General features: G+C 37.3%; 2 protein-coding genes and 1 pseudogene across 2 annotated transcripts in view; 2 read left to right on the forward strand and 1 right to left on the reverse strand.

Moving 5' to 3' along the window:
* LOC102183572 lies at positions 15,462-15,931 on the forward strand (annotated as a pseudogene).
* METAP2 (methionyl aminopeptidase 2) lies at positions 25,977-55,245 on the forward strand. The gene is made up of 11 exons (XM_005679837.3): positions 25,977-26,235; positions 28,067-28,171; positions 36,803-36,868; positions 40,318-40,420; positions 46,881-47,042; positions 47,763-47,944; positions 48,689-48,783; positions 49,033-49,129; positions 53,187-53,290; positions 53,790-53,905; positions 54,573-55,245. Exons 1-11 carry the CDS (start codon positions 26,085-26,087, stop codon positions 54,823-54,825), a joined length of 1,434 nt encoding a protein of 477 aa, XP_005679894.1. The 5' UTR covers positions 25,977-26,084; the 3' UTR covers positions 54,826-55,245.
* USP44 (ubiquitin specific peptidase 44) overlaps positions 58,123-72,089 on the reverse strand; it is a 24,420-nt gene continuing 10,453 nt past the window's right edge. Inside the window, exons 2-6 of the mRNA XM_018049087.1 lie at positions 68,330-69,818; positions 65,541-65,736; positions 62,685-62,793; positions 59,543-59,748; positions 58,123-58,735 (exon numbers count right to left, since the gene is read on the reverse strand). Coding sequence (XP_017904576.1) covers positions 58,536-58,735; positions 59,543-59,748; positions 62,685-62,793; positions 65,541-65,736; positions 68,330-69,748 — 2,130 coding nt within the window. The 5' untranslated portion in view covers positions 69,749-69,818 and the 3' untranslated portion in view covers positions 58,123-58,535. The remainder of the gene's footprint in view (positions 58,736-59,542; positions 59,749-62,684; positions 62,794-65,540; positions 65,737-68,329; positions 69,819-72,089) is intronic.

Below are 72,089 nucleotides of genomic sequence, written 5' to 3' on the forward strand. Positions count from 1 at the left end.
GTGTAGAAAGATCTCAAATGTATTTTATATACATATATATATAAAACATATCTGGCATTAAAAGGACTAAGCAAATGCCGACCCAAAAGCAAACATTGTGAGATTATAGAAGTCAATTTTTATTTTCTCTTTTTATACTTTTCTACATGAACATTTATTATGTTTATACACAGAAGATAAAAACCAATATTTTTGCAATATGTGTTTATTCAATTGTTTAATTATAAGATGTCTTCCCAGGTGGCTCAGAGGTTAAAGCATCTGCCTCCAATGCAGGAGACCTGGGTTCGATCCCTGGGTCAGGAAGATCCCCTGGAAAGGAAATGGTAACCCACTCCAGTATTCTTGCCTGGAGATTCCCATGGATGGAGAAACCTGGTAGGCTACAGTCCATGGGGTCAAAAAGAGTCAGACACGACTGAGTGACTTCACTCACTTACTCACTTACTTAATTATAAGATAAGACACAGATCACTTCTTCTAGAAACCCTTCCCTGAATTTCTTAGCCTACATTTTCTGTGTTCCTGTAGCCCACTCTACACACTCCTATTAGATGTTACTATCATGGAACAACAGAGTGGTTCCCAATAGGAAAAGGAGTACGTCAAGGCTGTATATTGTCACCCTGCTTATTTAACTTATATTCAGAGTACAGCATGAGAAACGCTGGACTGGAAGAAGCACAAGCTGGAATCAAGATTGCCAGGAGAAATATCAATAACCTCAGATATGCAGATGACACCACCCTTATGGCAGAAAGTGAGGAGGAACTAAAAAGCTTCTTGATGAAAGTGACAAAGGAGAGTGAAAAAACTGGCTTAAAGCTCAACATTCAGAAAACGAAGATCATGGCATCTGGTCCCATCACTTCATGGGAAATAGATGGGGAAACAGTGGAAACAGTGGCTGACTTTATTTTTTGGGGCTCCAAAATCACTGCAGATGGTGATTGCAGCCATGAAATTAAAAGACGCTTATTCCTTGGAAGAAAAGTTATGACCAACCTAGATAGCATATTCAAAAGCAGAGACATTACTTTGCCAACTAAGGTTCATCTAGTCAAGGCTATGGTTTTTCCAGTAGTCATGTATGGATGTGAGAGTTGGACTGTGAAGAAGGCTGAGTGCCGAAGAATTGATGCTTTTGAACTGTGGTGTTGGAAAAGACTCTTGAGAGTCCCCTGGACTGCAAGGAGATCCAAGCAGTCCATTCTGAAGGAGATCAGCCCTGGGATTTCTTTGGAAGGAATGATGCTAAAGCTGAAACTCCAGTACTTTGGCCACCTCATGTGAAGAGTTGACTCATTGGAAAATACTCTGATGCTGGGAGGGATTGGGGGTAGAAGGAGAAGGGGACAACAGAGGATGAGATGGCCGGATGGCATCACTGACTCAATGGACGTGAGTCTGAGTGAACTTCAGGAGTTGGTGATGGACAGGGAGGCCTGGCGTGCTGCAATTCATGGGGTCGCAAAGAATCGGACACGACTGAGCGACTGAACTGAACTAATAGTAACGCTAAAATTCTAAAGCGGACAACAAAAACAGACTCACAGAAGACTAGGTGTTTCAGATATTGGAATTTTATAAGCCACAGTTTATAAAACAACTAGGCATACAATGTTTAAAACTTTCAAGTGGTCTTCCCCTTTTGGTAATAGCATCGGGGTAATCCAAAGTACCCCACCCTGACTTTGGAAGACAACTAGAGAAGCTGAACAGAATATTAAAAAAATTTCTCATTAAAGGCAACAGAGAACTAACAAGATAGTGAAGGGCTACTCTTAATACCCTAGAGAGATGGAAATCCAAAGAGGAATTTGAGAGGCTTAGAGACTGATCAGGGCTTTTTATAGTTTTGTGGAGGCTAAGGGTTTTGGAGTCCAGGCTTTCCAATGGGAGGCTGCATCCTAGGAGTAAGAGTTGTCCCAAAAGTAGACCTAGACCAGCACATTCAAAGACAGCTTCAAATCACTGCATTCTCTGAAACTGAATTAAGGTGACCCCTGGCTGTTTCCTCAAGCCTCTGACACAAACAAATGTTAAATTGCCTTCAGAACAAGATAACTTCATCTTGGCCCTCAAATTATTTTTACAATTTTTTTTTTTTAAAGAGAGCTGAGGTATTTATTTATTTATTAAAAAACCTTTTTATTTTGTAATGGGGTATAACCAATTTACTATGTTGTGATAGTTTCAGGTGAACAGAAAGAGACTCAGTCATACACATATATTTATCTATTCTTTCCCAAATTCCCTTCTCATCCAGGTTGCCACATAACATTGAGCAAAGTTCCATGTGCTATACTGTAGGTCCTCATTGGTTTCCATTTCAAATATAGTAGTGTGATATTTTGGTGACTCTTGCAATATTTAAAACTTTTTCATTATTATTATGTTTGTTATAGTGATCTATGATCTTTAATGTTACTTTTGCAAAAAGATTAAAACTTGCTGAAGGCTCAGATGATGGTTAACATTTTTCAGCAATAAAGTATTTTTTAATTAAAGTGTGATGTGAACATTGGTTTTTAGACATGATGCCACTGTACACTTAAATAGACTACAATTTAGTTTGATACAACTTTTATATGTACAGAGAAACCAAAAAAATTGTGTGACTCATTTTATTGTGATATTTGCTTTATTACTGTGGTTTGGAACCATGTAGTTTGGAATACCTGATGGAGTTTCACTTGAACACTGTCTTTATAAAATGGTCCGTAGTGCAAAGGAGCCAGTTGCATTTTCCTTCTTAATCGTGGTTCCATTAGCATAGTTTGAAAAAAATGACATAGGTTTTCTAGCTAAGTGTTTAACATGAGATAAAAGGGAACACTGTTTTAAGATCAAAGGTATTTGAGGTGGAAAAGAATTCTAAATGTGGGGAATTCCCTGGTGGTCCAGCGGTTAGGTCTTGGCACATTCACTGTGGGAGCCTGGTTTAATCCCTGATTGGGGAACTAAGATCCCTCAAGCTGCATGGTATGGCCAAAAAAACAAACAATAAAAGAATTCTAAACGTGGATCTTAAATTTTTATCTCTGAGCACTGGTTATATTATTACATTGATATTTAAAAGCTGGAAAGCCCATTTTTGAAAACAGTAAATATATTTTCATAGTAATGATTCATTAAATTTCTATATTTTTAGAGCTTAAAAATCACTCTCATAAATATTATCTTAGCAATTTCTAATACTCACCCTATGAGTCAGCTAGTGTGTTATCTCTATTTTATGTTATTTTCTTTGTAAACCCTATATATAATGCATTAGTGGTAAATTTATCTATCGCTCAAATAAAATCATAGAGATTGGATAAAGACAAATGTCATATGATACTAGTTATATGTGGAATCTAAAAAATGATACAAACTAACTTATTTACAAAACAGAAATAGACTCACAGACTTAGAAAGCAAATTTATGGTTACCAAAGGGGAAGTGGGGTAGGAATAAACTAGGAGTTTGGGATTAAAATATATACACTACTATATATAAAATAAACAACAAAGACTCTACTATATAGCACAGGGAACTATATTCAATATCTTGTAACACTTTGTAATGGGAAAAAAATCTGACAAAGGAAATACATATAACTGAATCACTTTGCTGTTTACCCTGAAACACTGTAAATCAAGTATACTTCAATTTAAAATAAATAAATAAAATGATAGAGACTGTACTTATTACAGTAATTATAGTAACAACTATCATTTATTAATTCCCTGGTGGTCCAGTAGCTAAGACTGTGCTCCCAATGCAGGGGGCCCAGGTTAATAATTTTATCACATGTAAAATGATGCCAATAATTATAGCTCCTTCATAGGGTTGTTAAGAAATTTAATGTACATTTGAAAAAAATAATCTTTATATGTTTGGTTTCCTTTTCAGACAACAGCTCAAATAATGGACTGTTGAGTTCAAAACCAGGTTAAACAATCCTTTGTTTTTCCTTTGATGTGGACTTCTTCAAAGTCTCCACTGAATTCACCACAATATCACCTCTGCTCCACGCCCTGGCCCCTAGGCCGTGAGGCACGTGGGATCCCAGCTCCCTGACCAGGGATTTTTTTTTTTCCTGACCAGGGATTGAACCCACACCCTCTGCACTGGAAGGCAAAGTCTCAACCACTGGACCACCAGGGAGGCCCCCGGATTTAATAATCTTGACAAGAGATAATCAACAATAAAGGGGTTGGGACCTGGCCCAATCTTAAAGTAGCCCCACTTCTCCAGGTACAGCATATGTGAAGAAACCATTCAGCAAAATTCAACAGGCGCAGTTCTAGGTGCTGAAAAGACATGGTGAAGAGGACTGACCTCTGCCCTAATGGACCTTACATTCTAGTTGGAGAAGGAGAAGAAGAAAAGAATGAAGGAGGAAGAGAGGAAAGAGAAAGGAAATTATAGGTAGTGGTAACTAATGATAAAATTAAAACAGAGCAGTATAAAAGAGTGACGATGGGGTATGTGTGTTTGGCTCCTTTGAATTGGGAGGTCAGGGATATCTTTTCAAAGGAGGTGACATTCAGGTTGAGATTCAGACGATGATGAGGAAGAGTCAACCATAAAATTATATGGAAGAAAAACATCTGAAGCAGAGTGCATAGCAAATGTAGAGAACTTAAAGTAAGGGTGGCTTGATTGTTAAATGAATTCATAGCACACAACAGCTGGGGCATAGTAGGTGTCATGGAGTGGTCAGAGGACAAGTGAGAAAGGAAATCACAGAAAGGCCTGCAGTTCATGATAAGGAGTGTGGATTTCATTCTTGGTGCCATGGCTGCAGTAGGAAAGCCAATGGAAGAAAGAGGGTGTTACCAATCAGAGTTGACAGAAACAAAACTTAAGCCATGCCCTGAGGAAGACATCAAATGAGAAAGCTGGGCAGCCAATAAACCTCTGAAGCTTTATATAATAGACCTACTAAATGCTCACATGACAATCTGATTTCATCCACTGAGTGCCAATTATAAGACCAATTGCAGATGCAAACTGACCAAGTTATGCTGAATTCTTTTAGGCAGAAAGAGTTGAAAATGAAGAGACAATGGACTTCTGAAAAGAGCAGCAACTTGCTGGGATCTTGAGAGAAGTTATAGCAGCCTCAAAAAACCCCAGAGCAGATTAATATTTACTGGGGCTTTTCAACCCTGGCATTATTGACATCTTTGACCAGATGTTTCTCTGTTGTTGGCTGTTTTGCACATTGTAGGATATTTAGCAGCATCTAGTGGCACCCCACTCCAGTACTCTTGCCTGGAAAATCCCATGGACGGAGGAGCCTGGTAGGCTGCAGTCCATGGGGTCGCTAAGAGTTGGATACAACTGAGCGACTTCACTTTCACTTTTCACTTTCATGCATTGGAGAAGGAAATGGCAACCCACTCCAGTGTTCTTGCCTGGAGAATCTCAGGGACGGGTGAGCCTGGTGGGCTTCCGTCTATGGGGTCACACAGAGTCAGACACGACTGAAGTGACTTAGCAGCAGCAGCAGCAGCAGCTACACACCAGATTGACAATAGTGCCACAACTGCCTAGTTGTTAACAATCAAATATGTCTTTGAAAAGTGAAAGTGAAGGGAAAGTGAAAGTTACTCAGTCGTGTCCAACTCTTTGCAACCCCATGGACTATACAGTCCATGGAATTCTCCAGGCCAGAATACTGGAGTGGGTAGCCTTTCCCTTCTGCAGGGGATCTTCCCAAGCCAGGGATTGAACCCAGGTCTCCCACATTACAGGCAGATTCTTTACCAGCTGAGCCACAAGAGAGGCTCTTAGACATTGCCAAACATCCCTGGTTTGGAATGGGCTGGGGGAGCTCTGCCTGCTTAAGAACTCATAGGTTGGCAACTTCTAAGCTTTGTGATGTATGTTCTAAGACAGGTTGAGGTATTTTAATTTCCACTTCACAAATTAAGAAATTATCATAATTAGAGGGTAAAAAGTGTTGTGGAATGACTAGTTCCATTATTTCATTCATCTTTGTAGGCTTGACACAATTTCATGGTTGTTAATCACAAATCTCTTATTAAGTACATTCTGTATGTCAAGCATTATCTTTGGGACTGGGGATAGAGAAGTGATAGAGAAGTGATTAAGTAAGTAAACTATTTTAACCTCTATAGACTTAACACTTTCATGAGGAGAGAGAGGGCAAACAAATAAATAGAAATATCATTTATAAAGTTAGAAAGTATTAAGAGTAGCAGAAATGTTAGGAAGGGGACTAAAGAATACCAAAATGTGCATAGGGTGGAAATTTGAAATAAGGCAAATAAGAAAAGCCTTACCACAAAGGTGATACTTAAATAAAGACTTAAAGGGAATAGAGTATACAATGCAGAAAGCTGAGAAGCAAACATCTAGAACAAATTGCCTAAGGCAAAAGTGGAGCTGGGTTTGTTGTGAAATAGCACGGAAATCCGGATGACTGGTTGATTTGACCACTTTTGCTTAAATCAACCAAGAATTTGGCCAAAATAAAGTTCTCCATTGACTTCATAATCAGCTTCGAAATGGCAATTCCTTGATGTGGTTTCTTGGGGGATGAGGAATAGGGGAGGACTGGTCCTGACCACCTTATAACCTTTTGAGAACGGAAAGTGACCCTATCAAATAGAGAATAAATTCCATATCTTTTACTTATAGTTAGCTCCTTCAGTGCATTCCAAAAGGGGGAAGTGGTCTTCACATTTTCTCTTTTCCCATATTTTCCTTTTTGGTTTTATCTAAAAGAAAAGAAAATTTTCTGATTAAAAAAGACAAAAAAATATCAGTCAAAAGTAAGTTACTTTTTAAAAAAGTAAACTATTATAATTTGCCAAAACTGAGCTATATTATTACCTGATCAAAAAAATAGATGGGTCCAGTGTCCAAAAATTTAATTTCAGTAAGGTCTTCCATTCTACCAGGAGACCTAAGAGGGAAAAGGGGAATTCTGAAGTTAGGTTATCATGTCTGTAGGTAATATTTCAAAGCACTTGATGGTTTTAAAGTTTAAACATTTTATTTTCAATGAAGTGTAAAAATTAAGGGGGGCACAACCCTCCCTTTACCTCTACATTCATTTCATAGGCTATTGACTTGACATTGATGTAATCAGGATTTCATGCTCATGTCAATACTGAGTTTCTCAACCTTGATACTACTGACATTTTAGGCCAGATAATTCTTTGCTGTAAAGTGTTGCCTTGTGCTTTGCAGAATGTTTAGCAGCATCTCTGGCCTCTACCTACCAGACACCAGTAGCATAACTTCTTACTCGGACAACAAAAAAGTGTCTCCTGACACTGCCAAATGTCTCCTGGGAATTAAAATTGCCTCTTATTGGGAATGACTATGCTAGTGTAATGGCCAGGAGACAAAAATTTTGATAGGGAATGATCTGGTGCTTACGAAGATGAGTGACACTACTGATGGCAGGGTCATCAGAACAGTGCAACTCAAAATGTGGTCCCTGCACCCCTATGTGCACCCTATCTTTGACAAAGGAGGCAAGTATATACAATGGAGAAAAGATAGCCTGTTCGCTAAGTGGTGCTGGGAAAACTGGACAGCTATGTATAAAAGAATGACAGAACACTTCCTAAAACCATACAAAAAAATAAGCTCAAAATGGATTAAGGACTTAAATATAAGGCCAGAAACTATAAAGCTCTTAGAGGAAAACATAGGCAGTACAATCTTTGACAAATTGCAGTAAGATTCTCTCTGACCCACCTTCCAGCTTGACGGAAATAAAAACAAAAATAAGCAAATGGGACCTAATAAAACTTAAAAGCTTTTGCACAGCAAAGTAAACTATACAAGATGAAAAGACAACCCTCAGAATGGGAGAAAATAACTGCAAATGAAGCAACTGACAAAGGGTTAATCTCCAAAATATATAAGCAACTCATACAGCTCAATATCAGAAAAGCAAAAAACCCAATCAAAAAATGGGCAGAAGACCTAAAAGACATTTCTCCAAAGAAGATGTACAGATGACCAATAGACATATGAAAAGATGCTCAGCATTGCTCATTATTAGAGAAATGCAAATCAAAACTACAATGAGGTATCACCTCACACCAGTGAGAATGGCCATCATCAAAAAATCTACAAATAATAAATGCTGGAGAGGATATGGAGAAAAGGGAACCCTCCTGTACTGTTAGTGGGAATGTAAACTGATATAGCCATTACGGAAAACAGTATGAGATTCCTTACAAATCTAGGATGAATCTACCATATGACCCAGCAGTCCCATTACTGGGCATAAACCTTGAGAAAAACCACAATTTGAAAAGACACATGTACCCTAATGTTCACTGCAGCAATATTTACAACATCCAGGACATGGAAGCAACCTAGCTGTCCATCAACAGATGAATGGACAAAGAAGTTGTGGTACATATATACAAAGGAATATACAGTCATAAAAGGGATGAATTTGAGTCAGTTGTGATGTGGATGAACCTAGAGCCTCTTATATAGCATGAAGTAGGTCAGAAAGAGAAAAACAAGCATCCCATGTTAATGCATATATACGGACACTACAAAAATGGTCCTGATGAATCTAGCAGAGAACGGACATGTGGACACAGCAGGGGACAAATTGAGATAGCAGCACTGACCTATATACACTATTACATGGGAAGTTGCTAAATAACACAGAGAGTCCAGCCTGGCACTCTGTGATGACGTAGAGGGGTGGGTTGGGAAAGGGGAGGCAGGCTCAGGAGGGAAGGGATATATAATTATACAGATATATGTATAATTATGACTGATTCATATTCTCGTAAAGCAGAAACCAACACAAAATTGAAACTCAATTTTCCACCAAATAAAAAATAAATAAAATTTTAAAAAAATGTGGTCCCTGGGCCAGCAACGTCAGCATCACCTGGGACCTTGTTAAATTGCCCTCATGGGTTTGCAATGAAGAAGATGAGTACACGATGGAAGACTGGGCAGCAGCAACAGCATCAAAGAACTGGGACATGCAGTAGACTGAGGATTAGCTATTATTATTCATAAGAAATTTTTCCAAGGCTCAGGCTTGACTCTTTCCAAGGCTGAGAATCTGTTTAAAACAAGGCTTGAAGTACACTAAAAGCTCCTGTTTAATTAAACATCTCTAGCTCATTGTCTTGCCACTATGACTAAACTTTCCATTTCGAATAAATTGTATCTCCAAAATCCCTGGTTAAAGTGTAAATACAGATATTTATGCTCTGATATATACATTTGTGAAAAACATCATGTTCTGTAAAATTATGCACTAAAAATAATTTGGTTTATGAGAAAAATAAGATTAGGATGCACCAGTTAAAATGTATGCCACTTTGGAACCAGAGCACAAAAGAAAAACAGTAATTGGCACCACACAAAGAGCTTAAATAGTCCAAGCAGGCAGCCGAGGCCAGAAGATGCCTCAGGGGATATTTAAAATAAACAGAGTAGAAATGCAAATTTATGAGTACTGAAATAATGTGGATGAAGTAGACCTTGCCAATGGGATTGACTTTAAGTTGGGTACAGAAAGAAATTAAACCTGCCAGAATCTAAAAGCCCTAACTCTGGGGGTGTGCCCTTTTGGAAAATGATTCCTGAGTACTAGTACTCATTTTTAGCTTTTTTTATTTTTAAGGAGTTGAAAGAGCTCTTGCCTATGCAGCAGCTGAACCGAAGACTTTTCCCTGTCCAGTTGTTACTTCTGTGACCCCCACTTTACTAGAAAAATCAGGTATGGAAAATTAAGAATGACAATTTCTACTTACACTGAAATCATTCACATATTTAACAATAATTAGCTAATTTGCATTATAGAAACAGAAATTGTGGTAAAGAGACAAAATGTTTCTTTGGGAAGAGAGAAGAAATAGCTTAAGCTAAAAATAAATATAGAGTGTTTCATATTATGTCATTATCAGCTTGAAACAGAGAGCAGGCCTTGAAGAAATCAAGGAGGTAAGTATAGCAAAAAGAAGGCAGTAAAAGGATGATTCTGAGAACATCAAACATTAAAGAACTTCAAACAATTCTAGCATAGACACACAGCAAAAGGAAAGTTGGAGCTATCAAAAACTCAAGCACTAAGAATATCCTACATTCATCAAAAAAATAGAAAAAGAAAACCTTCCCTACTCAATCTACAAAGCAAACATTACCCTGATACAAAAACCAGGCATCACCAAAATAAAGCCACAGTTCAAAATGGTTGCACTATGGTTACATTTGGGGCTTTCTGCAACTATAAAGTGGTGGTTATGGAAACCATGGTCCTCAGTATCAATATTTAAAATGCAGCCATCACCTATTCCACATGTCTTCTCTTTAAGGATTTTTTCTTAATTTTTCTTAATCAATCTTGCTGTTATTGCTGTTTCTTAGAAAAATTAGAAAAAACAAAACTACAAACATTGAACATAGCATTTTAGAAATTAAGATATTTAAAACCTTCAATCTATAGGAAAGGGAAAATCACAATAGGAAAGGCAAATATATAGTAAGGATTTAAGGCCACTTAAATAAAACAGTATGTGGATTAAAAACAATTAAACTATAAAACAATTATAACTACAATTAACAGTAAAAGGATAAACAGGAAGATGTAAAACAAGTCATCAAAATTGAAAAATGTGGGGAAGGGGAGTATAAAAATGTAGAATGTTCACATTTTAGCATGTGTGTGAACTTGTATATCTATTAGTTTAAAGCAAATTGTATAGTTATGGGTCAACATACTTGAACTACATATGAAGCACATGTCAAAAACATAACAATAGATTCAAAAAAAATAAAAAGAAAGGAACTCAAGCATACTACAAAAGAAAATCATCAAACTATAAAAGGAGAAACAAAAAGTAGAAATAAACAAAAAAAGAACTACAGAAACAACTGGAAAGTAAGGATTAACATGGCAATAAGTACATATCTATCAATAATTACTTTAAGTGTCAATGGACTAAATGCTTCAATCAAAAGACACAGAGTGGCAGACTAGATTAAAAAACAAACAAACAAACATGATCTGTACTGTGCTGTCTATAAAAGACTCACTTCAGGGTGAAAGACGCACACAGACTGAAGGTAAGAGGAATGGAAAAAGATATTTCATGTAAATGGAGACAACAAGAAGGCAGAGGTAGTAACACTCATATCATAAAAAATAAAAGGCCACAAAGAGAGACAAAGACGGGCTTTACACAATGATAAAGGGATCAACACAAGAAGAGGATATACTTGTTAACATATACGTACCCAATATAGGAGCACCTAAATATAGAAAGCGAATACTAAAAGACGTAAAGGGAGAAATCAACAATAATACAATAACAGTAGGAGACTTTAACACTTCACTGTAATCAATGCACAGTTCATTCAGACAGAAGATCGAAAAGGCAACAGAGGTCCTAAATGACACAACTGAGATACAATACACCTTTTGGATTTAATTGATATCTATAGGACACTATATCCAAAAAAAATCCAGAATATACATTCTTTTCCAGAATGCACAGGGCATTCTCTACGATAGACCACACATTAAGTTACAAAACAAGCCTCAACAAATTCAAGAGGATTGAAGTTACTTCAAGGATCTTTTCTGACCACAGTGGTATAGAACTAGAAATTACCACAGAAAGAAAAATTGGAAAATAACAAACAGATGGAGACTAAACAACATGCTACTGAAAAACCAATGGGTCAACAATGAAATCAAAGAAGAAATTAGAAAATGCCTTGAGGAAAACAAAAATGAAAACACAACCTTACAAAATCTATAGTAAAAGTAGTCCTAAGAGGGAAGTTCATAACAATACAGGCCTTCCTCAGGGAAAAAAAAAAAGAAAAGCAAGAAGAAAAATCTCAAATAAATGACCTAACTTAGAAAAAAGAACTAGCAAAAGAACAAACAAAACCCAAAGTCAGTAGAAAGAATGAAACAATAAAAATCAAAAATCAAATAAATAAATAAGAATTTTTAAAAATAGACAAAAAAATCAATAAAACTAACAGTTGAATTTTTGATAAGATAAATCAACAAACCTCTAGCCTGGCTCACTAAGAAAAGAGAGAGAACACAAATAAACAAAATAAAAAATGAAAGAGGAGAAATAACTGATACTACAGAAATACAAAAAAAATCATAAGAGAATATATGACCAATGATATGACAACTGAGAATGGACAAATTCTAAAACATTCAGCATACCAAAATTGAGTTAAGATGAAACATAATTTGGACAGGTCACTGTAAGTGACATACATAGAATCTGTAATTTAAAAACTCCCTGCAACCAAAAGTCCAGGACAGGATTGCTTCACTGGAAAGTTCTACAAAACTTCAAAGAAGAATTTACACCTATCCTTCTCAAACTATTTCAAAAATTCAAGAGGAAGGAAAACTCTCAAACTCATTCTGTGAGGCTACATCACCTTAATACCCAAACTAAAAAAACAAACAAACAAAACACACAAAAAAGGAAAACTATAGGTCAATATCTTTCATGAATATAGATGCAAAAACCCTCAACAAAATATTAGCAATCCAAATCCAATAATGCTTTAAAAGGATCATAAACTATGATCAAGTTGGACTCATTCCACAGTCACAAGAACGGTTTGACATACGCAAATCAATCAATGTGATACATCACATTAACAAAAGGAAAGACGAAAACCACATGGTCATCTCAAAAGATGTGGAGAAAAACATTTGACAAAATTCAACATTCATTTATGATTAAAAGCTCTCACCAACATGAGTATAGAGAACTTAATATAATCAACAGTGAACAGCCGACTCATTGGAAAAGACCGTGATGCTGGGAAAGATTGAGGGAAGAAGAGGGCATCAGAGGATGAGATAGCTGGATGTCATCACCAATGCAATGGACATGAACTTGGGCAAACTCTGGGAGATACTGAGGGACAGGGAGGCCTATTGTGCTACAGTACATGGGGTCTCAAACAGTCGGACATGACTGGGTGACTGAACAACTTAGGCCATTTACAACAAACCCACAGCCAATATAATACTCAATAGTGAAAAGCTGAAAGCCTTCCTACTAAATTCAGGAACAGAAGATGTCCACCCTACCTCTTCTATACAGCTTAGTGCTGGAAGTCTTAGCCACAACAATCAGACAAGAAAAGAAATAAAGGTATACAAATGGGAAGGGAAGAGGTAAAACTGTCACTGTTTGCAGATGACACGATACTCTGTATAGAGAATCCTAAAGTTTCACCAAAAACTGTTAAGAACAAATAAATGAAGTCAGCAAGAAGAGAGGATACAGGATTAATGTACAGAAATATGTAGCATTTCTTTACATTAATGATGAAACATCATAAAGAGAAAAAAAAATCCTGCTTAAAATCATGTCAAAAAAATACAATACCTAGGAATAAACTTAACCAAGGGGGTGAAAGACCTCTGCACTGAAAACTGTAAAGCGCTAATAAAGGAAACTAAAAATTATTCAAAAAAATGGGAAGCTATCCCATGCTCTTGGATTAGAAGAATTAATATTGTTAAAATGGCTATACTATTCAAAGCAATCTATAGATTTAATGCAATCTCTACCAGAACACCCATGAAATCTTTCACAGAACTAAATAATCCTAAAATTTATATGAAACCACAAAAGACCCAGAATTGCCAAAGCAATGATTCACAATAGCCATAGAGTAGAAACAATCCAAACATTTTTCAACTGATGAATGGAAAATGTTGTGTAATTAGATAGTGGTGGTAGTTGTACACTTACACTAACGACCATAGAACTGCACACTAAATGGTGAATGTCGTGGCATGTAAATTATTGAGATTTTTAAAAAGGGATACCCAAGAGCTTCAGCCAGTTCTTACTTTAACTCATTCCAACCTAGACATGTCAACTTCCAGAGATCAGGTCCTTGAAAATATGTGAATGCCTTAAAAAGTACCTACTTTCAGTCTCACCAGCTGCTGCCAGTTTTCAGACCCAAAGAATACTAGAGAGCTGTTGATTCTAACCCCAAAATAACTTAATACCAGTGTTCCATTCGGAACTTTAAGACCTGTTGATTCCGTTCAAGTCTTTCATCTCAGTAATCCTCAGTTACCAGAAATATAAGCTTGGAATATCTAGATCTAGAATGCCTAACTGAGTGTTAACTCCTTTACATTCTGAATTTGTACTCATTACAATGACTTTATAAGTACCAGGAATCTGTTTTAACAATATAGAGTTGTAACATCTTACATGTTTGGAGGAAGAGTGACTAGCATAGGGTTTTTCAAGTCAGAGGCTGAATAATACAGTCAAGGGCCAGCATCTTTCCATTCTTCTCCAGATTTCATCCTCAGGGATCATTTTCTCAGACTTGAGAACATCTAAAAGAAGAAAGACTATGTTTTCTTTTCATTTTTTTAAAGATTTAAGGAACCTTTTCCAGAAGTTCTCAGTGGCTTTTCTTCATGTCTCATTGATCAAAATTGCAACACATTTCTGTGCTTTAAGAATTCATAGGAAGAGGGACTGGAATTGTTGTGTTTTAGCTCAGCTCAATCAAGATGCATCTTTGAACTCAGGACAGACTCACCCAATTAGAACATGATTAGGCAGAAAAGAGTAAATACCTGGACCTAAACAGGCCTATGTTAGCAAGAGAAAAACTAAAAATGAATTCAGGATAGGTATCCAAAAGTGCCTATTATGGGGATACAATGTCTATGGTCCACTTATCATGCATTCTCATTAAAGTAAAACTTTCCAGTTTGACAAAGCCCTGCCCATTGACACAAAAGTCACAGTCAGTTTTTATACTGCCGCATATAAAATTATGACTTGGCCAGCGATGCTCATCAGACATTTAGGGAAAATCTGAAACATGGAAATGAAAGATCATGATAAAGATTTCTAGTTTCAATCATGATATAATAACTGATATTGAATATAAGACCTTCCACAGTATAAATAACTGTTTTTAGACACTGGTCAATAGGAAACATAGAATTCTGATCCCTAATAAAAGGGAAACAAATGAACAAGCTTCCTGATCACCACAGCTTTCTGTGTGTACGCACTTTTCAGACTATAGCACAGGGAAAGGCCAAACAAAGGATGGTGGTGTCACTGAGCTGAGGTGACACAGAACAGATACCATGGAGAAGAAAGCTGCACAAAGAATTGTGCACAGGAAAGGACTCCAGGAGACTAGGCGAAGAACAGCTGTTAGAGAACTTACAGGGAACCATGATCTGAACAATGACCAGAGATTTCACAGGGATGGGAGATGTTAGTGCTTCAAGCAACCACAGCGTAGAGATCTCATACACCGTCCCAATAATTTAGCAGACACCCTAGAAAGGCTGAGTCTTAGTAGTAGGGAAAGTCTAGCACTACAGCAGCATTATTCAAGAGAAATACAGGATATCACAGACATAAAATTTCTACCTTTTTTTCAAGTAACCAGGAACATGGTGGACTTTTAGACAAAGTGTGCCTACCAAAAGCAACCTACCAACTTTCAAAATAAGAAAAGGGTCCTGCTTGGAGAAAGCGGCAAGGAGAAGCTCCCATGATATTACCAGAATGTTGGTTTGGGCTCTGAGATACTGAAGGAGGCCATCGAAGGCACCTACATTGATAAGAAACGCCCTTTCACTGGTAATGTCTCCATCCACGGGCAGATCCTGTCTGGGATGGAGATACAGGGGACCATTGTCATCTGGAGACTACCTTCACTGCATCCAAAAGTACAGCTGCTTCCAGAAATGCCACTAGAACATGTCTCTGTACCTTTCCCTCTGCTTCAGGGACATCTGGATTGGGGACATTGTCACAGTGGGCAAGTGTGGGTCCCTTGCACTTGCAAGGGACGGTGAGCTTCAATGTGCTCAAGGTCACCAAGGCTGCTGGCACCAAGAAACAGTTCCAGAAGTTCTGAGACTGGATCCCTACTCACTGCTCCAAGCAAAATTAAGTTATTTTCCCAGATAGGTAGATAAATAAATAAAATTTCCTAGTAACCTCTTGAAAAAAGTAAAAATGAACAGATAAAATTATTAATAAAATATTTTACTTAACCCAGCATATCCCAAATATTGTCATTTTAACACATACCCAACATAGAATATGAGATATCTTATGTTTTTGTCATACTAGACATTGAAATTCAGTGTTCATGTTTCATTTACAGCACACTTCCGTATGGACTAGTCACATTTCAAGGGCTTAACAGCTAAACATGGCTAGTGAATTTAATATAGGACAGTGGTGCCTTAGAGTAAAGGTTACTCTAGTTCTGTATAAAAAAGAGCTTAAAAACAAACCTTGAAAGTACCACACTGAAATGCAAGTAAATTGACTACCTGAACAACTATTAAAAAGTTAATTAAAGAATACCCTAATAAGAAAGACAACAAAAATTGCCCAAAGAAGAGTCTATGGCATCCAGCAAAAGAAAAAAATTACTAGGCATGAGGAGAACTGGAAAATGTTACTCTTGACCAGCAGAAAAAACTTATGAACTCAGAAATGAGAGAGATGATGGAAATAGGGGATACAATTTTTAAAGCAGCTATTATTAATATGTTACTTAAAGGAAAATATAAATATAATAGAATAAACAGAAAATCTTAATAGAGAAATGGAAACTATAAAAGGAACCAAATGGAAATTCTAGGACTGAAAAATACAGTGTCTTAAATCAATTAAGCAGATGGGCTTGGCAAGAATTAGATACTATAGAATAAAAGTGAACTTAAAGGCAAAGCAACAGAAGCCATCCAAACTGAAGCAAAAGAGAAAAAAGCAAAAACAAAAAATAAACCCAGGGGCTTCCCTGGTGACTCAGTGATAAAGAGTCAGCCTGCCAATGCAGGAGACGCGCGTTGGATCCCTGGTCTGGGAGGACCCACATGCCTAGCAGCAACTAGGCCTGAGCACCACGAGTGCTGGACCTGTGCTCCACAGCCTGTGAATTGAAACTACTGAGCCCACTGGCCACACCTGCATAGTAGTCCCTGCTCACAGCAAATAGAGAAAAGCCCATGCAGCAACAAAGACTGAGCACCGACAAAAATAAATAAACAAAATTCGTTTAAAAATATGTCGTCTATGCTAAATTATGTGTGTGTGTGTGTGTGTGTGTGTGTGTCAAATCTGTGGGTCCTCTATAAGTCTTCAAGTATAAAAAAGGTCCTGTGACCAAAAGTTTGAGAACCTCTGTCCAATCCTTTTCCATATTAAAATCTTACCCACAGAATAATCCTAGTTCAACTCTACCTACCTCTGCCTTCAACACTAAAATAACCTTCATTCTTTAATAAGGAGTGGATAGAGAGAGCCGTGTAGGAAACTGTCATTTGTCCTCCAGTATTTCATGGGGCTCTTATCTTTCTTTTGTGAACCCTGGATACTGACTCCCATGTAGCCCTGGTCAATGAACACTTGAAACTTCCATGTGGGCAATAATGCTCCTGATGTCTTGCCTATGGGAACATTGCTTAGAGCCATATACATCTTTCCCAAAGTTCAGCCTAAATACTTGGATGCTACATAGACATTATGGGTTATGTAAAGTTCTATCATTAAGAATCTAACTATTCTCCAGGTATAAAAAGAGATAATAATATATTGTAATATAAAAGGTAACAAGATGTTGTTGGACAGAGCTAAAATAGGTAAAAGGTTACAGAAGAGAATGTGGCAAGAGTCACATTTAATTTCAAGAAAGGCACTCTTTAAGAGAACAAGAGGAGAGCGTTGCAAGATCGCTGATGAACTAGGTTTAAGATAAAAAGATCCTTTGCTCCATCAGCTAGTGTCTAGGATAATGCATCAGAATTTCTTGTGAGAATTATTTTTTTGATATGCTTTAATTACACTGATCTCATTAAAATCACCAATGGCTAAAATCAATGGTCTAATTTAAGACTTTGTATTCCTTGATCTTTATTCAGCAGTTTCATATACCTGACCAAACTTTTGTAAAACTTTCTTCTCTTCTTATTTCCATGTGATTATTTCTAACGCATTTTCTCCTTGTTCTATCTTTCTTTTGTAGTTTCCTTTACAGAATTTCCGACCTTGTTTCTTATAACACCCTTGTTTGTTATAAACAAAACCACCAAATATTAGTGTCCCTCTGGGTTGTGTTTTTTTTTTTAAATACTTTTCTCTCAACTACTTCATTCTTAGCCTCTACCACACCCAAGCCTAATAACTCTCATGTCTCCATCTCCAGATCCATATTTCTAACTTACTACTAGATATCTCTGCCTGGATGCCATGTAGGCATCTCAAACTTAAAATGCTCAAAGCTTATCTTCCCCTGCACCTCCTCCAAGACCTCTTCCTCCTCCTTTATTTGCTATCTCAGGGAGTGGTAGTACTATCAACCCAGAAACCCAAGCCAGAAAACTGGCTTGGAGTGTCATCTCCAACTCCTCCCTCTTCACAGATACTGGACCATTGCATGTGTGCATCCTAAGTCGCTTCAGTCGTGTCCGACTCTTTGCAACCCTATGGACCGTAGCCAGCCAGGCTCCTCTGTCCATGGGATTCTCCAGACAAGAATACTAAAGTGGGTTGCCATGCCCTCCTCCAGGGGAATCTTCCAGACCCGAGGATTGAATCCATGTCTCCCTGTGGCTCCTGTATTGCACTGAGATTCTTTACCACTGAGCCACCAGGGAATCATAATGGACCATTAAGTTCTCTTAATTTTAAATTAGAAGTGTTTCTGCAATACAATCTCTTCTCTCTAGTCCCCCAAAAGCCATCACATAAGTTCTCATCAATATTGTTATCAACAATAACATCTTAGCAAGTCTCCCCAACCAGCAGGCTCTGCCATTTCCAATACTTTCTTTAGAATATAAGCCATCAGACTTAGAGATATCACTACTGATAAAAGTTTAAAAATGGTTTTAAGAACTGACATAGTCCAGGCCCCCTTAAAAATTTTTTTTTTGTCTGGGCACAAGAAATCACTCTCCACTCTATTAGCTCATAATAATAATTTTAGAAGACTGTCAAACTTCAAAAACTAGAAAATACCATACTCTCAGTAAACAGTTCTTTAAATGTATTTGAATTTTTAAATAAAATGAAGGGACTTACTTGAAGGGAACCACTGCTCTAGAATCTAAACTGCCATCAGAGTGATCTTTTACAAATGACCATGTTTTCCTAGGTTGACGACATCTGTAAGTATTACATAAACATATACATTTATCCACATCATCTATATGAATATCATTTTACTGGCTTTTAATGGCTATACAGTTTTAAAAAAAATATTTATTTGGGGAATGTATTGGGTCTTAGTTGTGGAGAAGGCAATGACAGCCTACTCCAGTATTCTTGCCTAGAGAATCCCGGGCACAGAGGAGTCTGCTGGGCTGTTGTCCATAGGGTCACACAGGGTTGGACACGACTGAAGCGACTTAGCATGCATGCATGCACAGGTCTTAGCTGTGCTACACTGGACTTGTGGCGGGCACGTGGACTTCTTTCTAGTTGTGGCACGGGCTTAATTGCCCTGCCAAATGTGGGATCTTATTTCCCTGACCAGGGACTGAACCCGAGTCCCCTGCATTGCAAGGAAGATTCTTAACCACCGGACCACCAGGCAGGTCCCAGCTACATAGTATTGTTCATTGTGTTTGCATGCTATGGACATGCCTGTGGTAGTTTATTTTAGGCATAAAAAAATATCAATTTTAAATAGTCCCTGTCACATATCACCTTGAGGCCTTACAATAAAAGTGATACTCTTTAGGGTAGGGTAGAAAGCCATTTATAATATGGTCTCAATTTACCTACTCCTCAGCAAGAAGTTCCCCTACACATGCCACTGTCAACTGAAAAATAATGCACAACCTAAAAGCACAGAGTTATATTTTATTCAGCAGATATATTTAGGACTTCAAGCTTGGCAGACAGCCTCTCATATAAACACTGAGAAAACTGTTCCAAAGAGTAAGAGAGGGAAGCCAGGACATAGAGGGGTTTCTGCAGCACCACCACATAGTCAGAATAAAAGGCTACTATTAATACAAGAAAACTAGATATCCCAAGTTAAGGAATTGAGCACCTTTCTATGTATTAGATGATGTACAGTCTGGGATCACTGAAATCATTCCTTTGATATACACCTCAGCTTCCCTGGTGGCTCAGAGGGTAAAGCGTCTGCCTGCAATGCAGGAAACCCGGGTTCGATTCCTGGGTCGGGAAGATCTCCTGGAGAAGGAAATAGCAACCCACTCCAGTATTCTTGCCTGGAAGATCCCATGGATGGAGAAGCCTGGTACGCTATAGTCTATGGGTCGCAGAGTCGGACACAACTGAGTGACTTCACTTCACTTCACTTCACTTCAGCTATCTGGGCTCAGTATCTTGTGTTTCCTCATCAGGAGTGTCCTTAGGCTGCACTGTTAGGGGTGACTGCAGTCTGTTGGCTTCTAGATGGCAGGAAGTCCTCAGAGCTCACCATCAGGGGTGGCTACAATCACTGATAACTTTGACATCCTTTGTTTACTGCCTGTTTATGGCAGGAAATATTTTATTTCTCACCACATTCTTTCATGCCTTTATGCCAGTGGCTCTCAGTCAGGAGCAATTCCCTACCACCCATCCTCCTTCTTCAATATGGTCTGAATTATATTCCCTCCAATTCACATGTTGAAGCCCCACTCTCAAATGTGATTGAATTTATATCTGTATATATACCATATTATCCATATATTTAAAAATTTATAAAGCACTTTTCATGAAGATATGAAAAAAAATCCTCAGTATTTCCCTTAATATCAAGCAAACAAACTTTACCATTTTTTCTTAATATATTTCTTATTAACCCATTGCCAAAGGTCACCTAATATGTGTGTGCCTGGAAATATTTAGGCCATCATGAATTCCATACAAATAGAAGAGTTTCAAGACCATGGCTTATTAATAGCAACCTTGACTAATACATATCACTGTTGTGTCAGACATTTTTATCATAAGTGCTTTCTATTTTGAGATTTAATTTCCATATCCTATGATGTGGCACTATTACTGCCCTCATTTTACAAAAAAGGAAACTGAAATTTGGAGAGATCAAGTTATTTGTCTTAAGCCATATCATTAACAATGACTTCACAGAAAAGAAGGTGGGGGCTAATTATGCTGTCCATTTTGGAATAACATTTTCTCACAAAAAATACATTTTCTGGACAAAATAATAAATATTATATTTCAATAAATTGATTTTACAGTAGGAAAAGTATCTCAGTAAGGGAAAAAATCTTGTTTTTGCTTGCTTATCTAGTTAACTATCTGAGACAGAATGACTTCAAATAATGCTAAAAAAACTATTCTAGTCTGTGCTGGTCTTGAGATCTACAGGAGTTTTGGTTTCTTCTCTTTTTTAAAGAAATTTTTTTTGATATGTACTATTTTTAAAGTCTTTACTAAATTTGTTACAATATCACTTCTGTTTTATGTGTTGGTTTCTTGACTGCAAGGCTGTGGGACCTTAGCTTGCAGACCATGTATTAAACCCACATCCCCTACACTGGAAGGTGAAGTCAACCACTGGACTGCCAGGGAAGACCTACAAATGCTCTTAAGTTCTTTTTCATTTTTTAAGTTTTTGAAAGTGAAAGTTGCTCAGTTCTGTCTGATTCTTTGCGACCCCATGGGCAATACGGTCCATGGAATTCTCTAGGCCAGAATACTGGAGTGGATAGCCTTTCCCTTCTCCAGGGGAGTCTTCCCAACCCAGGGATCGAACCCAGGTCTCCCACATTGCAGGCAGATTCTTTACCAGCTGAGCCACAAGGGAAGCCCAAGAATACAGGAGTGGGTAGCCTATCCCTTCTCCAGGGCAGCTTCCCGACCCAGGAATTTAACTGGGGTCTCCTGCATTGCAGGCGGATATTTTATCAACTGAGCTATCAGGAAATTGGAGGATAACTGCTTACAATGTTGTGTTGGTTTGTGTTATACATCATGAATCAGTTATATATATATATATATATATATATATATATATATCTCCCCTCCCTTTTGAGCCTTCCTACCCAATCCCCCCAATCCTATCCTTCTAGGTCATCACAGAGCAGCAGGCTTGGCTCCCTGTGTTCAATCCCCTATAATCTTACTTAGGTTTTCCATATTTCTCATTCCTTTACCCCATTCAATTTCCTCTTGTAGAAAAAAACAAATGAAGAAAAATGGTGAAAATAAGGCATGCCACAGGTGGAAGACCTGGGTTTGATCCCTGGATCAGGAAGATACCCTGAAGAAGGAAATGGTAACCCACTCCAGCACTCTTGCCTGACAGTATGGTAGTGAATATTTGCTCGATGCTAATTTTCCATGAAGTAATTTTACTATTACCTTAGAAGCTTTGTTTTCATGTCTCTTTTCAGAAAAGAAAAGGCGAAAAGTAGAGTAAATTCCTCTGCAGCAAAAAAACAGTATTTCATCAGTGTATTTTAACATCTTTTTTTTTCACTGAAAAGATTTTATTTTGACATTGATAACCCTGTAGATCAACTTATACCTTAAGAAACCTTTTGTCAGAATTTACCTACTGACCCTATAGGTTCTGTCCCCCAGGATCCTGAGTCTCCTGCACTAGGACTGAGGTAGTAGCCATGGCCCAAGTGTTCCCTGAACTTGTGGAACTGGGAAGAGTCACAACAAAGCTAGAAGGCATTTTTGATATAGCATATCTTACTCATAAGTATGTTAAAAAGCTTCTGGCAGTAGCTTTGCACCTCAACAAGGGTGAGCTTTGATTTCTCCAAAGGTTGACAGTCACATCTTTGCCTCCCAACTGCATATCTTTTAGATCCTTTTAAAATTCCTCACATTTATGACAGACTAACTTGGAATAGAAAATAATAAATGATGTAAGCAAAGTATTAGTATTCTTTTATCCTTATTTATATGTCTGACTCTACACATGGACATCACCAGATGGTCAATACCAAAATCAGATTGATTATATTCTTTGCAGTCAAAGATGGAGAAGCTCTATACAGTCAGCAAAAACAAGGCTGGGAGCTGACTATGGCTCAGATCATGAATGCCTTATTACCAAATTCAGACTTAAATTGAAGAAAGCAGGGAAAAACAATAGACCATTCAGGTATGACCTAAGTCAAACCCCTTACGATTATATGGTGGAAGTGACAAATAGATTCAAGGAATTAGATCTGATAGAGTGCCTGAAGAACTATGGACAGATGTTCGTGACATTATACAGGAGACAGGGATCAAGACCATCCCCAAGAAAAAGAAATGCAAAAAAGCAAAATGGCTGTCTGAGGAGAACTTACAAATAGCTGTGAAAAGAAGAGAAGTGAAAAGCAAAGGAGAAAAGGAAAGATATACCCATGTCAATGCAGAGTTCCAAAGAATAGCAAGGAGAGATATAAGAAAGCCTTCCTCACTGATCAGTGCCAAGAAATAAAGGAAAACAACAGAATGCGAAAGACTAGAGATCTTTTCAAGAAAATTAGAGATATCAAGGGAACATTTTATGCAAAGATGGGCTCAATAAAGGACAGAAATGGTATGGACATAACAGAAGCAGAAGATATTAAGAAGAGGTGACAAAACACAGAACTGTACAAAACAGATCTTCACGACCCAGACAATCACGATAGTATGATCACTCACCTAGAGCCAGACATCCTGAAATGCGAAATCAAGTGGGCTTTAGGAAGCATCACTACTAACAAAGCTAGTGGAGGTGATGGAATTCCAGTTGAGCTATTTCAAATCCTGAAAGATGATGTTGTGAAAGTGCTGCACACAATGTGCCAGAAAATTTGGAAAACTCAGCAGTGGCCACAGGACTGGAAAAGGTGAGTTTTCATTCCAATCTCAAAGAAAGGCAATGCCAAAAAAAGCTCAAACTACCACACAACTGCACTCATCTCACATACTAGTAAAGTAATGCTCAAAATTCTCCAAGCCAGACTTCAACAGTACATGAACCGTGAACTTCCAGATATTCAAGTTTGTTTTAGAAAAGGCAGAGGAACCAGGGATCAAATTGGCAACATTCGCTGGATTATTGAAAAAACAAGAGGGTTCCAGAAAAACATTTATTTCTGCTTTATTGACTATGCCAAAACCTTTGACTGTGTGGATCACAACAAACTGTGGAAAATTCTGAAAGAGATGGGAATACCAGAACACCTGACCTGCCTCTTGAGAAATCTATATGCAGGTCAGGAAGCAACAGTTAGACTTGGACATGGAACAATAGACTGGTTCCAGATAAAGAAAGGAGTATGTCAAGGCTGTGTATTGTCACCATGCTTATTTAACTTCTATGCAGAGTACATCACAAGAAACCCTGGGCTGGATGAAGCACATGCTGGAATCGAGACTGGTGGGAGAAATATCAATAACCTCAGATATGCAGATGACACCACACTTACGGTAGAAAATGAAGATGAACCAAAGAGCCCCTTGATGAAAGTGAAAAAGGAGAGTGAAAAAGTGGGCTTAAAGCTCACCATTAAGAAAACTAAGATCATGGTATCTGGTCCCATCATTTCATGGCAAATAGATGGGTAAACAGTGAGACTTTATTTTGAGGGGCTCCAAAATCATTGCAGATGGTGACTATTGACATGAAATTAAAAGACACTTGCTCCTTGGAAGAAGTTATGACCAATCTAGACAGCATACTAGAAAGCAGAGACATTACTTTGCCAACAAAGGATGTCTAGTAAAGGCTATGGTTTTTCCTGTGGTCATGTATGGATGTGAGCGTTGGATTATAAAGAAAGCTGAGCGCCAAAGAATTGATGCTTTTGAACTGTGGTGTTGGAGAAGACTCTTGAGAGTCCCCTGGACTGCAAGGAGATCCAACCAGTCCATTCTGAAGATCAGCCCTGGGATTTCTTTGGAAGGAATGACGCTAAAGCTGAAACTCCAGTACTTTGGCCACCTCATGCGAAGAGTTGACTCACTGGAAAAGACTCTGATGCTGGGAGTAATTGGGGGTAGGAGGAGAAGGGGACGACAGAGGATGAGATGGCTGGATGGCATCACTCACTCGATGGACGTGAGTCTGAGTGAACTCCGGGAGTTGGTGATGGACAGGGAGGCCTGGCGTGCTGCGACTCATGGGGTCGCAAAGAGTCGGACACGACTGAGTGACTGAACTGAACTGAAGGTTACCAGTGGCTACCACGGCTACTATATACAACTGACATTTTTCACGCTCTTTCTTCTTAGCAGCACTCAACGCAGTTGGTCACTCCCTCCTTGAGACGCTATCTTCCTTTAGCTTCTCTATGAATAAACGTCTTCTTATCTTTGACTTCCCTGGTGGCTCAGAGGGTAAAGCGTCTTGCTTACAATGTGGGACACCTGGGTCCCATCCCTGGGTCGGGAAGATTCTCTGGAGAAGGAAATGACAACCTACTCCAGTACTCTTGCCTGGAAAATCCCATGGCCGAAGGAGCCGGGTAGGCTACAGTCTATGGGGTCGCAAAGAGTTGGACACGACTGAGCGCCTTAACTTTCTAACTTTCTTTATCTCTGACTGCTTCAGTCAGGCCCTTTTTGTAGGTACATCTTCTTAACAGCTTGAACAGCCTCGCCGTGAGCTGTAATAGTAATAAAAACTCAATCCTTTCGAGTTATAAAAAAGAGGTGTATACAAGGTAAGGCATTTTTTTCGACCTTCTCGCTTCTGGTGCGCAGTATAAAACCACAAATCTAAAAGTTTTCTGTTTCAGTCGAGGGGCCTCTCTCCGGCGGGGGGGAACACCTGTCCACAAGTCAGGCGCCGGCTTTCAACCTGACCCTAAGCAGACAAGTTTGCCCGAAGCGAGGGAAGAGGGAAAAGTCTGGTTTCGCCAGGTGTTTCACGTTCTCCTCGGCCGCGCTCCCGCAGGCTTGCCGTAAGCCCGGCCCCTCCCCGCGCGCCGCCCTTACAGTCGAGTCCTCCGTAGTCCCAACATTCCCCGCGCCTCTACCATCGAGAGCAACTTCCGGCGTCGCTGGTGTAGGTGGGTGAAGAAGGAGCGGGCCCTAGCTCTTCTGTTTCAGTGCCTCGCGCTCTCTTGGGCAACATGGCGGGTGTGGAGGAGTCACCGTCTTGCGGGAGCCACCTGAATGGCGACCTGGATCCAGACGACAGGGAGGAGGGAGCTGCCTCTACGGCTGAGGAGGCGGCCAAGAAAAAAAGACGGAAGAAGAAGAAGAGTAAAGGGGCTGCCACAGGTAAGGGGAGTTTTATGTTTTCCTAGTCCCTGCCGGGATGGCCGAACCGCTGGACTCGGGCTCGGCGTTGGTGACAGGGCCCGGGGACTGAGCACCCTGGACTGATTCCCCGGACTGAACGTGTGTCCCGGGAGAGCTACAGATTCCGAGTCCCGGGAAGAGGTGACTTCTTCCAGGCGTCTTTTGGGTGTGGGATGGCGGAGAAGAGGGTGCCTCGGTTTCTGTGCGGTTGCTGGGGCAGAGCCTCTAAATTGCCGGAACTTCGCTCCCACGCAGACGATGCGAAGGACTTGAAGCTGCGCACGGGGCCCAGCCCTTCTACCTTGCGGGTTGGCCTCCTCCTTGAAAATCTGGTTCTGACCGCACTGCCGCCTCTGTGCTGGAGAGACGTGGGACATCTTTTCGTCGAGAGTGGGGGTGAAGTGGGCAAGTCTTAGTGCTTGGACTGCACCAGCTCCTATCATCCTAGTTTACCGAGGGATTTTTTTGTGGCGCGCTGCACTTTGGGGTTGAGTGTGTGTGTGAATTTGGGGTGTGTGTGTGAGAGAATGCCCACGCGCTCTTGTCACTGTTTGCGTGGGTAGGTGTATGGGTGTGTGTGATTTTGTGGCGCGCTGCACTTTTGGGGTGTGTGTGTCTGAGAATGTGCTCTTGTCAGAGTAGTAAGAGCGGGATGTGTGGCTGCGGTGCGAATCCTCACCGCCTAGCTTTGGGGTTTTTAGGCCTGAATTATGATGCCACTTGTAGGCAGTCTGGGTAGAATATTCTTGAGTCCGAATGAAGCTACTCTAAATCCACTGGTAAGGCAAAGAAAACAGCTGAAAGTTTACAGTTAGATTATAAGTTAGAAACTTAAATATTTGAATATGAGAAGTCATTGTTTTTGATGCATCGAGGCCTTCGTTTTAGGAAAAATTATTTGTACTGTTAAAATCATTTGCAGAAAGAATGAGAGAAAAATGGAGAGGCCAGAAGTGATGAGGTGGAGTTGAGAGAGGTTGAAGAGGGTTAACCTGTATCTTTCTGAAATTTTGATTAATTGGGAGTTGAAGAGGGAGAGTTGTAGGTGCTGGGACACTTTCAAAGCAAAATTTAATTTCAGGACATGGTCTGGTGGCTGTTCTGGCATTCAGATGAAATCCAAACTCTTCAGTTTGTCTTTTAAGGTGTTTAGCAGACCGACCCTAATATTTTTTTAACAGTTGTGTATCTCAGTATGAATTCTCTACGGTAGCTAGCATGTCACCTCGTTATGTACTACCTGGTAATACTACCTCTTTTTACCTATTACTCCTATAGCTAGATTGTAATCCCTTCTAGAGCAGGGCCTGGTCTTGTGTTTAGCTGTTGGGGAATTTTGTTTTTTAGTAATGGAATAACTTTTCCTATATATTTTGATTTTACCCTGCTCAGCTTGACAGGTTCTTTTTATCTGAACCCCTGAAGCTTCCAGGATTTCCCACAGACATCTTCTTACTAAGGCCTTAAGCTTTTATTGCCCATCTTAAATTCCTGTTTGGTTCATAAAGTATTTGCTGTAGATTAATTGTTAAATACTTTAGAAAGTTAAGCTACTTAAGGGTAGGGACCAACTCACCATTTAGCTCCTAGCAGAGAATGCCTAAATGAGTATCTTGTTAAATGGGCTGTACTACTTAGATATGTAAGACTTTTATGTTATTAAATAAATTCTATTCTCATTACAATGTTTCTGTTTTCATTTCCTGAACCTTGTCAAGAAGAGTTATGCGTTTTTTAAAATCCTTAGAACATATTCTAGTGGGAAGATACCTTTGACAGATTTGATTTAGTTGTTATATTTGATCAACAGGGCAACAGGAACCTGATAAAGAAGCAGGAGCCTCAGTTGATGAGGTGGCAAGACAATTGGAAAGACAAGCATTGGAAGAGAAAGAAAGAGATGATGACGATGAAGGTAAATGGTTAATTTTAATTTTATGGTTAGGAGGGCAAGAAAATATGACATTCTTCGACCAAAGCTGCTTATTTGTTGATATAATCCGATATTCTTGGATTATAGTGGATATTTTACTTAATTGATATTAAGTAAATATTGGATATTTTATTAATTGATGTTAAAGCCTCAATGTCACAGGTAAAAACAAAAAGGTATTTATTAGCAGCTCTTTGAAAAGTTGGATATGTTGAATGCTTAAGTAACACAGATCTCAGCTTTTTAAAACATACTTGGTAGAAAGCCGAGTAGTAGATGAGTATTAATAAGATAAAATTGAATGAATGTTGATCTTGAACTTTTATTGAACGACTAATATGTACTAGGCACTATCTTAGGTTACTTCCGTCCATTTTTATTTTACCCTCACAAAAACCTAGCAAACAGGAAATGATAGTTATGTGATTTGCCCAGTCTGACACAGCTAGTATGTATAAATAAAGTCAGTTTCAAATCTAGCACCTGTGCATGTTAAGTCACTTCAATCATGTCTGACTCTTTGTGACCATATGGACCGTAATTTGCCAGTCTCCTCTGTCCATAGGATTCTCCAGGCAAGAATACTGGAGTGAGTTGCCATGCCCTCCTCCAGGGGATCTTCCTGATTCCAAGTCTGTTCCTTGTACTCTATCAAAGGTACTTTTATTTATTTTCAAAGGAGCACATTGGAGTGCTTCTAAAACCTATTATGAATCCACTGGCCCCAAATCCTTGTATTTTGGAGCTTTTGCCAAAGGTTTCTATAAAGACAACATTTCTTGGAATTGTAGGAATTGATGCTATCAGTAAGACAGTGGAGGGAGTGATTAGTTGGGAGAACTATTATTCTATAGCCTCTTTAGGCAGAAGAGGAGATAGGGCTTCCTGTTCTTAATTATATCCTGCTGTGAGCTATTGTTCCTCAAGAACTGCCAGCTAGAGCTTATGCCTTCCAATCTTTAGCAACAAATACCTGCTGTACTCTTTTTCATGTTAGGATAATGCAAAGCACTTATGCTTCCTTTAGGAAGATAAGTTCTGTAAGCCTTCAAGGAGATTATGGTCAAATTTAGTTAAAAAAAAAAAAAAAAGACCAAGAATTGATACCGAACATGGACACTGGGTTGTAGCAAAGGAAAATACAGTGCTTAATTGAAAGATGCCAAGCAGGGAGAATGGGCATCTCATGCTCAAAAGCCCTGAAGGCTTTTTGTTGTTCAGTCATTCAGTCATGTCTGACTACTTGTGACCACATGGCTTGCGGCACTCCAGGCTTCCCTTTCCTTCACTGTGTCCTGCCATTTGCTCAAACTCATGTTCATTGAGTCAGTGATGCCATCCAACCATCTCATCCTCTGTCGCCCCCTTCCCCTCCTGCCTCAGTCTTTCCTAGCATCAGTCTTTTCCAATGAGTCCGCTCTTCCCATCAGGTGGCCAAAGTATTGATGCTTCAGTGTCAGCATCAGTCCTTCCAGTGTAATAATCAGGAATGATTTCCTTTAGGATTGATTGGTTTGGTTTCCTTTCTGTTCATGGGACCCTCAAGAGTCTTCTCCAGAACCACAATTCATAAGCATCAATTCTTTGGCATACAGCCTTCTTTATGGCTGTGCATGACTACTGGAAAAACCATAACTTAGACTGTACGGACCTTTGTCATCAAAATGGTGTTTTTGCTTTTCTAAAGAGCAAGCATCTTTTAATTTCATGGCTGCAGTCACCATCTGCAGTGATTTTGGAGCCCAAGTAAATAAAGTCTGTCACTGTTGCCATTTTTTTCCCCATCTATTTGCCATGAAGTGATGGGACTGGATGCCATGATGTTGGTTTTTTGAATGCTAAGTTTTAAGCCAGCTTTTTCACTCTCTCCTTTCACCTTCATCAAGAAGCTTTTTAGTTCCTCTTCATTTTCTGCCATTAGGGTGGTGTCATCTGTGTAGCTGAGGTTATTGATATTTCTCCCGGCAGTCTTGATTCCAGTCTGTGCTTCCTCCAGCCTGGCATTTCACATGATGTACTCTGCATATAAGTTAAATAAGCAGGGTGACAGTATACAGCCTTGACATTCTCCTTTCCCAATTTGAAACCAGTTTGTTGTTCTATGCCCAGTTCTAACTGTTGCTTCTTGACCTGCATACAGGTTTCTCAGGCAGGTAAGGTGGTCAGGTATTCCCATCGCTTAAAGAATTTTCCACAGTTTGTTGTGATCTATACAGTCAAAGGCTTTAGTGTAGTCAGTGAAGCAGAAGTGTTTTTCTGGAATTCCCTTGCTTTTTCTATGATCCAGCGGATGTTGGCAATTTGATCTCTGGTTCCTCTGCATTTTCTAATCCAGTTTGTACATCTAGAAGTTCTCGGTTCACATACTCCTGAAGCCTAGCTTGAAGGATTTTGAATATTACTTCACTAGCATGTGAAATGAGTGTAATTGTATTGTAGTTTGAACATTTTTTGGCATTGCCCTTCTTTGGGATTGAAATGAAAACTCCTTTTCCAGTCCTGTGGCCACTGCTGGGTTTTCCAAATTTGCTCACATATTGAATGCAGCACTTTCACAGCATCATTTAGGATTTGAAATAGCTCGGCTGGAATTCCATCACCTCCACTAGCTTTGTTTATAGTGATGCTTCCTAACGCCCACTTGACTTTACATTCCAGGATGTATGGCTCTAGGTGAGTGGTGACACCATGGTGGTTATCTGGGTCATTAAGATCTTTTTTGTACAGTTCTTCTGTGTATTCTTGCCACCTCTTCTTAATATCGTCTGCTTCTGTTAGGTCAATACCATTTCTGTCCTTTATTGTGTCTGTCTCTGCATGAAATGTTCCTTTGGTATCTAATTTTCCTGAAGAGATCGCTAGTCTTTCCCATTCTATTGTTTTCCTTTTCATTGTTCTCTTAAGAAGGTTTTCTTTTTTCCTTGCTATTCTTTGGAACTTCTAAAACAAGGCTTTTAGGGAAGGATTTTAAAAGGCAGCATTAGGGGTGAGGGTTGCCATGTGTATGATCAGCTTGTGGACATCTTCTGATCAGTTGGTTGTGCACTATCAGGGTGACTGTTTGGGAGTCTCAGTTATCGGTTTTCTGGCTTCAGCTTATCTGGAGTCAGCCTGTAGTCTGGTGGTCAGCATACAGCTAACTTATCTGCAAACCGGCTCTAGAATGTGGCTTAGTATTGTCTATAGCTCTTGAGGAGAAACTACAGGTCCTTTACTCTGTATGGCTAAACTATTATGATTTTGTGTTGTTGGACTGTTTTCCTTTGTTTCTGGGTTTTTTCTCATGTCTCTAATTAAATTTGTTCTTTGGAACTCAGGGAAAACCCAAGAGTTTAAAGCTCTTTTACCACCAAGAGGCAGGATCTGTCCCACGGGGTCCTGCTTGGTTTCAGACTCAGTGAAAAGGAAAATAGTTAGATTATTGTTATCTTTAAGCAGACCTCTTGTCCATTCTGCCTTGGTTTATACTTCAGATTATGAGCATATTTTGAACTCTTAACAAGAACAGTAATTATAAATTCCAGGTTGCTGTTGACTCACTATGTGTAGAGTATCAGCTGATTTGAAGATAATGCCTTGTTTCATTGCACCTCTGCAGAGTTATGTGCATCTCTAGACATTGAAGAAGGAAACTTTGCTTTTCAGAATGGAAATCTTCAGTGTATTGAAGATTTTAGGAATATTAGTCGTTTTCTCCAGTTTGGTTCACCGTATTCCTAATTCATTTTGATAATGAGGATCAGCCAATACTGTTTAATTGTTGTGAGAAGTCTTTGAGTGGATGGAAAGCTAGTAGTTCAGTATCTGTTCTTAAGGAAAATTGATCATTGTGGAGGACAACATAGAGGTGGTAAGGTATACTGGTACCTGCCGTGAAAGTTACTGAAATTTGGAGGTGGAATTGTGAGCTGAATGCTGAAGGAAAGCTCATTTGAAGGAATGGAACTTAAATAAAAGCCAAGCAAATGGGACCATTTTGGGGCAGGACAATGCTGAGAAAGTATTCAAAGCGTAGTAAACAGTGCGTACTGGCCTCGTATGAGGTGATTCATTGAGGGAGTCTTTGAGCAGTTCCTTTTTCCCATTTTTCATTTGTTCATTCTTTTTTCCTCTCAGTTTATAACTGGCATATAGTTCTGTGTATGATTAAGGTATACAGCACAATGATTTGACTTACGTACATCATAAAATGATTACCACGTAAGCTTAGTGAATATCCGTCATCTCATATAGATACAAAATAAAGGAAAAAAAATTTTTCTTGTGAGAACTCTTAAGATATACTATTTTAAGAATTTTCATATATAACATAAAGCAATATTAATTACGTTAATCATGTACCTTACATCTCTCGAAGACAGAGATTCGCTCAGTTGTGTCTGACTCTTTGCAACCCCACAGACTGTAGGCTGCCAGGCTCTCCATGGAATTCTCCAGGCAGGAATACTGGAGTTGGTTGCCATTCCCTTCTCCAGGGATCAAACCTGGGTCTCCCGCATTGCAGGCAAGTTCTTTACCATCTGAGCCACCAGGGAAGCCCTCGTAGTAATTTATCTTCTGACTGGAAGTTGTACCTTTTGACCACCTTCATCTGCCCACCCCGTCTCTGGTAACCTCAAATCTGATCTCTCTCTCTATGAGTTTGAGCATTCTTAAAAGAAAAATGTTATGAAAAGATAATATAGACTTCATGTACATGCAGGGTTGTTAGAAATGAGGAAATAGAGGCATGGAGATCATTTTGGAGGCCAGTTGACAATAGCCTCAAGCATGTGGTAATGAGAATGGAAAGGAAGGGTCCAATGGAACAGCAATCCTGGAAGCAAAATTCAAAGGATTTAGAGGCTTTCAGTCTGGATAGAGGGCTTTCCATGGGGTCATGAAAGAGTCAACACAACTTAATGACTAAACAGCAACAAAATCTGGAGAGGAGAGAGGAGAAACTAGCAGACTCTAGGGGTCTAGGTTTCGAATTTGGGTGACAGGATGTTGGTACCATTGATTGAAATGGTGAGGTAAAGAGGGAAAGTTGGTTAAGAGATTAGAAGGGGGTGCTGCAGGCCAGAAGGTTATGCTGAGTTTAATTTTAGATTTGTTTATTTGTAAATGGGGGTATTGATGTGGAAAGTTAATCCTGTGGGTGTTTGGTGATGTGCTGACCCTGGTGGCTCAGGCCATAAAGAATCTGCCTGCAATGCAGGAGACTAGGGTTTGATCCCTGGGTCAGGAAGATCCACTCCAGTATTCTTGCCTGGGAAACTCCATGGAGAGAGGAGCCTGGTAGCCTACAGTCTGTCGGGTCTCAAAGAGTCTGACACAACTGAGCACCATACCCAATGTATAGGCATATCCAGTTAACATTTTCATCCCCACCAAAAATGTTCCCTTTGCCCTTTTGTACTCAGTTCTCTTGCTCCATTTGCTGACTCCTGGTAACTTTTGATATATTTTCTGTTGGTAACTTTTGATATATTTTCTGTTCCTATAGTTTTTTCTACAATACTGTATGAATGGAATTTTTGTAGTATGTAGCTATTTTGGTGTTTGGCTTGTTTCACTTAGCATAATATTTTTGAGAGTTGTCCAGTTGCCTATGTATCAGTAATTCATCATTTTTTTATTGCTCAGGAATATTCCAAATTTGTTTGTCCATTTACTAGTTAATGACTATTTGGATTGTTTCCAGATTTTATCTCTTATGGATAAAGTTACTGTGATCATTTACATATGTGTAGGCTTATGTTTTCATTTCTTCTGAGTAAATACCTAAGAGTACAGTTGCTGGTAATGTGGTAAGTGTATGTTTAACCTCCTAAGAAACTTATCAAGCTGTTTTGCATTCCTGTCAGGAGTGTTTGAAAGTTCCGGTCCCTTTGTATCCTCATAAGCACTGGTACTGTTTATTTTAATTTTAGCTCAGTAGGTGTATAGTGGCATGTCATCTTTTCATATTTTTATTTGTCTTTCATTTATCTTTGAAGTGTATGTTCAATACCATTTGTCTGTTTTTCATTTGGGTTATTTGTTGTCTTACTGAGGTGTAAGTAGTTCTTTATCCAAGTTCTTCATCAGTTACATATTTTACAGCTCTTTTCCCCCATGCTTGTATTGTTTGTAGCCGAAAAGATTTTAATTTTGATGAAGTCCAGCTTATTAACTTTTTTCCTTTCTGGGTCATATTTTTTGTGTCCTGTCCAAAAGTTAAATAATTGATGTCTTTAGAGTCATGAAGATTTTTCTCTTGTATTCTTCTCAGTAAGTTCTGTATGTGTCATAAATGTTAAAAGGAAGAACTGCTTTATATATATAATAAATGTTTTATATGCTTTGGTCTATGTCCATTTAGAATTAATTTTTATATATAGTGCAAGGTAAGGATTGAGTTTTTTTTTTTAGCATACAGATGTCCAGTTGTCATATCAAGTGTTAATTGATTTGGGCATAGTGCTAATGCAGAAAAGAATGGTCTCTGTCTACTTAGAGTATCCTGAGATGCTCTGAAAGACAGACATGTAAAAATATAAATTGTAGCATGATATGATAGGTGAAAGTATGAGCATATGGTATTAAAATTTAGATCCTGGCTGTACCATCATTTTAGCACAAGTGGCCATTTTTCTGTGCTGAATAGCAACCTTGGACGTTGATAAAATAATTAACCTTAGGATGATCAAGTATCTGAGGAGCGTCATCTTACCCATTTTAAAGATGAAGACACCATGGTGGTGGAGGCTGATTAACTTGCCCAAGGTCACAGCACTGGCAGGATTCTGAATGTGTCTGAAACTGGTCGTGCATCCTGGAGCATTTGTTTCAGGCTCAGCCTAAGGTGAACTGCAGTGTGCTACGGCGAGTACTTGCCCAGAACAGAGACTGTCTTGTTTACTGTTCTGTTCCTGTTGCCTGTCGCTGAAGAACTCAGCAAACATTTACTGGATGAATGAAGAAGGCTGCTGTTAAAGCTGTAAAGCACGATATGCGAATTAGATTATATGATCCATGAGGATGTTGAAAGTTGTGTTTTCCAAAATTTTTAGTGTTGTTTTTGTTAAAGCTTTGACTTGAGAAACCACGAATGAGTAAATCAGTAGTATTTGTTTTCTCTGCTGTGTTTCTGTTGCTACTGTAAGATTGAATATAAGAAACGTAATTTTGTTGGTCAAAAATTGTCAAATAATTGTAGTTTCCTATCACTCAGCCCATTAAAGCCTTAGATTATTTTACCTCCCTCTTTGCTAAGCTGCTGTTTCCTATATCTCAATTGGGTGAAAATAAATATAAACAGGATAAACTAAAAGAACACTCGTTTATTGAATAGATTGAATATTTATCACGCGCTTGACACTGTGCTTAATGGTGTCTAATCTGTAAGGAGCTCACAGACAAGTAGAGGTCAGTATAAATCAGTGATTGAGTGATAATTAGAATATATAGTGAGTGTGGTGAGATTTCTTTTATGGCTTGTATCAGTCCAGCAGTAAAAAGGGAGTACTTCGAACAGAAAATGTAAGCACTCATTTGACATTTTTTGATGAAGGTGGATTTTACTGAAATTATTAATGCTAAAGAACCATGAGTTGCTACCACTAGGTGAAACATTTAAAAAAAATACTATATGCTAGTCATACTATTAAACTATCAACTTCTAATTATCAGGAACAGTGTCCGATTCATCCCTTTTTCATAGTTATGTTATTTGTGAATAGAATAGCATACTTCAGAAATAATTGTTAAAATGTATTGAGCAGCATTTTTAGAAATTCAGACACTTAGGTCTATTTTTCATACCTTTATTTAAAATAGTTTAACCCCCTATTTAATCTTGGTCATAATTATTATTTTTTTTTTTCTAAGTTTATGGGCATTGGGTTGCATAGAAAGTTGTCATAAAAACTGACAAGCAGATTGTGGCTGTTTTGGATAGTCTTTTGCCAACTGTTTTTGGAAATAGTTCTCAGTTTTGGTCATCAGGTTCTTTTGAGAATCTGAGAACCTAGGAAAAGTAAGATTTTTTTTTTAATACAATTTGACGCATAAAGAGAACTCTTTCTTTGATAACAACTAGGTGGGAAAAGGTATTTTAAAATATGAGACCCCAGTTACCTCTCGCTGGATTGGGAATCAAGTGATATTCTTGGTCCAGTTCTACTATTTACTTATTAGGATTATCTTGGGCATGTCCCTTAAACATTTCTTGTTCAAGATTGTTTTGAGAATCACATGAGGTCATGAAATACAAGTGTTTAACTGCAAAGCATATATCAACTGTAACTAGTATCCTTTAAGATGAAGTTATATAGTCATTATTATACTGGTATTTAAGTAACACTAGTTATTTTTCTTAGCTTTACAAAAAATGTTATTTAATACATTGTTTTTTCTGAAAATGTCTTATTTAGCAATCCTTATATTTATAATAAATCAAAGTAAAGTTTATTAGTGCCTTTGATTGCACAAGTCAAATTCTGATACTTGAAGCTAAACAACATACAAAATTCTAGAGTATTGGGTCAACTTTGTCGTATGCTATTTAAGATGCACTCTATGTACTTGTGTGCTTGTTTTGTCCCTCTGCTTATGAGGTTTAAATGAATTTGACATGTCTTCTCTTAGATGGAGATGGTGATGGAGATGGAGCAACTGGAAAGAAGAAGAAAAAGAAGAAGAAGAAGAGAGGACGTTAGTGTCTTTAGTTGATCCTACTTGCCAAATTACAAGTGGTTATTAATCAGCAGGCTTGAAGAGTAGGTTTGAAGTTGCCTAAGATCCTGGTATATGTTAGGGAAATAAATGATGGCATAATAGAGTTAGAATTTAGTGAAACTTACTAGTATTATTTTCTTCAGTTATTATTTAGTCAAAGGATAATAATAAGTTTGTTGCATTTTACTGTAAGTTAGTGATGAATTCTTAAAGAACTTTATAATTTAAAATTTGAATAATTCAGATAATTTTGTCAGTGATGACTTAAATAATGCCAGCATGTGGTAATAGAATAAACAGTTTGCAGTTCTACCAGTTTTGATATTAAAGAGATTCTTGACATAGTTAATGAGGAATCCCATTATTTAAAATTTGTGAATATGGTGAATTTTTATTAGTAATATTTGTATTGTGCTATTTCACATTCACTTAAAATATGATCCTACTTGTATTTTGTTTCTGTAAATAATACAGCCAAACATCTTAAGGGACCTGAAACTCTTAGGGAGAATAAGGGGTGACTGTGGTATTGGGGAACAAACATTGGGTTGGGAATCAGAATGAGTTCTAATCTTGGATGCCCTTTGGCATCAGGGACCATTGATTGTCTGGCTAAATCTTTAGGATAAAATTTTATGAATGAGAATATTGAGGGTTTGACTTTCATTTTTATCTCTGTGTTGAAAATACTCAAATTATTTTTTTTGAAAAGCTGTTAGCTCTGCTAGATATTTCCCTGATAAATCTCAGGTGTAGATGGCATTGCTTTCTTTCTAGTCAGGCATCTATTCTGGTTAGATCCTTCTACTCAGGACATCATTTCTGCCTCTAGCATAATCTGTATTTAATGAGCATAGGTTATTTGCTTTCTAGGAATCTCTAGGAATTATAATGTCATATTCCTTCCATTCAAAAATTGTTCATAGAGTGCTTTTAAGACATAATATTACCTGAAAATGGCTTGAGAAAGATCTGTTTCTCCAGATACTCTAAAATTGCTTCCTAATGAAGATAGATAAGCAGGAAGGAGTGTTAAGAGGCTGCTTTGTATTTGCCTTTGGTAGACTCTTCCACTGAGGGCATTTTAGTGTGATACCATCCGCGTTTATTGTACCTCCTCTAAGGAGGTTGTTGAACTTGCTGTTCATTATATTTCTTTATGAACACTCTTGAAAGACCTCTTTTTGTCTGATCTTAGCATCAAGAATAATTGTGCTTTTCGTGAGTAGTTAATGTGTTTTGTTGCAGAAATATGAAGTATGCAAATAATCTAAACCCCCCCAACCCCTTTTTGTTTTTTATTGACTGCTAGAGGATTTAGAGCCAAATCTAGTTTTGTATTGGCCTTATTTTAGGTTCTTTCTGTGTTTTGATTTTTTTGCTTTCTAATTTGCTTTGAATGTGTCTTATTTGTGTCATAAATCACTTCTGAAATAATCCAAATAATGTAATCAGGAGCAGTTTACATTTTCCTCATCTATAAAGTGAGAGAATCGTAAGTGATAGTTAATAATTAAGTGCAATACAGATACTTAAAATTGTCATAGTTTTAGATAATAACTTGGACATAGTAGATTATAATTATCAAAGGTTATCCAAGATTTCATCTAGTTCTTCGTTTTGTAGATGAGGAAACTGAGGCTTAGCACATTTAGCCGTTTGTCCAAGTCACAGCTAATAAGTGGTAAAGGCTAGGCTTCAACTTATTTTGATTACAAATTATTTGAGTTTTCTCTGATGATCTTTCTGAGTCCTTTATCTTGTCTTAGTAATTTGTGGACAATATAAAAGGCATCTTTATTAGATTTATAGATGAAATAAATTTCAGGATTATGAGATAATCCTTTGACAAAAAAACAAGATCTCAAAAGAAAACTGAATTAACAATCTGAAATTTAAATAGACATATAAAATTAGTATAAGGTGATAGGTAGGATCCTAAGGATTTTGGATGCTTGTACAATGTGAAGGAAAATGCTAGGAATCCAGAACTTTAAGTAGCAGCAGGATTTTTAGAATCAACAGGGTAGTCTTATACTGATTATACCTTATTTGAACTATTAGTAGAAGTCAAATCTAGTACCAAATTAAACACTTAGAAGGCTGGTGAGTATGAGTGAAAGTGTTAAGAACCATATCCCTTAAAGTGGCTTCTCGTCACAGAGAGGAAGGAAGCAGTAGAAAAGAAGAGTAAAATTTTTTTAACTGCAAAGACTAAAGTAGAGCTAACAGATGAAAGTAATGGGGATATTACTTTATAGCAGCTATAGTTCTCCCAGAATGAATGGATTTTAGCTGGGGAGATAATGACTGCCTTCATTGTCAGGCATGTAGTGCCATCTGTCAGGGATGTTAGAGGATTCCTGGACTTGAATGTGAAGCTAAGTAGGTGACATCTAAGGTCATTTTTATTTCAAAATTCTAAATGTTCCCTCTCAGGAGGAACCTAAAATGGTGTTTCCCAAGTTTACTTGCCCATAGAACAATTCTAAACATTACACAAAAAGAGGAAAATAGTGTTCGTGCAGTACTGAGTATTCCATTAAAAGAAGGAACCAAAAAGTGGTTTGTAGTTAAATGATTTGGCTCAGTTGTCATAAAATATGTGTTAAAATTTCAGATAAAAAACCTGTAACATAAGACAGGTTATAATCAAAAGATAACCACACACTTCAACTTGGTAGTTGGTAAATGCTGCAGGTATACATTGAAAGCAATGTATTGTATAAATTATGTAACTTTCTGACATTCCTTGGATACAGCATTGTTCTTTATAGAGTAAGAAGTATATAACTAGGTCTTATGCAGACTTTTAGAAGACACATCTCTAAACATTTTTAAAAAGCATTTTGGAACAGTGGTGTCTTAGAATATAGTTTGGGAAATAATGTGTCCTTAAAAAATATGCCAAGTACTGAAACTTTCCAAGTATTTGGAAATTTGTATGTGGTTCCTAAAGTCTTTTAGCACTGAGAATGTATATTTAACTTTTATACATAATATACCCTTTTAGTAATTTTTTTACCTGTTTTATTAATACATAATGGCTTTTTATTTTATTGCTGTAGGATTTCTTTCTTATTTTCTTGTCGCTGCTTTGATTTTTATTTGTGAAAGCTGCTTCTATATGCTATTCCATTTCCAGTATAGTAAGTGAAGACAAAAACATTAGAAGTGTTCTTTGTGCCAAAGCATATACTATTTAAATACATAATGGAATTATGAGGAGTTGAATATTTTTATTCCCAAATAAGAGAAGGTGGCCACTGTGGTGAAATATCTTCTGTTTTTGACTGTAAAAGTGATAACAAGGAGGTTCCTTAGTCAGGACATGTAATAACAATTAGGAACTGAGAAAAACTGTAATGATAACTGCTAATTTTGTGTTTAACTACAGAAGTTAATGCTTTATTTGTATCTCACAGCAAAAGTTCAAACAGACCCTCCCTCAGTTCCAATATGTGACCTGTATCCTAATGGTGTATTTCCCAAAGGACAAGAATGCGAATACCCACCCACACAAGATGGGTAAGGATCACAAAATAACTTCCAGTTTGACGTTCCAAAATTGTAGCTTAGCAATAAAGTGGATTTGATTTTTCTTGAAACTTTGCTCTACTACCTAAATAAAAAAACATGAATTTGTTTCAGAGAAAATACAGTAGAAGCCCTCTTATCCAAAGTGATTGGGACCAGTAGTTGGTTAATCGTTACTGATAAGAGTTAACTTAAAACAGGCATTTGTTTTTCATCATTGTTGATCCTTAAGTGTAGATTGCATTGGACTCCACTTTTTTTTCCTGTGAGCTATATCCATAATGCACTGAGTCCGTTTCATTTTGAGTTTCAGTGAACAGCAAGAACTAAGTAATCTGAGGGCTGATGGCTGTATCTTTACATCTTTTTTCTGAAATCATTTCCATTTGACAGAAGTGTTTTTTGAAAACTTCTCGAGTAGTCAATTTAGTTTTCATAGAAACGATTGTTTTTAGTAATGTATAATTAAATTACATCATTGCAGTAGCAAGTACAGATGATTTATACTGGTTTGGGCACAGATCACTTGATTTTTGGAAGTGTTCTGAAAGAGTATGTTTTTTTCTGGTTAGCAGACTAGTTAAGAGTCTGGATGCTGGGACCAAACTATCTACATTTGAATCCCAGTTCTAACATTTACTAGCTTTGTGACTTGGGCAAGTAATTTATCATGTTTGTGCTTTCATATCCTAATCCATAACATGGGCACTTCATAGCATTGTTGAGAGGAATAATATTTAGTATATAGTAGAGTGATAGACACATAGTAAGCATTAAGTAAGTGTTAGCTACTGTTAGAACAGGATCCCAATCACTAATATTCAGAATACAGTGGGCATTCGCCCATATAATTTACAGGGATAATCATGAGCATTGGTTGCAATAGTTGCAATAATCCAGTGGTTGCAATAGTTGGTTAAGAAAGCTTCTACTGTCCCATTGTTTCCTTGACCTATATAAAGACATCATTGTTTTTCTTTAAACTTAGAAAGGAACATGATGTTATGTTTTATTGCATGGGCATTTTTTCTTTGAATTTGAATACATCAGTCACTATCCCTATCTTAAGCATTTTAGAATGTCATAAACATGGAGTTTTGTATTAATTACCTAAATTTTCATGGTACATACAATATGATCACACTTATTTTTTAATGTGATCTTATTTATTTATTTATTTATTTTGCTTGCTTGTTTCCTCTTTCTTCCAGACCCATGTAACCACCTAGCAGGTAGCCTTCCATATTTTCCTACGTTCATGTATGTGTACATCTGTCTCTACTTGTGTAAGGAGAGTGTTTTGGTCATTGTTTGGTGTACAAAAGTAGGATTGTAGGTACACTTTTTTCTCCTTGCTTTTCTCATCAGGGCTGCATCTTGGAAGTCCCTCCAGGTCAATCAAAATATTGATCGATTATTAAGCTCTGTTATTCTTTTGAATGGCTGCATAATATTCTGTGATGTGATCATACAGTGCTTTATTCCACCATTTTAATTGATGAGCATTCACTTTGCCTCCAGTTTTTTTTTTTTTTGCCATTATAAACCATTTGCAATAAGGCGTGTACATATATTTATGCATATATATGTATATATACATATATGTGTTTGGATAGACACGTATATCTCCATATATGCCAGCAGTTTTATTATGTGATAGTTCTTCAGGAGTGGAATTGCCAAATTAATATATTAATATTTTATGATTCCCACATTGCTAGTGATTTTGAGCCTCTTTTGATTATTGGTTTTATTCTTTTGCTCTTACGGAAATTTAAAGATTTTAAATAACAGTATATATTCATATTTTGTACTTTTGTGTTCTTAGAAGTCTCTTATTTTCTTAAAACTATTTTTTTTGTTTTATTACATCTTGAATTGGTCTGGAATTTTTGGTCTAAGGTCGGGAGTGCTAATTTTATTTTGTTTTAAATGGGTAGTCAGTTGTGTTACAGTTGTTTGTTTAGTAGTTTTGTTCTATTTAATTGAATGACCACTTTTGCCATATACTACTCTCATGCAATGGAACTCTCTTCTCTTGCATAATGGAACCAATTTCTGTATTGTTTATTCTGTTCACTCATCTCTTTGTCTATTTCTGTACTATTTATTTTGATAATCTGATGAGTCAATGTGCTTCTCTGCCATACAGCCCAACCAAACATAATTCTTACAGTTTTTTTAGGTACTTTTGGTCATATTTTTAGTTTTAACACACATATGCACAGAAAAATGCCCTTCTTACTGGAATCCCATCATAATTATGTATTTGTTTCAGAAAAGTGACAGTTGTATCATAGTATCCAATGTCATTATATGTTTTCCAACCCATTCTGATTTTTTTAACATACATCCTCTTTTTTTTGGTTATATTTGTTTGTAAACATTTTATTCTATTACTGATGTGAACGAGATATTTTTATTTCCATTTCTGTTTTCTAATTGCTGAAGGGCCAGAAAGCCATTGATTTCCTATACTTGTTAATACACTGTTAATAGGAAACTGGAAGTAATGTTTAATACAAGGAGAAAACTGAAATTTTGTGTATCTTAGAAACTACCCTTTCCTTTTTGGTGTCATTTTCTGATGCAGATTAAACATTGTGTAAGTAAAGTAGCTTCTGCTTTTGAAACAATAAAGGAAGATATTACATATTATAATATCTCTTGGAGAAATAATGCGTGTACTGGTTTTCTGAAGTATTTGAGAGGTGTTCATTTTTGGGTGGGCTACCAGAGAAGTAGATGTTGTGTCCTTTCCATGGCTGCCACATATGCAGGCTCCTGATGTCAGTTTCTTTCACTTAGGTAAGATGATATTCAGATTCTTTTGGTATATCATTATTATTTTCCCTCTTGTAATTGGTAATTTTGGGGAAGTTACTTTGAGAATGTAAACATCTCATTCCTTAGGAACATCTTCCTTACATGTAGAAATTAATGATTTTGGGAATCAGTTTTTACTAGGATGGTTGTTGCTCTTAAATTTTTTTTAACATTTTATGTGTATTTTCTGTTATTAAAATTTTTTGAAACCAATTTTTAATGGCTATAATGCTGTTCTGTTCTGTATCTAGCCTAATTTTATTATTTCCCTATTTTCAAATATTAATACTATTTTCAGTTTTTTACCACTAGAAAAATTTCTGTGATGAACATCTTGGTATGTTAATTGAATCTGATTTTTCTCATTTCGGATCACTAGAAATGGAACAAAGAATTATTTGAAATTCTTGATTTATATTTCTAAATTGAGTAGGCAGTTTTTTGGGACATTTGTTAATTTTCCAAGCAGTACATATTCATTGTCATACAATTAGGAAATATAGATAAGCAAAAGAGAAAATAAAAATTTCCATAAATTTGCCTGTGAATTAAAATCAGTTTACTGTCTACTATGAGTTTTACCTTATTTGATCACTTGGTTAATGTGGTTATAGCCAGCTGTTTCTTATTTAAAATTCTTTTTGCAGTTTCCAAGTAATCTATAGGGTACTGTTAGAATATTCTTTTTTTTTTTTAAGTCTTAATTATTTTAATATCTGTTGATGATCCTTGCTTTGTCAGTTATTTTATGAGGACTTCAGAATGCTGAATATCTAATTCTGACATTTTTTCTACAGTTGTTTTTTTTTAATTTATTTAAATTGGAGGTTAATTACTTTACAATACACTTATTTGTTAACATTATTCTAGAAGAAGAATTTTCCTTTACCAGCTATAGTTGGGAACCAACTGTACTGTCTTCTCATAGACAGTGTAAACACACTTTTTTTTTTCCTGCCAAGCTGTATGGCTTGTGGAATCTTAGTTCCCTGCCCAGGGAATGAACCCGGGCCCTTGGCAGTGGAGAGTGGAGAATTCTAAAGGCTGGACTACCAGGGAATTCCCTCTTTTTCTCTTTAAATACCACTTTTCACAGGAAGGAGTTGATGTCAGCATGCGTGCTTAATTTTTTCTGGGCTAATGACATGTGTTTTTTTAAGATACACATTTTTAAATGGTTTTGGTAAATGTGGCATGTAGTACCTTAAAATGCAAATAGTGGCTCAGATGGTTAAGAATCTGTCTGCAATGCGGGAGACCTGAGTTCAGTCCCTGGGTCAGGAAGATCCCTGGAGAAGGGAATGGCAACCCAATCCAGTATTCTTGCCTGGAGGATCCCATGGATAGAGGAGCCTTTCAGATACCTTTGTGTCTTTTGGTCTTCTATTTTTTCTGCTTTTAACACATCCAGTAATAAAAATGATGAAATATTTAAGATTCAGAAATCAAAGAGGTGTGAAGAATTTACATATTCTATAAACATTTCCTGTAAAGATTCTCTTGCAAGCAACTGTTTTGATAGTTCTGTTTTGACATAATTTTGTAAAAAAGCATATGTCACCTGTCAGTTTAATTAATTCCTTTCTAAAATATTTATGACTTAAAATGTTTTTTAAATTTTTGTCTATCTTAATTATTTTAATATCTGTTGATGATCCTTGCTTTGTCAATTATTTTATGAGGACTTCAGAATGCTGAATATCTAATTCTGACATTTTTTCTACAGTTGTTTTTTTTTTAATTTATTTAAATTAAAAATCAAACTTAGGAAAAGGGAGACTCCTTCATATTTTCTCTCTCACTTGGACCTTGAATTAAAATTATAGACCCTGACAGTAGGTTCTCCAATATCTCTAATGACTTTCATCTTAAATTCAAGACTTAGCAAAATAATTTATTTAAATTCAGGTTTTGATCAGTAGTTCTTTACTGGCAGTGCAGAACATTACATAACCTTGTGAAGAATCCACTGCTTCAAGAGGCAGCTATGCAACCTTCAGAAGTGTAAGATAGTCATGAGATCTGTTGACTTCAATATTGGGGATCTTATTGTATCATGTTCTGATTGTAAAATGTCAAATAGCATTTGACATTTAATTAAACTTATGTTTTAACCTATAAGAAATCACTTTGAAGAATCTTAACAGTTGGATTGAGAAGAAATTGGGAATTCATAATGACCAATTCTCTTTTCATTGCCTGAATACATGATATCCATCAGTTCCCTGTGGACATAGCCTTTTGTCTTACCACTCTATCAAACATTAGTTGATACTTTTGCTTTCCACAAAATCTTTGGCTTTTGAAGCAAAAGATGCTTCAGCCTTTGCTGCCAGGTATGGCTATAGCTATATGTGCCAGAATTATCTGAAAATAAAGCCAGTATTCTTGTGCCTAAGAATGATTTATTCTTAGAACATTTGGGTTCCTGGTTTTCTGGGAAGAGATTTGGACTTGTGGGAGAGAAAAGGCTAGACTGATAAGTATGTAATGGGTTTAAAACTGACCTTAAACTGGTGGTACTGTAATATTTCAGTTTTCTGAAAATAAATAGATAGATCCAAAATATATTTCCAAACAGTAAACAGCTAAAGAAGCCTCTGTGATTCTTAAATACTCCAAGTTTCACATAGGACAGCTCCTTCGGGCCTGTGTAGCAAATCAGAGGTGGTAGATGTTGGCACAGGTAGCTGCTGCTGCAATAGGAAGTAATCATAGTGAACTTGATGTTGACACACAGAAAAACTCAAAGCATTTGAGTCACTATTTTAGCAGGCTGCAGCTTAAAGCAGTTGGGTAAACTCTTATAGAGACTCAGATTGTAAATATTTTAGGTCTTGAGTATTAATTCATTGCTGTTGAGCGTGAAAGTAGCTATGGATGATATGTAAATAAATGGGCATAGCTATGTCACAGAACGGTTTTATTTACAAAATAGGTGCCAGGCTGGATTTGAGGTGCCACTAACTTTGAGGCAAATAAAAATTATTTCTTGAAGGCATCACTCTTAACACTAAGTATAATTTTTACTTCAGTGATCACTGACTTGTGAATTCTGTATTCAGTATTGCTTAAGAATCTGTGGAAACTATAAGAACAAAAGACTTTCATTTGAAAAGTTACTGTTTTTGAAATGTACTGCTTAAAAAGGGAGTCAGTAGATCTCTTCATTCCCAAATACTGAATATAAAAATCAGTTACCCTAGCAGTTTTAGAATATGAGCCATCTCCTTCAAGGAAGATGTTTTTTTTTATATGTGTTGTGTGTGTGTGTGTGTGTGTGTATATAAAATTAGAAAAATCCTACAAAAGCACGTAATTTATGTTTTTGGGTTTAGTACTTGCCCTGTTGGTGAAGTTAAATGCTAATATTTGGTTTACCTTTAAAATTTATATTACCTGGAGTGAAAGAATGACTCTTTTTCTAAGAGTCTTATGAAAGGTTTAACTTGATTTGGCTTGGTTGTAACTGTGTGGGTACTTGTATTTCAGAAACTTTGCTGACTTAATAAAAATCTGAGTATGTAATTTTTTGCCTGGAATATCTTACTGTATTTTCTCTCAGCTATTATGCTTATTTTGCTGTTTCTTAAATAACTAATGCTATACTGTGCATACTGTAAAGGCGAACAGCTGCTTGGAGAACTACAAGTGAAGAAAAGAAAGCATTAGATCAAGCTAGTGAAGAGATTTGGAATGATTTTCGAGAAGCTGCAGAAGCACATCGACAAGTTAGAAAATATGTTATGAGCTGGATCAAGCCTGGGATGACAATGATAGAAATCTGGTAAAAGGAACATGTTTCTGTAAGAATGTGATAAAAAAGTGTTTTTAGCTCTGACTCTTCAGGTTTATAATGTTTGTCTTTGATTACTGCTTGCCAAAGATCTTTAAATGAAGGCTCTAGAAATACCTTCTGTAATCCTCATAGTGTTGATGTAACGAGGAAACCGTAAGAGGGTGTTTGCGTCTCATCCACCCTGTTCTGTGCTCGTGTTCTCATACGTACAGGTGCACACATCCCTGGCTCTTGTTTTCTGTTTGGAAACCTGTTATTTTGCTAGCCAACAAGTAATATTAAATTAAAATTCTGGGACACAAAACATTTAGAATGCAATGAAGAAAGTGATTATTTCTCCAGTTTTCCCCTTGAGAAATAATTAGCTGTAGGGCAACCTAATTCTCTGATTCTAAGAATTTTTAAAACTTGCAACATTGAGAAAAATGTAATCAGCCTTTAGTCTAAGTCAAGAATCTTATTTCCTGATAAGTTGAAAGTGGATCATGTTTTTCTAGTGGATTAAATTCTCTTTGTATTTTTAGAGATGAACTGTTTTCATAGTAGTTATTTAGTCGGAGAACTGTTACTTAGTCACATCCAGACTGTGCTCAGATCACTCCCAGAAAGTAATTTAAGAGTTTCAGTCAACTTTCTGAGCTTGATGAGCTGTAAGGTACATCAAGGGTAAGAATGTAAAAGTAAAGAAGTTCCTTTCTCTTTTTTTAGTGAGAAGTTGGAAGACTGTTCACGAAAGTTAATAAAAGAGAATGGATTAAACGCAGGCCTGGCATTTCCTACTGGGTGTTCTCTGAATAACTGTGCTGCCCATTATACTCCCAATGCTGGTGACACAACAGTATTACAGTATGATGACATCTGTAAGATAGACTTTGGAACACATATAAGTGGTGAGTTCTTAGAAATAATTCCTTGGGTAGGGCTGTAGATGTTGAACTCTTTGAACATTTTCCCTTTTTGATGTCTCACTTTTCAGTAGAGCTATTAATACGTTGAGGCAGATTTTGAGATTTATGTTAAAGCATCCTACTTAATGGAATTCAGTGAAAACTGTTGGGTAATTGAGGTTTGTTACCTCTTACAGCAAGGATTGAAAAATAGAATCTTACATTTTCATTCAGGTCATTGTTTCAGGCTTTTTTATTCATATAATAACAGTAAACATTTACTCAGAACCTTTGAGTTTACCAACCTTTGTATATAATTGTTAGCTTTTCTCAATTCTTTCCTACACCCTGTTAGGTAAGTACCTTTTACTTTCACTTAACAGGTGAGAAAGCAAAGCTCAGATTTAAACACTTGAGGTCTTACTAACTGGAGAAGCTAGTTGATGGTTAGTGTCCTGTGGACCTGTACATTTTCACTTGTGCTACTTAGTTCTCCAGGCTTTCTCAGTTTGATTTGTTTTTATTTTTGTATAACTGCCTGGTGAGTACTGAATTGGTGCTTTCTTGAAGTAACCCTGGAATTAATTTTGTCATTTTGAAACATTGATTATGAATGCTGTCTAGGGACTTGAAGTTCTGCCTTCATTAGAGCCCATCATTTTGTTTTTCTGTTAATTAGCAAGGTTAATTTAGATGCTATAAAGTAGGTAATTTGACTAACTGATAAACACAAATTTTACCTTTCAGGTAGGATTATCGATTGTGCTTTTACTGTCACTTTTAATCCCAAATATGATACATTATTAAAAGCTGTAAAAGATGCCACTAACACTGGAATAAAGGTATGTGAACTGTAAGCACCATCTCATTTAATATATTTTGAGCACTTTATAGCCTGTTTGAGGACTTTGGATTATGTAAGACTGGTCTACCACCCTTAGGGTTTTAAGTGAGTTATTGTAGTACAGTGTATGGAAGGCTTTTATAGGTGAAGTTATTTCTGATTGTCCCTTATTTTAAGATGTTAAAAACTTAAGTTCCTGTAAAATTCTGTACCTTGAGTAACAGAGTATACGTGATTCTATTCTTAGTGTGCCGGAATTGATGTTCGTCTCTGTGATGTTGGTGAGGCTATCCAAGAAGTTATGGAATCCTATGAAGTTGAAATAGATGGGAAGACATATCAAGGTATGTTATCTAAAAATGCATCTTATTTTGAAATGTCTTAACTTGGCATAAATAATTTTGCAAGATGGTGTTGAGTGCTTTCTTTGGGTCAGCCGCTGTATCTTTCTCTCTCGGAAACTGAGAATATAAAGAGGGGAAACAAGGGAAATGACCTGTTCATGGTAGGAATTCTGTGGTAGCTAGTTGCTGGGAACTGTTAGTCTTCTCTGGTCGCTGTTAAGACATGGGAGGATTTATCCCAGGGTGACCAGATGTAGGCTAGATTTTCTGTGACTAGTTACAAGGCTCAGGCAGAAGTAAGAGGCCCTTTCCATTGATGACTCCTCCCCTCTATTTTTATGTTGAATTCAAAATTTAGAGACCAGTTAATTCCTCGTGTTAATCCCTTCCTGTAATGTTTATTCCCTTTACTGCCTAGTCTTTCACAGCCATTGCCAATCTGCACAATCCCAGAGGCACCTGTATGTTCTGGTGTTGTCACTCCAGCCTTTCTCCACTTCCCAGGGTCTGTCCAACCACTTTCCAGCCACCATTCTCCTTCCTAATCTATGCTCATTGCTCTCTGTGTCTCTTGTCTTAAAAACTTCCCTATGGAATATTTCCTACATTTTCTTTAACCAAATCGTGACTCTTCCTTGTAATCTGAGGAAGCATGGAGACGCTCATGCTCCTTGCGCCTCAGGAAGCTCACATCATTCAGTGGTCCTTGCATTCCCCTGCTGATACTTTTGGACTTGGTGTCTCTCCCAGCTGCACAGTGTCTGTTTCCTGTAAGGCTTGATGGTGCCTATCCTTGTTGCTCTCTTGCAGATCCTTAAACCTGTGAACATCTGTACAAATAATAAATTCTTTAAAAAAATTTTATTTTACTTTTTATTAATTTTTACTTGGTTTTTTTTTTTTTTTTTCTGGTTGCAGTGAGTTTTAGTTGCTGCCTGCAGGCTTTATTGCCATATACGGGCTTCTCATTGTGGTGGCTTCTCTTGTTACACAGCACAGGCTCAAGGCGCGCAGGCTTCAGTATTGCGACTCTCCGGGCTTAACTGCTCCATGACTTGTGGAATCTTCCTGGCCCAGGGATAGAACCCGTGTCCCTTGCATTGGCAGGAGGATTCTTATCCACTGCACTACCAGGGAGGTCCCACATAAAAAATTCTTAAGGCTTCTCACACATGGATGGGAGGTGTTAACAGCTAATGAAGAAAACTTGCTTTGGAGTTAGGCAAGTCTGTCTTTGAGCTTAGATAACTTCTTTTTATTTTTTGGTTTTAATTTTTTTTAATGTGTTTATTTTTAATTGAGGGATTAATTGCTTTACAGTATTGTGTTGGTTTCTACCAAACATCAACATGAATCAGCCATAGGTTTACCCATTTCCCTTCCTACTTGAACATCCCTCCTACCCTCCTCACCCTACCCTTCTAGGTTGTTATCTAGTCCTGATTTGAGTTCCCTGATTCATACAGCAAGTTCCCATTGGCTGGCTGTTTTACATACGGTAATATATGTTTCCATGTTACTCTCTTCATCCATCTCGCCCTCTCCTTCCTCCCCCTTGCAGCTGTGTCCATAAGTGTTCTCTGTGTCTGTGTCTCCATTGCTGCTCTGCAGTTAGGCTCATCAGTACCATCTTTAGATAATATCTATAACTTTGACTGTAATGGGATTCATGATACCATGTTTTTTGTTTTGTTTTTGAGAAATGTAAATTTTATGACATGCCTGGAATTTATTAGTATTCAAAAAATATTTGTTGTTTCCCACCCCCAGTTTTGGGATTGGTCCCACAACAAATAATACTTAAGTTTCTCTCAGATTATCTTTCCCTTCCATTTTCTCCTTATTCTACAACCTTGGTTGGAATTTGGTCTGCCTTTCAAGGCACAGTAGGTGACAGTTTGACTTAAGGTTTAGTCACCACATAATAGTTTCTCGCGTGAAATGTTGAAATCCTTAATATCTACATTGTTACCTCTTCCATTAAGCCGATGCAGCATTTTAGGTTCTATCTTTCAGCATCTGCTTTTTTCTTTTTTGTCAGTTATTGTATTGATCAGGGTTCTTAGTTGCTGCTGCTGCTGCTAAGTCGCTTCAGTCGTGTCCGACTCTGTGCGACCCCATAGACGGCACCTCACCAGGCTCCCTGTCCCTGGGATTCTCCAGGCAAGAACACTGGAGTGGGTTGCCATTTCCTTCTCCAGTGCATGAAAGTGAAGTCGCTCAGTCTTTTCCGACTCTTAGCGACCTCATGGACTGCAGCCCACCAGGCTCCTCTGCCCATGGGATTTTCCAGGCAAGGGTACTGGAGTGGGGTGCCATTGCCTTCTCTGGTTCTTAGTTGAGGGTAGCAGAATTCATTTTTTACTAATTTAAGCAGAAAGAGTATAGACAGATCATGACATTTAGAAGATGAAGAAATGGACTACAGGCTGAACTTTAAGAAGCAATTTCCCTAAACCACGTAACAGAACCAGGCTAGGCCATCAAGGGAGTAGAAGCTATAGAATTAGAAAATAACCATGATAGCTGTTGGTTCCAGAATCAGCCTGCCACTGTCCACAGCCTGTATACCTTGAGCCCTGCTTCTTCTGTGTAACTTGGTTATATGTGTTAGGTTGGGATAGCTAAGAAATGTTTTTAAGTGTATTTTTGGTTGGTCTAGGGGGTCAGTGTGTTGGGTCTTGGAGTAGTAATGCTTGCTGAATTTTAAAGTAAATTTAGCTTGTCATTTATATAAGAAGGAAGACTTTTTTAAAAAGCTAACTGAGAGTCTTATTTTTCTGCACCACCCCTAAATTTGTAATATGCTTGTCATTGCTAAATATTTGGGGGAAAAATAACAAACCCTTGCTACCTAATTCTGCCCTAGAAGAAAGGTAACTCACATTGGATTCTATAGAGAATTCTAATACTGTAGAACTAGATTTTTTTTTTAAGCTTCTATTGTGGAATATAACAACAGCTGGAAATACACACAACTTAAAAACTTGAACTAAACAATTGTAGAAGTTATGTAACCTCACCCTTTGAGAAATAGAATATTGCCAGCATTACAGAAGCCCCCCAGCTTTATATACCGTTTCTCGGTTACAGAAGGCTTCTTCAAATAAGCCGTTATCTAAAGATTTGCATTTCCTTTTATCTTTACCTAATTATGCATCCCTAAACATTTAGTATATTATGCTTAATTTTGAATTGTATGTGTGCGTGTATATGTATAGGATTTCATCATATCTATATAATTGTGCCTTTTGCTCATTTGGTTATATCTCAGGTCAGTATATCCCTAGCTTTTCATTTTTATTGTTGAGTAAGTGTTCCACTGTGTAAACATACTCACAGTTTGTTTATTCCGTCATTGATTCTAGGACTTTGGGGTTGTTTCGATTTTCTTTTTTACCACTTTAAATGTTGATGTAATAATAAAATTTAGGATTTCTTAATACTGTCGTTTTGACACAATCCTTATTTTCAAATTACCTTTTGGTTCATAACATAATACATATTGTTCTTGTTTGTAATGCTTATATACATGGTATTTTATGCCTAGATGGACCATAGATGGTCCATAGATAGACCCCCATTATGTCCTCATCACATAATTTATTCTTTTTCCATTATTTTCCCTACTCCTGGTTTTTAATCTGTAACATTACAATAAATTACTTTATATCCCTCTAGTTTTCCAGTTTGTATTTAACTATCTTAATGTGGAGTTGGGCTTTTCTGGTAGCTCAGCTGGTAAAGAATCTACCTGCAACGCAGGAGACCCAGGTTTGATCCCTGGGTTGGAAAGATCGCCTGGAGAAGAATATGGCAACCCACTCCCAGTATTCTTGCTTGGGAAGTCCCATGGACAGAGGAGCCTGGTAGGCTATAGTCCATGGAGTCACAAGAGTTGGACACAACTTAGTGACTAAACCACCAGACCACTAATGTGGGGTTATTTAGTAGCACCAAACCTGATTTTTAAGTAAATGCTTGAACTCTGTACCAAAGGCCAAGATACCTGTTTGTGCCTTGAAACCCTGAATAAGTTTTTCTTCTATTATGCCAGTGAAACCAATCCGTAATCTAAATGGACATTCAATTGGGCCATATAGAATACATGCTGGGAAAACAGTGCCCATTGTGAAAGGAGGAGAGGCAACAAGAATGGAGGTATGTATGCCATTAGCACTATTCTTCTGTAAAGCATTTTGACTTCTTTTTTCTTCCAAACTATGAAGCTAGTAGTAGTTGAGTATATAGTGTGTTGAGCAAAATTAACTTGCCACTCATACTAACCCCAATAGGAATTGGGCTCTGTGAGTGTGCAGATTGTGTCTGGTCACACTGGGGCCCAATTGGCTGTGCAAGTGAGGCATGTCAGAGGTTTAGTCGATACTTGTTTATTGAGCATCGTGTTGGTGCCAGTCTCTAGTAGGCACTGAGATGTATAATAGTAGTGAGCAAAATTCCCTGCTCATGTAAAGTCTGCGTTCTAATAGACGACACAGAGATCAAAAGTGCTAAGGAGGTAAATCGGGAAAAAGCAGATAAGGACTGCCAGGTGTGTGATTTCTTACACTAAATGGGGAATACCTCAGCCTGAAGTTAAGATGGGAATTTTAATTCATTCTCAGTTTTTCTTCGTTTCCCTTTACTCATATATTTCTAGGAAGGAGAAGTATATGCCATTGAAACCTTTGGTAGCACAGGAAAAGGTGTGGTTCATGATGATATGGAATGTTCACATTACATGAAAAATTTTGATGTTGGACATGTGCCAATAAGGTGAGAGGCTATTCTTTTTCTAAGATTGATGAGTTTCTCTTCCCAGTTAACAGCATTTTAAAATGTGTGATGGACATCCACAGTGGTACATTCATAAATGCACAGTTCTATAGCCTAACAATAAGGTCTGTAAATTTCTATAATTCAAAAAAAAAAGCCCTATTAGAAATGTTAACTGAGATGAAATGATCTAAGTATTCTCTTCATATCTTGTTTCCAATAATTGTAATAATTACAGATTATTACTTTGCTGGCATTCCTAGGTTTTTGTTACTATTTTCCCATTGGTAAACTTTGTATTTTTATTTACTTTTTAAAAACTTTTTGGATATGATTGAAGCCTCTTCTTTATGATCAGATCTTTTTTGGTTTGATGCTGAAATTTCCCCCAAAAGGGGAATTCCCACCTTAGTATTATTGATAAGTTTGTCCTTGAAATTTAACACTGCATGCATCGACATATAAATATATAACCTTCATCTGGTCTCTCCATTTGCCATCTGTAATTGAGTATTATACAGTCTGGTTTTTGGAAGTTGAAAGAGGCAGCAAAGAGAGTTTTTTGAACTTTAATTACTAAGTAAAGTCATAATTTTGAGTTTTCCTTAATGGGGGAAATGAATTGGTAACTTTTTAGCCAACTATTAATCTTTCACTTTTCTCTTAGGCTTCCAAGAACAAAACACTTACTAAATGTCATCAATGAAAACTTTGGCACTCTTGCCTTCTGCCGCAGATGGCTGGATCGTTTGGGAGAAAGTAAATACTTGATGGCTCTGAAGAATCTGTGTGACTTGGGCATTGTAGACCCATATCCACCATTATGTGACATTAAAGGATCATATACAGCACAGTTTGAACATACCATACTTTTGCGTCCAACATGTAAAGAAGTTGTCAGCCGAGGAGACGACTATTAAACTTAGTCCAAAGCCACCGCAACACCTTTTATTTTCTAAGCTTTGTTGGAATACATTATACCAGATTTAATTTGCAACATGTTTCTTAACAGTGGACTTATGTAATACTTTTATCCATGTTTAAAAAGGAAGGAATTTGATCAAAGGCAAACCATTTAATGTCATTAACCAAGGAAAAAGCTTCCAGGACTTTGAACTGTTAACCATTTTCTGTCTGTAAAGCTCCAAATAGTTAGGAATGACTTATACATTTTGTTTCAAACACCTAAGAGATGCTTTTCAGATATTTATATTGCCATATTCTTAATTGAATGCTTTGAATGACTACATCCAGTTCTGCGCCTATATACCCTCTGGTATTGCTTTTTAACCTTCCTGGAATCCATTTTCTAAAAAATAAAGACATTTTCAGATCTGAGAGCTATATTTCAATGTCTGTGGTTGTAATTCTGTGTAGGGAATAGTTTAGCATAGCATAACATAGGAAAATGTAGAGCGTTTTGTCTGGATTGTAGACCCCCACACTGAAACTTTCCTTCTGACTGAGTGGCTAAAACAAGAACTATACATACATAAAGTGGGAGGAGAATTTTCTAAGTTAATATACAGCTCTAGGAATATTTTGCCTTTACTTTTTTTAGGACAGTATTAATGCTTGTCTTTCATTTAACCCCTTGATATTAGAAAGATATAATTAAAACATAACTTAGTAGGAACATTGTGCCAACTTAAAACCCTGATTTACTAACATCTCAACATTTAGATCCTTTGTCCAGTGGTAGTAGTTACTGAAAAATGTATTTAGCTTACTCAGTAAGCCAAAGGGGCACTTAAAACCACACAAAGAAAAACAGTACTTTACATGTTTAGATCTCATTCTAGTTATTTCAGTTACACTTTTTCATTATGAACCAAATTCTCTAGCACCCTGCCCCTAGACTGGCTTGAACTCATAACATCCTGGGTGGTATTTCACTTTCAGGAAGTGAAGTTACAGTGACACTCATAGCAGCTAAGTATGTAAGTTGAATGTAAGATGCCAAATATTTGAACTGAACCCCACAGTTCTTAAACAGATTGCTTGAATTCTGTGTAAATGATTTGTTGGGAACGTTCCCACATAATTTCAAAATTGTGTACCAGGGTAAAGCCTTAATTTGTATATGCTTTAGCACAGATTGCCTCGGGGATGCTGTCTAGTTTGTGTTGTGTTTAACGTTTTTCTCATAGGAGAAACCTGACTTCTGTACTAAATCATTTACTATACATTAAAAAGCTGCTCTTTCATATTTGAGCTACAAATGAATGTTACCTTGTGGGATACACAGCCTAGGTTTTAGCTATGAGCCATGTTTATTATGGTGCTAATGTTCAGTAGCTACCTTTGAATAATTTCTCCATTTCCTGTGACGGTGTGCAAGTGGCAGAGCTCACCAGTTCACGCCTGGACGTGTTACAGGGCTTGGACTCTCCAGCTAGCTCTTTTGGGGCTTTGGTGGGAGGTATAAAGTATTTTTATTTCTAAACCCAAGAACTTTAGAACTGAGTCAAGCATTTGGAGCTTTGTAAGATCTCTAGCAGTAGTGACCCTCTAACTAATTGTAAGCTCCAAGCTCCCTTCCCAAGTTGGGAGCAATGGCTTTACTGCATGCCCCTGAAATGGCTGGAAGGGATATGATCTTGTAAATAGGAAAGCTGTTACTTAAAAAAAAAAAATTGTATTGTTTACCTGGTAGCAATGTATCTCTTGAAAATCATTTTGTCATGTTTACAATGATGTACCTTATTGGTAACAAATTATTAGTTTGATGTTTAACAATAGTGCCTTTAGTAAATTATTTTACAACCAAAATACGTTGTTTTTTTGTTAGATAAATTTAACAGAATGTAGAAATCCACATTGAGATATACTGTAAGAAACCTTGACTTGGTTTTAGTTTTGTTAAATAGCCTTAATTTTTTTTTTAGAGCAGTTTTAGGTTCATAGCATAACTGAGCATGAAGTACAGAGTTCCCATAGTCCCCTTTCCTTGACTTCACACACAAGCCTCCCCCATCGGTTTTAGTTTTAAGGGTTTAAAAAGTAAAGGGCTAGCAACTGTACCACTATAAACAACATAGCTTCCAGAGTTGTCTTTAAACTGTTGCACTAAAATTAGGTACACTAAAAGGTATAGTTTAATCCTTGATGTTAAAAAAGGCTAGACTCAAGTATCTTGACCACAATAAATCTTTAATGAGGTATAATTAACAGTTGAGGTAACAACTTGCATAGGTATTTAATAGATGAATACTTTTAAACCTTAGCCATTTAAACTCAAGCTGTAGTTTCGGCATGAATGATTTGTCTGTGAAGTGATAAATTCTCATTGCACTTCATGATCAGCTGCCCCTGAGGATTTCAACCTGCAAGCAAACCTACCTGAGAAAAAAGATAAATGATTTTCCAGTGGTTAACAGTGAGCTAAGATCTGAACATGTCTATAGAGGTTAGTGGATGGTCTTCCTTCCGAATAAAGTTAGCAGCAGCAGGACTTTAAAAATACCTAATAAGGTTGTTAGGGAAGAGCAATGAGTATTTCATACTATATTTTAAATAAAATGCAAGTGTAATTTTAATTTCAAAAAGGGTCCAATGTTTGAATATCTGAAAGGGTTTTAGTAGTCACATAATACTAGCAAGGGCAATTTAATCCAGCTTTAGTTACTTATTCTAAGTGAGATGCTGAACATTTTGCTCAGATGCCGATTTTGAACAGTTCTGTCCTATGCAGTTTTTTTTCCTCTTCAAGACTGATTTCTATCCCTTTAAACCAAAAATCTCAAGATACAATAGTACAAAACTAGATCTAATGTTAAATATATAAAAAATGAACTCATATCCAAGTTGAACTGAACTTGTATTACACCATAATATACTGTTTGCTACATTCATTTTTTTTTAATGACTGCTGTATTAGAATCTGGACAAACGTTTGCTGCCAGACAAATCACTGTTATATAAGTCTCAGCCATCATTATTTTCATGTCCATAGTACTGAAGCCATTTAAACATGCTATTTATAAAGCTGTCATCTCCATTTGTATAATAGTTTGACTATGCCAAGTAAAGAATAATTTTTACAACAAACTTGAAAAAAGGAAGTTCTGTTTACCAAAGTAAAGTCTATTCTGAGTCCTGTCAAACAAAGCCTCAGGGGTATTGAATGATAATGAGTAAGTAATATTTCACTTTGTAGTAGTTGAACTTCCTTTGCAGGCATTTGATACAAATCTGAAAAAAATGCCCCTTTTCTGGTAAGACTTAGTGAAGCAAGTTTAATCTGTTTGATAAGGATTTGTATAGAAAATAACTATAAAAAATAAGTGTATAAAATGATGCCACCTGAACTTCAGTAGAAGATTGCACAAATTCATGATCTGAGCCAATTACGACATCAAAACACAAGAAAGGTAACACCAGTCTGAGGTAAACACTAAAAATTTAAAACTCCCAAGTATTTAACAAAAAATTACCTGCTGACATTGATACACATATACTTAAGCTAACTTCATCTCTGTAAAAAGATCTGTTGCAGTCAGATCCAAAATGTGTAAACACTGTGCATTGATTAGTAAGTAAAAATAAAAACAGGGAAGCCCAAAATTGTTGTCAGCCCTTTTAAAAAGTATATATACAAATCACAAGAAGAAAACCCCCTGTCTTTGGATCAGCTAAGGATTTCATTAGAAGAGGTATCAGCTTCTTCACTGGAATGCTGGCTACCAGACAGGAATTCTGGAGGCAGGAGTTTAGAATGTCCATTCTCAGTAACTCGCTGGGTATAAAACAAGATATAAGCTTGGGCCTTGCATACTTCATCCATAGTGCACATGCTTAGCTTGGAATCATTGCAGTGTACCCAGAACCCTAGAGTGAAGCACAAAAATATATCTTAATGTTTACAAAGGAACTTTAGAAATCTCTAGTATAAATGAAAACATGGATTTAAAGAGTTTCAGTGAGAATTGAGGGGTTTTTTTTTTTTTGAAGGAAAAATAATTGTCTAGCCAATTTAGTTCTTTAAATTAGAAATACAGCTTGGGCAGTATGTTACTCGAATCATTTACCTTTGTCCTAGAAGTAATTTGAAGTTATAGGATCTGATTCGTTCACTTGACACTACCTTTAATTCCTGGTATAATCTTACCAGTTAACGCTTTCACTGGTAATTATAAAGCAAATTGTGTACAACTCATGGTGATGTTAATTGCCTTCCTGGGTTATATGGACTTTTTGTCCATACCTCTTTTTTTAAGGTTCATGGAAGCAGTAAGTGAAAGTTTCAAGTTAGAACTTGAAATCAAAGTTGTTCCAAATATCTGTGATTCCCCAGTTCTTTAGGTGTTCTGTTCTTTAATAAAATTAACTGAACTCAGCCAGAAAACAGAGGACCTACTCTTGGAAGTGTGCCTTTCGCACTTTCTGACTTGTAACTAATGAGACCATCCTTACTATTTTATCCCTTCAGCCCTTACAAGACAAAACTACCCCAGTCCTGCATCATAGAATACCCTATTTTCTGCAAAAACCCCCCATTTTTTTTTTCTTCTTGAAAGAAAACAAATCAAGTGGCTTTTCTTAAGATTACTTAGTGTCTAGTTTAGAAATCTGTGCAGACTCAACGCCGGCTTCCAAAAGCCTACCCCAAGGTAAAATACTTTTTTTCATCTATACCTCCTTCAGAATTGTAACAGTAGGCAGTGTAGTGTCCTGAGCCGAATCCTTTCCCGTGGTGCATTACCACAGCAGATAAGTCATACAGAAAACATTCTGGTCTGAGGGACTTCAGGGATTCCCTGCAGCAATAGGGCTCCATGTTTAAGATTTCTTCAAAGCCAACATGAACACCAATCTTCTCTCGGTTATTACGTCCTGACCACCTGCAAACAAATCAGGGTAAAATTATCAACAAAGTCAAGGGACCATAACCACGTACCTGGTCCAAACTCATAGGAAACCTCAGACAGCATAGAGTACAATCCTATATAACAAGTGTAAATAGTAAATCCTTTCAATACTGAAGTTGGCTACAATAGAGGAATTTAGGCTTATTTAACAAGTACAGTGAGGTTCTAAAATAAATTATTTGGCTTCTGTAGTTAGAGGATAGTATAGGAAGAAAATTAACTTTCAGAAAAAATACAGCCTTATGGCGTTTTCCCCCTTTGAAGTGAGAAATTCAAGGCACCAAAGAGTTTTTAATTCTTTACTGTCTTGTCAATACTTTGAGGAGGATATCCCAGGACCTAGAATTTGTTCCTGGGAGACATAATCTGGATCTTTCATGGCCAGGTGTGGGGAAAAAAACAAACCCAAACAAAACAGGCATCTCTAATTCCTCAGAACACTTCAAAAGCTCTTCATACTTCAAAAAAAAAAGAAACCGTGACCCTTCCTGTGTGTAAATCAGTATCATACCCATTAGTGACAAAACTCAGATATTGTCCCTATACTGTCAATTTCTCAATCTGTTGGTCATGCTTCCCAGTACTGGATCTATGCATGTAAAGCAATGCTTTTATCATCAAATAGTATGAATTGGTGCTACAGGGGAAAAATAATGTAATAAATGGTAGTTCTTTCAAGAGATTATAATGCAACTTGGAGTGCTACAGTACAATAACAAAAAACAGCTGAAAATATAGTATCAGTGTATTAAAACATGCAGTTAAGACAGTGGCAGGTAAAGGAGGGAGAAAGGCAACTAGGTTTTATGAAGAAAAAAAAATGTGAAATGCTTAATTAGTATGATGTAAAATTGTATGGAACTAAAGGTGAGACTTGCAAATTACGTCACCTGCCACACTAGAAGTCATGTCCCAGTCTTTCCCTATTAAGTGTATAAAGAGTCCTGTATCCAGTGCACCTTAATCTTAGTACCAAGCATGTAAAATAATGGAACTTGCTTACCCTAAGCTGTCATTCTCACTTTCTCTCTCTTTTATTATACCATAAAATTCAAATCTTAACTTACTGAATTATGCTAAATACTTGTCAGTTGTCTAATTAGAAAATAATTTATTTCCATTGATGAGCAGGATATCCCTTTTTGTCTGCTGATAAAGATACAGTAAAATGATAAAAGAACAAGATAACACTGTACCAAAAAGTCATGCTTTATTTCTGAGAGAGGGACTAGGACTAGGAGGCACACATGGGGAGCTTGTAAAGTACTAGAAATGTTCTGTTTCCTATGTTTCTTCTAAAGCTCTTGTGTGCCCCTCCCCAATCCCACTCTCCCTTTTATATGCCCTATATATTTTATATACTGGCAAATGTAATAGTACATCTTTAATAGATGAAGAGAAAGGAAAAAGATAAATGTGGTGGAAAAGGCAGCATAAAAATGGTCCCTGAATCAGAAATATGGCATGGAAGCATCACAAGTATTTTCTGCAGAAGATGGGAGGCAAATAGATTTAAATTAAGGTGAGTGTCAAATGGCAGATTAAAGAGGCGATTATGAAGAACAGAAAGTTCTTCAATGATTTATAGTAGCCAACTGAGTACCAGAAATTTAAACCCTTTTAATTCTATCTATAGAATCTCATATATGGTCTGACCTCTCCATGCTCCCTGGCCTTGCTACCTGGCCCTGGACAATACTGTGTGTGCTAAGTCACTTCAGCTGTGTCCAGCTCCTTGCGACCCTATGAACTGTATGTAGCCCACCAGGCTCCTCTGTCCATGGGATTCTCCAGGCTAGAATACTGGAGTGGGTTGCCATGCCCTCCTCCAAGGGGATCTTCCCGACCCAGGGATCGAACCTGTGTCTCATGTCTCGTGCACTGGCAGGCAGGTTTGTTACCTCCAGCACAACCCGGGAAACCCCCTGGACAATATTAATGCATAACAATTTTCTTGTTTTCATTCCACTTGATTTCACACACCCTGGCAGGTCTCACACACCCTGGCAGGTCTCACCTGGACTCTTCACTAAACCTTTTGTTGTGTGCCCTTTCCTGATCCTTCATACCTTTGCTCACGTTGCTCTCAGGCTAGTGTTCCTCCTGCATACACCCAATTCATTCATTAGTATCTGGGGGCATCTATGTACTGAGCTCAGTTCTGGATTTTGGAATACAGGAATGAAATGACCACTGTCATTACTGAATTTCTGTTTAGGGGGACAGAAACAGGTATTAATAAGTCAACTATTGCAGATATTGGTTTTCGCCAAGAAGCAAAAATGGGGTAGGTAATGTGACATGTAAGAGTTGGTGGTGCTACTTTTAAATAGGATGGTCAGGAAAGTCCTGAGATGACATATGAACTGAGATTTAAATTACATGACGTCCCCTGTGCCATTAGGGAGGCTTTGGGAATGTTTAGATATCAGCTAATGCCTTCTTCCAGGGCTCTGATAAATTCATTTGTATGTAGTTTGTGGTACTTAGTATTTCTACTTCATCATTATTTCTGGGAATGCTTGACTATAATCTTGAGGAAAAAAATTCTACCTTATATTCCCCAAAGAATATGGAACAACATCAGGCATTTTCCAAGCATGAAGCAACTGGGTCAAATATTCTCAAGCAATAGATTTTAATTTAAAAATTTTGAACCTAAAACATGCTGAATATTAAACACTATAAGCAGAGACGAGGAGATTATACTGTGCAAACCAAAACACAAGGAGTCTGCTATCAGCAACGTATTCTACAAGGGAAGATAATAGTATCAGAACGATAGTTACTGAACATGTTGTCTATGATTAGGGCTAGAGATAATGACAGAATTTTTTCTCCTTAAGAAAAAAAAAAGCAAAAGTAGATAAGTCCCCCAGTCAAGTATTAAACTTTTTTCTACTACTAACCTGAATCGTTTGAGATGGAGTCTGAGAACCTGAGGTAGGTGGCAAATCATAAGCTGTTTTTGTGCTTCTGTGAGTAGAACTGGTTTTGAGGAAAACCTCCTACGTTTTGCTATGATATCAAAGACAGAATGAGATGCAAATTTAAGGATACAATGAAATGTTTGAGTACACTCAAAATAATCCAAGCTTGTATTATCAATTAGACATCTACTGAGTTATAGGCATTACACAGGGCTAAAGATAAAGGGCATGGCCTTGCTCTCAAGATACTCACAATCATGTAAAAGAAAGTGAAAGTGAAGTCACCTGGTCATATCCAACTCTTTGTGACCCCATGGACTGTAGCCCCCATGGACAGCGCCTCTGTCCATGGGATTCTCCAGGCAAGAATACTGGAGTGGGTTGCCATTTCCTTCTCCAGGGGATCTTCCCCACCCAGGGATCGAACTCAGGTCTCCCACACTGCAAGCAGACTCTTTACCGTCTGAAACACCGGGGAATCCCACAATCATGTAAACCACACCCACAAAACTTATGAGCTAGTCAAGGCAGACAGGTAACAAGTAAGTACAGTCGACCCTTGAACAACAAAGGCTTGGACTACATGGGTCCACTAACATGCAGATTTTTATTTTTTTCAATCACAGTTGACTGTATGTTTCACACACACAGATTCAACGAACCACGGATTGAAATTTACATCCACGGTTGGTTGAATCTGTAGATGTGAAATCTTCAGGGATGGTTTGGCAGACTGGCAGATTATAGTATAACCGGATGTGTCTAGAACCAATCCCCCACATACACTGTACATGATTTAATGTAGTCCTGAAATAAGGCAACAGAAAGATATAGTGCTATAATATTTTTAAATGGATTTGGTTATGCCAACTAAAAGGAAGAATTACTCACTAAACACATACTTTAATATACTCTTACCAAAGTCTAATCAATCATGGTCAGTTTACTTCTTGGGGCTAATCAGGATCCCATGGGCATGGAATCTTCCTGCCCAGAGCACCCCTCCCTACTTCCTGGAGATCCAACCCAGCACCGCCTGAGAAAGCAAGCCTTCATTAGCTCTGTATCTGAGATCTCCCTCGGTGTCTTGCTATTTTAGTACCAGACCTCAAACAAGAGGAACTGAGGGTTCTTTTTACCCTCTACTATCTCTAGAGGTCCACCTATGGACCTTGTGCTGCAGCTTCTCTCTAGGCCATTGGCTACCAAAGTTTGCTCCTGATGTCCAGGAGTTATCCTTCAGCTTGTATATCAACCGCAACTCCAGCCACAGGAGAAGCTGCTTCTTACAGGAAGTGAAATCAGTCCACCATGAGGCTGTCCTCTAACCCAACTCCTCTTTCCACCAGAAGTCTTTCCTCCAGGTCTATGCTCTGGAGATCCAGGTATCAGACTGCTGCAGGATCTTAGGGACTTAACTTTGGATTGTCTCCCAGAATATATGCTACAAATGTAGCTAGACAAAGCATGTTAACTCCTTGAATTATAGTTTTGAACATTTGCCATTATAGATTAAATTCAAGCAGTTCTTTTAGGCCTTTATTTGGTGGACCCAGCAGATATAAACATGTTATAATTTTCTGCATTTATTTTCATATCTTTCTACTCCCAGATTTGAAGAAAACATCTAGGACCATTCACATTTATGTTCAAGAAAATAAACACTATACACTATCAATAAAGGTTTATTTTCTTCTAATCTTATAAATATTAGGCTCCTCTTTACAACAGATTTCATAATAGGCAGCACTCAGAAAACAATGTTGGTATAAGTTGTTTTGGAACACCATCAACTTATATGCCATTCTTTCAATGCTGGAACAGCATTTTATATTACCTTCGGAGTTTATCGTCTAATGCCCTAGAGTCATTTTTTTTTCAGACATGGAGATTAAGGAGAATATCCGCAAACATATAGTATAAACAATTAAAATGCCATGTACTACACATTGATAGGGAGAAAGAAACAGGATGAAGACGTAGCAGATCTGATGTGGTTTCATCTACCATTGCTCTGGAGGAGGATGCTTCTGTTTAATTGAAATGGCTGTTTCACCCCCAGTGCTGGGTTCCTATGCTCATTACATTAGAGAGCGAATCACAGAAGGTAGACCTTGTCTGTCTGTTTTCTCCGTTAGGTATGTGAGCATCTTTAAAGGGCCTTTCCTCTTTCCACAATGACTAGAACAATGACTAATTATAGAAGAGACAGTCAATGGGTGGTTTTTTAATAAATCTTTGTTTTTATGAAGCCAATGTCCATCGCAGCAGTCCAGCAATGTATATTATTTCCTATTTTATAAGTATGTATACACACACATATACATATGTTATCTATATATCAATGTTTTGATGTACACCAGAAAGACTCATAAAGCAATCATTTCATTCAGTACTAAATACCTTTTACCATTCCCCTTCACTACTTTATTCTGCTGCTGCTGCTAAGTTGCTTCAGTCGTGTCCAATTCTTCACGACCCCATGGACTGCAGCCTACCAGGCTCCTCCATCCATGGGATTTTCCAGGCAAGAGTACTGGAGTGGGGTGCCATCGCCTTCTCTGACTTTATTCTACTCACATATTAAATTTTATTTTATGAATCCTTTCTACAACTTACTATAGGATCAAAAATATTTTAATGTCATCAATAAGGCAAAACAAACATGTAGTTCACAAACACCAATTAAAAAGCAGAAATATGTAGCCCAAGTTTCTTTTGATAAACAATTTATTTCTATATCTGCTACTTAAGGAATTTCTTCCAGTTTCCCCTCATTTGTGTTTCTCTTTGCTAACCTTAGAAAAACAAAGAGAATATACAGCCTCTACTTACAATTACACTGGTCACACACGTAGATCTTTCCTTCTAAAGCTTCAGTTTCTGTGAACTTAGCCAACATTTCCGTAACCAGACATGGCTGGGAAGCACTATCTTTTCCAATGCATTGGTATCTTTCTGGGAATTCCAGTGACAAGTCCCAGAAAGGTTCTATGGTATTTGATTTGTTGTCACATGCAAGACATGTAACCTGCAAATAAAAATATTAGTTTCTCAGATTACAATCCTTCTGTCAAAATATTTACTCCTTTCACTAGAAGTCACTACCTGTAAATAAGCTTTTCTTCTGAAAATGTACTATCAGAATTCTGAATGATCTGCTTTATATTATTTTCAGGGAATAATATTTTTCTTCCATAAACCCACTATGCATTGATGGGCTTTAACTATGAGGCATTTAAAAAGCTCTAAGGGCTTTTTTTTTACTAAGTTCGGTCAAGTCTGAAATTAGTAAAAAAAAAAAAAACAACAACAACTAGGGGCTCACTTAATTAGATATACACTGTGTGTATATACATGTGTGTGTATGTGTGTCTATATATATTTATATACATTTAATGTGCTTAGATTATCAGACTTGAGTTTCTTTGCCCTTTTTCCTTTCTCATCTTTCACTGATGGGTTTTCTCTTCCCAAATCCCCATAACTTCTTAACCATAATGCAAGAAAATGCTATTAGTATATTTTTATATGAAAATTTTAAAATATAGCATACTTTTATAGTAGTACATTAGTATATACAGATTTTGAAGCCCTACCAACTAATAATTTCAAAAGATAGTATATATAAAATACATACAAATACTTCCACTTAAAGCAAACAGTACTACATTAAAATCCTGATCAAAATATAGGAACCTCAAAAGAACAGGAGGCCTTTCTAACAACTTACATAGGAAATATAGTAACTGAAAAAGGAAAGAATAACTTCAGTAAAGCATTCAGCAGGATTTAATGCCAACACTGCCCATAACTGAAGACAGACTTTAAAGATCTAATAATCCACATGATATGAAATATTACTAAACTCTTTCACAAAAGCTATATTCCTGGAACACACAACAAAATAAAGAAGCCAATTGTAATTTACAGTTTAAATTAAATACACCGACACAAAGAAAAGAAAAATACCTCTAGTGTTAATAGTTTGGGGACTCACTAGGACCAAGGTTTGCCCTTTTGAGAACAGTTTCTTGAATACAGCAGGGTAAAAAGCCATTCCAGCAACCAACTTCTGAATCTCCTGAAGGGACCGATTCTCCAAGTATTTATTACACATTAGAAAGGGAGAGAGCAAAGTGCTGGCACAACAACTTTCATTAAATTCAAAATTCATCCATAAAGGAAAAAAAACAAGGACATACACTCTCACATTACGCAAAACATGAAATGGTAACTTTCTGGAAAGGAATCTGCAACCACATATCAAAAGTACTACCCTTTGACCAAGTAATTCCTCTGTCTTAAGGAAATCACTAGAAAAACTGTAGTAACTGATCGTGACATTATAATAACGGAAAAATTGGAAATAGTTCACAAGTCAACAATAGGGGAATGGTTAAAAAAATATGGTATATACATATGCTGGACACTGAAATGTGAAAAAAATGACTAAATATTTTAATGACTATGAAAAATCCTTAATTATTAAATAAAGCAGAAAAAGAAGCAGGTAAATTCAACATGACCATATAATTAGGGCAAATATATATATAAATATTCAGAAAACACTAGCAGGTCATATACCAAAATATTCATAGTTTTATGTGTGGGTTGTGTGGAGTTCTGGGACTAATGTATGATTTTCTTCTTTTCTTCTACACAGATTTACTGTGCTATATAGGTTTTCCATATGGTATATATCACTTTTATTTATAATTGTGTATTTTAAACTTTCGCATAAAAGTTAAAAATGACAGAGAAAGATGATAGAAAAATAATATTGCATGCAACCCCCAAAACCACAACTCTTGTTTGCTAAGTCACACAATGTAGAATCTAGACAATTCTGAAACATGAAGTGAAATAAACTTCATAGAAATATTTAAACTATTCAACTGGTATGTGTCTAGTGACTCAACTGCCTCAGTTAAAAAATAACAACACATACACTTTTTTCAAAGTTCTATGCTCTAGAAAAGTAGAGCTGACGTCTAGTAATAGTCTACCCAAGAGTCTACTCATTCTAGAGGATCATTAATTAGATGGAAGATTCTGGTTCTGTGACTGTCACAAAGGGAAATTTTTACAGCTGTAATTAAAATAGAGGAAAACCACTTAGGATCTTTCTAAATAAAAATCACATCTGTTTACCTTAAAACTTCCCTATCTACCTGTTCAAGTTTTCAGTCCTTGCTCCCTTTGGTTTTATAGGAAATCCTCCAGGGCTACTTTCTTGGTTCCTGAAACGACTCAAGTGTGCACCAAAACCATTCCTGGTACAAAGGTTATCTTCAAATCTGTTCCTTGTGTAATTAAACTCGTCTCAATCCCTCAGAGAATGAATGCAGTATTATTAACCTAAGAAGCTCTGTTTCCTAATTCCCGCCCCACCCCCATCATAAAGCTTTAATACCATGGACATGAAACTACTTCCAATGATTCATGGAGGTGAAAGAACTGTTGGAGCGAAAGGATGTCCTCATACACACTTGTAAAAGTGATCTAATGTGACCCGAGAACAGTGCTAGCACTAACACACTAGCTATACAGAGCATATGCTTTTTAGGCTTCCCTTTATGAATTCCCCAAGATGACAGTACAATTTTTTTAACAATCCATACCTGACTAAGAAGCTGGCCGTGAAATATGTTATTCACAACATTCAGAACCTGCTTGATGAGTTTCCTTTGAGAAGTAGGGATAAGAGCTGGTAACCTGGTACCAGTGGTCTCTAGTTCATGTTGTATTTTATCCAAAAGCTCACAAAGAAATTCCTGAGCATCTTGTTGGCCATAACCACGAAAAGCAGGAATCAATCTCCATACTGAGTGTAGCATAGCAAACGGTGAGACCAAGGCCCACTTTCCAGACCACATGACTTGGAACAAAGTATGCAATTCATGACAAAGAGAAATGTACTGTGAACTTGGCTCCCTTGGCTGAATAAGTTCCATCTTTCTACTCTGCGATGCTCCGCCACTTAGTCCTGATGATAAACTTGGATGTCTGAAGCGCACAGAGTATGGCTCTTTTTCTTGACATTCATTCATTTGATATACTGTATCTGTTACTGGAGGATGCTTATAAGATGATCTGGTTTTATCACTAGCTGTCACAGCCAGCCATCGGTTCAGATCAAGTTTTAAAAAACATTGTCGAAAAATAAGTAAATGACTCAATACTTGGAGAACAGAATTCATATAGCAAGTATTTCCCAAATTTCTCAATCCTGTTACACCAGGAGTTACTGTTGGCCTTCGTTTAACAGAGGAGTCACTAGCTTTTTTCAGTCTTACATCTTCTGAGGTAGATACTACTTTATCTTTTGCTGGCAATGCTGAGGTTTGCAGCGGTACAGGAACTATTTCTACTGTGGTGGACTGAGCTAGACCTTGTAAACGTAAACTCTTTCTGGGAGGCATACTTTCTAATTCTGCGTTAGCTTGATGCTCTAATAGTTCTTGTCGTCTTTTCTTCACTTCTCTTTTTGCTAATTTCTCCTGAAATTGTTCTTGCCTTTTTCTTCCAATGGGTGACTGCTCAAACCAAGTTCGAAAGATTTTACCCATGAGTATCCTTCTCCTGTGCCAAAGAGCAGTATACATTTGATCTTCATTTTGAAGCAGAGATTGGGTGCCATCATGTAAGACATAGGAATCATCACTTGTACCCATAGACCGTAAAACCTTTCCACTACGAGTGGTACAGTGATAATTTTGATTTTTGATTGCACTTAATGTACTTCGTAGTAACTTTAGGTCTCCAGTTGCATTATCATTAAGAACATAATCATCACAAAGGTAACAAAAAACATACATCTCATTCACCTCCAACGCAACAGGATGACTACTTTCTTGAAAGTGCCCGAGTGCGTGTTCTTCAATAGATCTTCCACAGGCAACATGAGAACAGCTAAGGCAAGCCCAAATCGACTCAGTCGTATTGCAGTCCACACAATGCCACTTCTGCGGGTTGAGGATGGAATGGTCTTGAGCAAGCCGCAACTGCCCAATGTGTTGGCACTTATCCATTGTTAGCATTTATTGAGTCTAGCTGAGGAACACATAATCCAAACAACTCTCGGTGGGCAACACTTGAAGCATCTGAAAACTAAGAACAATGTCAATTTTTAATAAAAGAAAAACAAAAAGCCAACATTTTTTCTTTTTACAAGGTATTTTTCCAGGAATTATTTTCTTTTTCCAGGAATAATTTTGTTAATTTGCTCTCACTGGTCCTAATATCTGTCATAATACCAAAGGCAATTCTCACTTTTAATTTACACTAGACTTCACTAATCTCTCATCCGCCTTGCTCTGAAAGAACACACATTACTTGCTCTGACGGTTCCCTTTCAAACACATTGTTTTCAATTTGATGCTACCATCTACTGGTAAAGAATGGGTAGTGACCACTTTTCACATTCCATTTACCAATTGCCATTCCTTTTTCTTAAAAATTGGGACTGGCAAGACCTAAATACATCTTACTAATATCTCCATTTCAAGAGCCCTAAGTGGAGTTACTAAAATATAATCATAGTTATAAGCATGGGGTCTGAAGTAGAAAAACTTACGTTTGAATGTTACCTCTGCCACATACTGCTTTATATCTGACTTGAGCAAACATTTTAACTTCTCTAAACTTCATCTGTGAAACAGGGAAAATCATACCACCTTCACTGAATTGTTAAAGGCCTGAGATAACCAAATATCTGGCACAGAGCAAATGTTCAGTAAACAATAAATATTTATTTGACACACATCTATAGTGAATAAATCAATATTACACTCTATTTATTTAAATAATATTAAATATTCTAATTTTAAGTACTATTTAAAATTCGGCTTTCCAGTAGTATACCCATAATGAACTTTATTTAATTCATGGCTCTGCAACATACTCTGATTTGATAGACTTGACTTAAGTAAAGAGAAAAAAGACTTAAGAAAAGAGAAAGTATTCTCCCCTTCTGTCTTTTGTGTTTGACTACACTCTGAGGAATGTGCAAGGATGTATAAGCAAATAGCAGGAAAAAAAGGAAAAATAAGAAATCAGTGGCAATATAATGATTTTACATTCTTGGATGCCTAAACATTACATGAAATTAGAGGCTTACTCCAAAAAACAAACCCATAATCCCAAAACCCCAATATAATAAAATAAATCTGATCTTGATCAAACTTTTCCTTTATCAATTAAAGGAACACATCTGCTACCTGTACCTAAAAACAATAAAACAAAATCTAGTTAAAAAGTAGGACATCATGTAATGTTTTCTTCATTGATTTAAACATACATTGAACACAAACTTTGGGCTGCAGTTGGGGATCTAGATGGACTGGTTGGATCTCCTTGCAGTCCAAGGGACTCTCAAGAGTCTTCTCCAAAACCACAGTTCAAAAGCATCAATTCTTCGGCGCTCAGCCTTATTCACAGTCCAACTCTCACATCCATACATGACCACAGGAAAAACCATAGCCTTGACTAGATGGACCTTTGTTGGCAAAGAATGTCTCTGCTTTTGAATATGCTATCTAGGTTGGTCATAACTTTTCTTCCAAAGAGTAAGCGTCTTTTAATTTCATGGCTGCAGTCACCATCTGCTGTGATTTTGGAGCCCCCCAAAATAAAGTCTGACACTGTGTCTACTGTTTCCCCATCTATTTGCCATGAAGTGATGGGACCAGATGCCATGATCTTCGTTTTCTGAATGTTGAGCTTTAAGCCAACTTTTTCGCTCTCCTCTTTCACTTCCAAGAGTCCCTTGGACTGCAAGGAGATCCAACCAGTCCATTCTGAAGGAGATCAACCCTGGGATTTCTTTGGAAGGAATGATGCTAAAGCTCCAGTACTTTGGCCACCTCATGCGAAGAGTTGACTCATTGGAAAAGACTCTGATGCTGGGAGGGATTGGGGGGGCAGGAGGAGAAGGGGATGACCGAGGATGAGATGGCTGGATGGCATCACGGACTCGATGGACGTGAGTCTGAGTGAACTCCAGGAGATGGTGAGGCCTGCCATGCTGCGATTCATGGGGTCACAAAGAGTAGGACACGACTGAGCGACTGAACTGAACTGAACTGGGGATCTAGATATAGAAGACACAGAACATTATGTGCAGCATGATCAATGCTTTGAATTTTTTAGGACAGCAACATGAATTTCAACGGTACTTGCAGATGCCACCTCCAGGTCCTAAGAAAACTGCAAAGGTAAAGCTGACTTTTGGTTTCTTTCTACCTCTTTGCTTGTAAAATGTCTTAGCAATCAGATATTCCTGCCTACCACAATTTCTTCACTTTTAGATACAGGGTATGTCAAGTATAGATTTAAAATTACCAACCCCAGACCTCACATGTGTACTCCTCTTCCCTCCAG

This window comes from Capra hircus, chromosome 5 (assembly GCF_001704415.2).
Source record: "Capra hircus breed San Clemente chromosome 5, ASM170441v1, whole genome shotgun sequence".
NCBI lineage: Eukaryota > Metazoa > Chordata > Mammalia > Artiodactyla > Bovidae > Capra > Capra hircus.

Coding starts and splice junctions, on each gene's coding strand:
- METAP2 (XM_005679837.3), top strand. CDS start 26,085: ATGGCGGGTGTGGAGGAGTCACCGTCTTGCGGGAGCCACCTGAATGGC. Junction 47,043..47,762: donor ATGACAATGATAGAAATCTG/GTAAAAGGAACA, acceptor CTCTTTTTTTAG/TGAGAAGTTGGAAGACTGTT. Junction 53,291..53,789: donor GAGAGGCAACAAGAATGGAG/GTATGTATGCCA, acceptor ATATATTTCTAG/GAAGGAGAAGTATATGCCAT.